Source organism: Ranitomeya variabilis, chromosome 2 (assembly GCF_051348905.1).
Source record: "Ranitomeya variabilis isolate aRanVar5 chromosome 2, aRanVar5.hap1, whole genome shotgun sequence".
Classification (NCBI taxonomy): domain Eukaryota; kingdom Metazoa; phylum Chordata; class Amphibia; order Anura; family Dendrobatidae; genus Ranitomeya; species Ranitomeya variabilis.
In genome coordinates this window covers 547,103,612-547,175,700 of record NC_135233.1, presented here as the reverse complement: position 1 = coordinate 547,175,700, position 72,089 = coordinate 547,103,612, and the positions used below count along the sequence as shown (strand labels likewise).

General features: G+C 46.5%; 1 protein-coding gene across 1 annotated transcript; it reads right to left on the bottom strand.

Annotated features, from left to right (window-relative positions):
- Positions 1 to 11,790: 11,790 nt before the first annotated feature.
- On the bottom strand, positions 11,791 to 62,646 carry OSGIN1 (oxidative stress induced growth inhibitor 1). Its single transcript, XM_077288174.1, has 6 exons — positions 62,534 to 62,646; positions 27,053 to 27,148; positions 24,298 to 24,434; positions 20,894 to 21,085; positions 20,062 to 20,153; positions 11,791 to 14,014 (listed from the first exon to the last, which is right to left on the bottom strand). The coding sequence occupies exons 2-6, from the start codon at positions 27,114 to 27,116 to the stop codon at positions 13,027 to 13,029; spliced, it is 1,473 nt and encodes a 490-aa protein (XP_077144289.1). The 5' UTR covers positions 27,117 to 27,148; positions 62,534 to 62,646; the 3' UTR covers positions 11,791 to 13,026.
- Positions 62,647 to 72,089: the final 9,443 nt, after the last annotated feature.

Genomic DNA, 72,089 nt, shown 5'->3' with positions numbered 1-72,089 from the left:
AAGCATTGTCAGAACCTCCTGATACACATGAGAAGAAAAGGCCGGGCCTTGGTCACTTTCGACGACTTCTGGAACACCATATCTGCATATAACTTCCATCACCAGTTTCTTTGCTGTAGTCTTTGCAGTCATGTTGGTAACGGGGAATGCTTCAGGCCAACTGGAGAACATGTCAACAACCACCAGACAATATTCATACTTCCAGACTTAGGCAACATGATGTGGTCCACCTGGAGCCTTTGGAAAGGATATTCGGGCTTAGCAAGGTGCTTCGGGGGTGCACGTTGAAGTTGACCGGGATTGCAGGTCTGACAGATGTTACATGCACGGTTGAGTGCTGTCAGGACTGTAGAAATACCTGGAGCCCAGTAGAATTTTTGTACCAGGGCAAGGGCCTGTTTTTTTTTTTTTTTTCGATGTGTGGGCCCATGTGCCCACGTGGCAATAGCAGGGTACATCCGCTTAGGGAGACACACAAGTTGGTCCTTTTTCCAGAGACCATTGTCCATACATGCTCCATCAGCCTTCCACTGCTTCACTTCTTCCTTTGGGGACATTCTCTGCATCGTCATTAAGTGGTCTCGCAGGGTCCGACAGAAAACTTCAGTCTGGCGTAGATCATCAGGTTCCTGTAGAGTCAGTGTTTCTTGTAACTGTTTACGCTGAGAGCGTGTGGTCACCATAGCTGGTATGGTTAGTTCAACAGGCAGAAGAGCAGTGGCTTTTGCTTGCATATCCACAAAGGCGTTACCAACAGCCTGTGGACTGTTCCTAGGATCGTGTGCCTTGACCTTGATAATGGCCACCTGCGTAGGTAATTTGATTGAGTCCATGAGGGTTTTAACAGCTTCAGCATTCTTCACTGGAGTCCCGGCGGTAGTAATAAACCCTCAATTGGCCCATAGGGCTCCGAAATCATGAGCAATACCAAATGCATACCGTGAGTCCGTGTATATATATTAGCCCGCCTGTCTTTGGCAGAACACATGCAGTAGACAGAGCCTGAAGTTCTACTTCTTGTGCTGACTGTGAGGGAGGGAGTGCAGCTGTGTGCACTACAGTGTCTTCCATAGTAACAGCGTATCCGGTGTGGACTCTGCCAAAATCATCAGCATATCTTGAACCATCTTTCAGGGCATTGTAGCGAGGTTGCATTATGCGGGATGTGTCCGGTATCCACTGACGACAATAAGTACATAGTCCAAGAAAACGCTGGAGTTCAGTCTCATCTTTTGGTAAAGGAAGGGAGCTGACGGCTATTTTTCTTTCTTTTGTGAGGTGTCTGACACCCTGAAGGAGACAGTGACCCAAAAATATCACCAAGGCAGAACCGAAGTTTCGAGGCCGAAACCCGACACTTCAGATCTGCCAGATACTTGAGGAGGCTAACAGTGGCAACAATGGCTTCCTGCTCTGTTCGTGCACACAACAAAAGACCATCCACATACTGAAGCAGTGTGACATAGGGGTGTTCTAACTGCCAGGGTAAAAGACACTCGCCCATATTTTTTGCAAACTGATCGGGACTTTTTTTTGGGCCCCCTGTGGCATAACTGTCCACGTCAATTGTCATCCCTGATAAGTGAATGCAAACAGAACTGGCAATCTGGGTGTAATGGAATGCTGAAGAAGGCATTGGCAAGGTTGATAACTGTGAACCAAGCAGCATCCTGAGGTATCTGGGACAAAAGAGTATGTGGCTTAGGCACCTCCAGAGTTTCCAGAACAGTAACTGCATTAACTGCCCGTAGATCTTGTACCAGCCGGTACACAGGGGGTTTGCTGGGTGCGGTATTTTTCTTAACAGGCAACAAGGGCGTGTTACATGGGGAAACACAGGGTACCAGGGCACCATTATCAAGTAACATTTGTATTTGCCCCTTGAGGCACCGCTCCTGATCATGTTTCAAAGGGTATTGATGGACTTTGGGAAAAGGGGCACCAGGTTTGAAAAACACTTTTACTGGTTCTACAGGCATTATTGGGGGTGGATCTGGGCCTATCAGGGCCATCATAGCTGTGGGAAAGGCTTGTAAGATACAGATCTCATTGTGTTCATCTGCATAGGGGTTATATAACGTAAGTATCATCTGACCATCATCTTGGAATTGTATTCTGGAGCGGAACTGTGATAATAAATCTGCCCCCAGTAAATTTACCGGACATGCGGGAGAGATTAGAAACTGAGCAGTAACCTCAGGGAAAGGGTCCCACAGGGATAGGTTTTATAAGAGTATATTTATTAGGTCTGCCATCTACACCGATTAAAACAAGCTCCTGGTCTGAGAATTGGCATGACGGGGCTTGGGAGGGAGATTCCCAGACATAGGGTTAAAAGGGATATTGGATTTGTGTAAGGTGGGGAGGGCAGGAGCTGAAGTCTGTTATGTGGGCCACTGATAAGGAATGGAGCTGAGTCCTTGCAGCTGTGGGGGGGGGGGCTGAGATTGAAGCAGAAATCACTGCGGCCACTGATTTAACCTTTAATTTCCCTGCTGATGCAGAGCGGAGTAAGTTCTTAAAACCTTTTTTACTACTTTTAATGCATCATCTGGAATGGAAGTCTCGATATCAGGTCTAACTGACATTATTGCCTCTTTCAATTCAGTTTTAAGGCCGGACATTAAAGCTGTCACAAAAAGGTGTGAATGGGCTTTATTTTACAATGAGAATCCCAGATCTTTAAATACTACCATAAGACGCCCATAGAACTTCTCGGCAGTCCAGGATATATTGGTGCCTTGGGGTTAAGGGGCATAGAGCTTACAGTCGGGAGAAGAGGCTTAATTTTCTGGGGAGGGACCATATTATCTAGCAGGGAGACCCCCGTCCCAAATTTTTGATTGTTTGCTTTCCCGACACATTAATCTCAGTCACTTTCTCAGTTCCTTCTTGCACCACAAAACATCCAGTTTTTGGTGATAGTAATAGACAACTTTCTTTTTTCAACGTAATTCACTTCCTCTGTTGATCCTCAATTTGCTATATATCAACCACTCAACTTGAAGCTGGTTAATCTTTTACCAATCTTTCAATTACACTGATAATCAAACAATCTCTTACAAGATTCCTTCTAAAACTAGATACCATATTTCACTTTCAACTTCCAATATTTCTTTCTACTTCAATACAATATTGTACTATTGTTTAAACACAAATCTCCCAGCCCGACAGAAAATATAGACTGGGGTCTAAGGGGTATCGTTTCTCCTTATGGAGAGTGACATACCATCTCTGGCTTGTCAAGGTAAGGAGGCTTATTTGCCGTACAATGCTCCTCTGGGAAATTAAATATGCAAATTGCCTCTTCTGAGAAATAGAGGACTTAACTCTATAGCGCCACCTGTTGGAAGTAGCGATCCTACAAGTCACAATCAACCCTCTAACGAGTCGTGCAATATGACTTAGGATAAAAGCCAAATAAGTAACTCATACCCCAGTCGAGAGCCTCTCACCTAGCCAAATCAGTTCTCATGCTTCGCACTGACGAGGGCCAACAGCCCGAAACACCGTGTCTGCGAATTGAGATACTGATTTGGCTTTTATCCTAAGTCATATTGCACGACTCGTTAGAGGGTTGATTGTGACTTGTAGGATCGCTACTTCCAACAGGTGGCGCTATAGAGTTAAGTCCTCTTTTTCTCAGAAGAGGCAATTTGCATAGAAAATATAGAGAAACTTAGAACGCAGCTACGTGCCCCCTCCATACCAGAGACACAGCACAGATAAGAAAATCACAGCATTCCTCAGCACAGAAAGAAGAAAGCAATAGCGCAGCTGTTTGACCCCTCCCATCAGGTATTTTATAGATAACGCACAGAAATGGAATACAGCAGTTCTCAGACTTAATTAACTTCTACAAAACCTTCATCACACAATTCACATGCCAGAACACCTTAGAAAAACCAATGATTGAAAATATTTTCCCCGTCTTTGGGCTAACAATATCAGATTCATCACACAAATTCAAAGTCTTCTTTTCCTTCCACGGAAACTGATTCTCCTTTAGAGCTAAATATCCTTACTTTAGTCATGCACAACACCGCGGCCTTACGGTTTTGTTCCACTGGGTCTCTCTGTCCCCCGCTGGGACAACCCAAAAACGCAGTACTCAGTGAAAGGAGAAGGGCATCTTAGACTTTCCCTCCGGACACCTCTGGACATATATAAATATATATAATTCCTGAGTTACGCATCCTACCCAATCTTCGATCACCTCGCCGCGCCTGATTCTAACAGTGATCAGGAGTTCAGGATATTTTGACTATAAAGAGAATTACATCACTGGTCAATCCGGGGTGTCCGTCCCTTATGAGGTACGGTTCGAGCACTGGGCTCCCAACAGAACTACGCCTCTATATGATTCCACCCAAAAATCACCCCACCATCGGGGACAAACCTCAGATCCTCTTTGCAGCAACAAACACAGGAAAACCACACCAAACGGTCAGTCTGGACAGTATAACTGCCAACTTACCGTGGTTGTTGTGGGGGATGATCAGTCCCAATTTTCCAGTGCCTGTGTCCGGTCCGAGGGTCCTTTGTCTTGTTGTCCTCCGGGGGGCAGAGGTGTTCCTGTTTGGGGCTCCACGTTTTCGGCGCCAACTGTTGAGGGAGGATCTAAATTGATCCTTCACGGTTGACTCAGTGATTTCCAAATTAATCTACAGGGTGTTGCCAGCAACTGAAAATGACCAGACAGAGACATGTGCCTCTGTATGGGGGATCGAGCAGATCTCTGGCCCCCGTTTTATTGTGTATCGTTTTTCATAATCATAGAAATTATACTTCAACCAATCAGCATAGGAACACGCTCACAGTTCGTAACCTATAAGAATGCAGGAAAAACTTAACCCATGAAAATACAGAAAAACCGGAACTACATATATGGTCATATCTTTTTGGCATAGAAAAAGCATACCAACAGATGGATAGCGATACACCCCCGAGTCCCTTCCCTGGCTCGAGTCAGAGCATTCAAGGTCTTTATGCCAATTATGAACCATAGCCTAGTTGAATAACAGGCTTGTGAACAACAAGATAAAATTACTTCATGGCCAGTGTTGAGCGATACCTTCCGATACTCAAAGGTATCGGTATCGGATGGTATCGGCCGATATCCGAAAAATATCGGATATCGCCGATACCGATACCCGATACCAACGCAAATCAATGGGACACAAGTATCGGAAGGTATCCTGGATGGTTCCCAGGGTCTGAAGGAGAGGAAACTCTCCTTCAGGCCCTGGGATCCATATTCATGTAAAAAATAAAGAATTAAAATAAAAAATATGGATATACTCACTCGTCCGGCGGCCCCTGGACCTTACCGATGTAACCGGCAGCCTCCGTTCCTAAGAATGAGGAGTTTAGGACCTTCGATGACGTCGCGGCTTGTGATTGGTCGCGTGACCGCTCATGTGACCGCTCACGCGACCAATCACAAGCCGCGACGTCATCGCAGGTCCTAAACTCCTCATTCTTAGGAACGGAGGCTGCCGTTTACATCGGTAAGGTCCAGGGTCCAATATATCCATATTTTTTATTTTAATTCTTTATTTTTTACATGAATATGGATCCCAGGGTGTTGTGAATTCCGCTCTTGGGCTCCCTCCGGTGGTTGTAAGTAGCACTTTTGTGAATTCTGCTCTTGGGCTCCCTCCTGTGGTTTTGAGTGGTATAGCTGCTTCTTGGATTTAGCATTAGCAGCTGCTTCCACTGATCGTCTTTCTGGCTCGGCTATTTTAGTCTGGCCTTATTCCTCAATCAATGCCAGTTGTCAATTGTTCCTGCTTGGAGCCACTGCTCTTTTGGATTTCCCTGACACTCTGTCCAGTTCAGCAAAGATAAGTCCTTGCTTGTCCTTTTGCAGTCCATTTGTTGTGGACTTTATTGTTCAGCACATTCTATGTTTTGCTCATTTGTCCAGCTTATCAGTATGGATCTATTCAGCTAAGCTGGAAGCTCTGGGCTGCAGATTTTGCCCTCCACACCTTTAGTCAGGTGTGGAGATTTTTGCATATCTCTGCGGTGGACTTTTTCTAGTTTTTATTACTGACCGCACAGTGTTCTTTCCTTACTATGTATATAGCTAGAAGTGGCCTCCTTTGCTAAATCTTGTTTCATACTACGTATGTAATTTCCTTCTCCTCTCACAGTTAATATTTGTGGGGGGCTGTCCTATCCTTTGGGGATTTTCTCTGAGGCAAGATAGCTTTCCTGTTTCTACCTTTAGGGGTAGCTAGTTCTCCGGCTGTGACGAGGTGTCCAGGCAGTGACAGAAACATCCCACGGCTACTGCTAGTGTTGTGTTAAGATCAGGAACTGTGGTCTGTATAGTTACCACCTGCTCAGAGCTGGTCGCATGTCGCTCCAAAGTTACCAGTCCATAACAGTACAACTGGCCAAAAATGAGTTGAATGCATCTCAAAAGAAGGAAAAGAAAAAGAGTTCTGAGCCATTTTTTTCCTTTAGTCTGTTTTGTCTTTTTCCTTCCTCTTAATCTCTGGGTGGATTTGGGCGCGGACATGGATGTTCAGGGTTTGTTTTCTCGTGTGGATCAGCTTGCTGCAAGAGTTCAGAGTATCCAAGATTATGTTGTTCAGACTCCAGCCTTAGAGCCTAGAATTCCTACTCCAGATTTGTTTTACGGGGATAGATCTAAGTTTTTGAACTTTAAAAATAACTGCAAATAGTTTTTTGCTCTGAAACCCCGTTCCTCTGGTGACCCCACTCAGCAAGTTAAAATAGTTATTTCTCTGCTGCGTGGTGACCCTCAGGACTGGGCATTCTCCCTTGAGTCAGGGGATCCGGCATTGCTTAATGTAGATGCATTTTTTCAATCGCTCGGATTATTGTATGACGAACCTAACTCTGTGGATCATGCGGAAAAAAACTTGTTGGCTCTGTGCCAGGGTCAGGAAGCGGCAGAATTATACTGCCAGAAATTTAGAAAATGGTCTGTGCTTACTAAATGGAATGAGGATGCTCTGGCAGCAATTTTCAGAAAGGGTCTTTCTGAAGCCCTTAAAGATGTTATGGTGGGGTTCCCCACGCCTGTTGGTGTGATCGAATCTATGTCTCTAGCCATTCAGATCGATCGGCGCCTGCGCGAGCGCAAAGTGGTGCACCATATGGCAGCATCCTCTGAGCGGAGTCCTGAGCCTATGCAATGTGATAGGATTCTGACTAGAGCGGAACAGAGGGGATACAGACGTCAGAATGGGCTGTGTTTTTACTGTGGTGATTCAGCTCATGCTATCTCTGATTGCCCTAAGCGTATGAAGAGGGTCGCTAGATCTGTTACCATTAGTACTGTACAGCCTAAGTTTCTCCTGTCTGTGACCCTGATTTGCTCATTGTCATCTTTCTCTGTCATGGCATTTGTGGATTCAGGCGCTGCCCTGAACTTAATGGACTTAGAATTTGCCAGGCGCTGTGGTTTTTCTTTACAGCCTTTGCAGAGCCCTATTCCTTTGAGGAGTATTGATGCTACACCGTTGGCCAAGAATAAACCTCAGTATTGGACTCAGCTGACTATGTGCATGGCTCCAGCACATCAGGAAGATTGTCGTTTTCTGGTGTTGCATAATTTACATGATGTTGTTGTACTGGGTTTTCCATGGTTACAAGTACACAATCCAGTGTTGGATTGGAAATCGATGTCTGTGACTAGTTGGGGTTGTCAAGGGGTACATAGTGCGTTACTTTAATGTCAATTTCCTCTTCCCCCTCTTCTGATGTTCCTGAATTTTTGTCAGATTTCCAGGATGTATTCGATGAGCCCAAGTCCAGTTCCCTTCCTCCACATAGGGACTGTGATTGTGCTATTGACTTGATTCCAGGCTCTAAGTTCCCTAATGGCCGACTTTTCAACCTGTCTGTGCCAGAAAATACCGCTATGCGGAGCTATGTTAAGGAGTCCTTGGAGAAGGGGCATATTCGGCCGTCTTTGTCACCATTGGGAGCGGGATTCTTTTTTGTTGCCAAGAAGGATGGCTCCTTGAGACCCTGTATTGATTATCGCCTTCTTAATAAGATCACGGTCAAATTCCAATACCCTTTACCTTTGCTCTCTGATTTGTTTGCTTGGATTAAGGGGGCTAGTTGGTTTACCAAGATTGACCTTCGAGGGGCATATAATCTTGTTCGTATTAAACAGGGTGACGAATGGAAAACTGCATTTAATACGCCCGAAGGCCATTTTGAATACCTGGTGATGCCTTTCGGGCTTTCTAATGCTCCTTCTGTATTTCAGTCCTTCATGCATGACATTTTCCACAATTATCTTGATAAATTCTTGATTGTGTATTTGGATGATATTTTGATTTTTTCCAATGATTGGGAGTCTCATGTGAAGCAGGTCAGGATGGTATTCCAGATCCTTCGTGATAATGCTCTATTTGTGAAGGGGTCTAAGTGCCTATTTGGAGTTCAGAAGGTCTCTTTTTTGGGGTTTATTTTTTCTCCTTCGTCTATAGAAATGGATCCTGTTAAGGTCCAAGCCATTCATGACTGGATTCAACCCACATCTGTGAAGAGCCTTCAGAAATGTTTGGGCTTTGCTAATTTTTATCACCGTTTCATTGCCAACTTCTCTAGTGTGGTTAAGCCCCTGACCGATTTGACGAAGAAAGGCGCTGATGTGACAAATTGGTCCTCTGAGGCTGTTGAGGCCTTTCAGGAGCTTAAGCGCCGATTTACTTCTGCCCCTGTCTTGCGTCAGCCGGATGTGTCTCTTCCTTTTCAGGTTGAGGTTGACGCTTCTGAGATTGGGGCAGGGGCCGTTTTGTCACAGAGGAATTCTGATGGTTCCTTGATGAAACCATGTGCCTTCTTTTCCCGAAAGTTTTCGCCTGCGGAACGCAATTATGATGTCGGCAATCGGGAGTTGTTTGCTATAAAGTGGGCATTTGAGGAGTGGCGACATTGGCTTGAGGGAGCCAAGCACCGCGTTGTGGTCTTGACCGATCATAAGAATTTGATTTACCTCGAGTCGGCCAAGCGGCTGAACCCTAGACAGGCTCGATGGTCCCTGTTTTTCTCCCGTTTCGATTTTGTGGTTTCATATCTTCCAGGATCTAAGAATGTTAAAGCGGATGCCCTCTCTAGGAGTTGTTTGCCTGATTCTCCTAGAGTTCTTGAGCCGGTTGGCATTCTTAGGGAAGGGGTGATTCTTTCTGCCATCTCCCCTGATTTACGGTGGGTGCTTCAGGAATTTCAAGCTGATAAACCTGACCGCTGTCCTGTGGGGAAGCTGTTTGTTCCTGATAGATGGAAAGTAAGGTAATTTCTGAGGTCCATTGTTCGGTGTTGGCTGGTCATCCTGGGATTTTTGGTACCAGAGATTTGGTGGCTAGGTCCTTTTGGTGGCCTTCCTTGTCGCGGGATGTGCGTTCTTTTGTGCAGTCCTGTGGGACTTGTGCCCGGGCTAAGCCTTGCTGTTCCCGCGCTAGTGGGTTGCTTTTGCCTTTGCCTGTCCCTGAGAGGCCCTGGACGCATATTTCCATGGATTTTATTTCGGATCTTCCTGTGTCCCAGAGGATGTCTGTTATCTGGGTGGTTTGTGACCGGTTCTCTAAAATGGTCCATTTGGTACCTTTGCCTAAATTGCCTTCCTCCTCTGATTTGGTTCCATTGTTTTTTCAGCATGTGGTTCGTTTGCATGGCATTCCAGAAAATATTGTGTCTGACAGAGGTTCCCAGTTTGTTTCCAGGTTTTGGCGGGCCTTTTGTGCTAGGATGGGCATTAATTTGTCTTTTTCTTCGTCGTTCCATCCTCAGACAAATGGCCAAACTGAGAGAACTAATCAAACCTTGGAAACCTATTTGAGATGCTTTGTGTCTGCTGATCAGGATGATTGGGTGGCTTTCTTGCCGTTGGCCGAGTTTGCCCTTAATAATCGGGCCAGTTCGGCTACTTTGGTTTCGCCTTTTTTTTGTAATTTTGGTTTCCATCCTCGTTTTTCTTCAGGGCAGGTTGAGCCTTCTGATTGTCCTGGTGTAGATTCTATGATGGACAGGTTACAGCAGATTTGGACTCATGTGGTAGACAATTTGACGTTGTCTCAGGAAAAGGCTCAGCGTTTTGCTAACCGCTGTCGGTGTGTTGGTCCTCGGCTTTGTGTGGGGGATTTAGTCTGGTTATCTTCTCGTCATGTTCCTATGAAGGTTTCTTCCCCTAAGTTCAAGCCTCGGTTTATTGGTCCTTATAAGATCTCTGAGATTATCAATCCAGTGTCTTTTCGTTTGGCCCTTCCAGCCTCTTTTGCCATCCACAATGTTTTCCATAGATCTTTGTTGCGGAGATATGTGGTACCCATTGTTCCCTCTGTTGATCCTCCTGCCCCGGTGTTGGTTGAGGGGGAGTTGGAATATGTGGTTGAGAAAATTTTGTATTCTCGTTTTTCGAGGCGGAGGCTTCAGCATCTTGTTAAGTGGAAGGGTTATGGCCAGGAGGATAATTCTTGGGTGGTTGCCTCCGATGTCCATGCTGCCGATTTGGTTCGTGCTTTTCACTTGGCTCGTCCTGATCGGCCTGGGGGCTCTGGTGAGGGTTTGGTGACCCCTCCTCAAGGGGGGTACTGTTGTGAATTCTGCTCTTGGGCTCCCTCCGGTGGTTGTAAGTAGCACTTTTGTGAATTCTGCTCTTGGGCTCCCTCCTGTGGTTTTGAGTGGTATAGCTGCTTCTTGGATTTAGCATTAGCAGCTGCTTCCACTGATCGTCTTTCTGGCTCGGCTATTTTAGTCTGGCCTTATTCCTCAATCAATGCCAGTTGTCAATTGTTCCTGCTTGGAGCCACTGCTCTTTTGGATTTCCCTGACACTCTATCCAGTTCAGCAAAGATAAGTCCTTGCTTGTCCTTTTGCAGTCCATTTGTTGTGGACTTTATTGTTCAGCACATTCTATGTTTTGCTCATTTGTCCAGCTTATCAGTATGGATCTATTCAGCTAAGCTGGAAGCTCTGGGCTGCAGATTTTGCCCTCCACATCTTTAGTCAGGTGTGGAGATTTTTGCATATCTCTGCGGTGGACTTTTTCTAGTTTTTATTACTGACCGCACAGTGTTCTTTCCTTACTATGTATATAGCTAGAAGTGGCCTCCTTTGCTTAATCTTGTTTCATACTACGTATGTCATTTCCTTCTCCTCTCACAGTCAATATTTGTGGGGGGCTGTCCTATCCTTTGGGGATTTTCTCTGAGGCAAGATAGCTTTCCTGTTTCTACCTTTAGGGGTAGCTAGTTCTCCGGCTGTGACGAGGTGTCCAGGGAGTGACAGGAACATCCCACGGCTAGTGCTAGTGTTGTGTTAAGATCAGGAACTGCGGTCTGTATAGTTACCACCTGCTCAGAGCTGGTCGCATGTCGCTCCTAAGTTACCAGTCCATAACACCAGGGCCTGAAGGAGAGTCTCCTCTCCTCCAGACCTTGAGAACCATACACTGGGAACTTCCGATTCCGATTTCCGATATCACAAAAATATCGGAACTCGGTATCGGAATTCCGATACAGCAAATATCGGCCGATACCAGATACTTGCGGTATCGGAATGCTCAACACTATTCATGTCAGCTATAACTTTTTACCTAATTAAATAACAGAATTTATCTTTAAGCAACAAGAAAATGGAGTCAAAAGCACAAAATGGAGAACCTTTCATAATTTGTTCCTTCACAATATCAGTCTCTATTGTGATTCCAACAAAGGATAATTGATAAAAATGTTACTTTCATTATTTATTTCTATATGCACAAAGGTTCATTTAGATACAGAGCATGAAGACATTTCTGCCAGTTTAATATAAATGTCTTTTATTGTACAAATAATAAAATAGATTAAAATATAAAAACTTTTAACAGTACTTACAAAAATACAAACATTAAGAAAGAATAGTATACAATTACAAATGACAATATATTATAGAATGTAGAATATACAGTGAGTATACAATTAGTTTAGAGTTTTAATCAGTGCAGTTTATTTCACATCAAATTTGGACACTTTTTTTTTTTTTAGTATAAAGCATCTTTTGACAACGGGAGATCGCATTTTCCCCTAAACTAGGACTTTTTTCCACAACAGTTGTTATCTCTGGGTTTAACTGTCAGCTAGGGATTAATGTTCCTAAAGTGCCACCATTGGGAAGACAAAGTATTACAGGGTTGCAATGATATGTAAGGTCCATGTAATGAAGCAATTCTATCTGGTTAATAGATGGGGGTCTTGAATAAGAATTATAATTCAATTAAAATTAAACCAGCCATCCCCGCAGAGGAAAATTGGAACCGTTTGCAATAGGAAATTACATTTTTTTTTAACGATCAACGGTGTTACTTAATTTCTTTGGCTCATTCGTATGTGATTGAGGTCATTCTGAAAAATGCTAGAAAAGTCAAAGGTAATGTTTCATACTCTTGGCCCTAGTGCAATGATATTGATAACTAAATAATAGCAAGTGCATCTTGTGAGATCTGTTTCACCATGACCAGTCACCATCATTTACCAAGTGTAAACAAAAGCTGAGATTTAGTAGTCTGTTATTCAATCTCCCACCTAAAAACCTCAATGATATCCTTCTTACTAGAGAATATGTAGTCCAACAAGGAAACTTTGGAATGGTTGTCCACTGAATTGGCCCCAAGGTGATTACCCACCATTTTTTTAGGTTTTTTTTACTGTGTAAGTTTCTTCTTTTATGATAAGTGCTTATGGTTTAAGTGCTTTAGATGTGCTAAATGACATACAATAATATATTTTGACAGAGAACTTTGGCAATAAGTTATTAATGCTTACTTGACTGAACTATATAATCCCTTCAATATCAAAGAAGCTCTCAATAGCAAAATCTAGCCTCGTGTAACAGTAACAAGAGTGAATCCCTCGGAAAACAGTATTTTCTTCTGAGCCAGAATGTTCTAAATACTAAAACATTCTGCTTTTTTCATGTAAAATCTCTGCTGACCCTGAAATTGTTGACCTGAGCAGCATTTCCTTAAAGTATCCTGTAATGTATTATTGTACTTTATTAGGGGGGCCTCTTCTGAGATTTTTGGAGAGCACTGGCAACAGCTAATGCACCACCTTGAACAAAGCGTACAAAATAATCACCAGCCAGGGGTCCCACTGCATATAGTCCCTTCTCCTGAATACATTCATATGTGAATAGGTCAATGTCAAGAGGATTCCTTTTAGAGTTGACTGGTTGCTCAGGATCCAAAGCTAAATCTGTACCATTTTTGGGTAGAAAAGACAAGTTTGGATTAGAACCAATGAGAATCAGAACCATTGAAACGTTAAATGCCTTATGCTGACCATGCTTATCTCTGAAGGTACATTTCTTCTCATCATTGAAACACACAGCATGGTGCTCTGGAAGACTCATGTAGCCCTTGTAGGGTCCTCCTTGAAAGACTGATTGTTCTTTCATCATTTGGTGTACCTTATGGTACTCTGGGTACATGACATGTGGTAACTGGTTGAAGATAAGTGCTGGATCATTAACTCGTCTTCTGAAAGCATGTATTACTGGGATGTTGTAGTGATGAGCAAGCAAAATGGCATCTGCAGCCGTCAGTCCCGCGCCTATGATAAGCACCGGGTCAGAACCCTGGTGGACTTTCTTTGATTTTACTGCCTCCTCAAGAGCAGATATCTGATGTGAGACAAATGGCAGGTCTTCTCCTTTGATATCTAACCATGAGGGGCTGTCAAATGTCCCTGTTGCCAGAATTACATTATCAGAGTATAAACAGAAGTTCTGCTTGGGACCAATGTCATTTCTGATAAATCCACTAACTTGGAAAACACTCTTTCCTTGGCTTGGCTCTTGGTCAAACTCTGCACTATTCCAAATGACTTCATTCCCAGCAGTGTTTTCCATGTCTTTGCTTATTTTTATGACAGAGGTGACAACTGCACCAGATAAGAAATTTTTCTCCAGTCTTTTATTCTTTACGTAGTATTGGTAGTAATTCAGGATGTCCCCTGCCGTTGACCTATCATTTCTGAGGTTCCTAAAAATAAGAATAGTAAAACACATATTAATAATCCATTATAGGCCAACATTAACATAACTGATATACGTATTGAGTGATTTATATAGTTGGAAAGAATAAAATCCCAATATAAGTCATAGGATATTAACATACAGACTCATCATAATGTAGGCTACACAAGATCAATCTTTACAGAATACTTATGTTACCTTAGTAATTGAAGATCAATGACATTCAGGTCTTCCCACTACAGGGAATAGGGAAAAATCACCTTCCTAAGGGGGATCATTTTAAGAAATCTGCTTTCTTTCATCAATACTACATTTTATATAAATGGCAATTTATCCTGGAGACAGTGTTCCTTTATACAGGAATAGATATGAGTGAACCTAAACTTAAAGGGAACCTGTCACCCCCCCAGGCGTTTGAAACTAAAAGAGCCACCTTGTGCAGCAGTAATGCTGCATTCTGACAAGGTGGCTTTTTTAGTTATTGGTGCTGTAACTGCAGAAATAATCCATTTTGTAATTTGTCCCAAATACCTTTCTTTAGTCAAGGAGGCAGGCCTTTCCCCCCCCCCTGCTGCAGACACCACACAGCCGTCACTCAAATCCTCTTGGCGCCGGGCGCCGCCTCCTCATCGCTGTTTTGAAATGAGCTGGCGCCTGCGCTCTTTTCTCCTGCCTTGGGCAGGCGCAGTGAGCGCTGCCCGTCCTCTGTTCTCATATGCAGTCTAGCTGACTGCGCCTGTGCGGCCGCCCTGCCTGTGAATCCCTGCCCCGCAGTGTCTTCTGATTTATTCTCACTGCGGAGCTGGGATTCACAGGCAGGGCGGCCGCACAGGCGCAGTCAGCTAGACTGCATATGAGAACAGAGGATGGGCAGCGCTCACTGCGCCTGCCCAAGGCATGACAAAAGAACGCAGGCGCTGGATCATTTCAAAACAGCGATGAGGAGGCGGCGCCCTGCGCCAAGAGGATTTGAGTGACGGCTGTGTGAAGTCTGCAGCAGGGGGGGAAAGGCCTGCCTCCAGGACTGAAGAAAGGTATTTATGACAAATTACAAAACGGATTATTTCTGCAGTTACAGCACCAATAACTAAAAGAGCCACCTTGTCAGAATGCAGCATTACTGCTGCACAAGGTGGCTCTTTTAGTTTCAAACGCCTGGGGGGGGTGACAGGTTCCCTTTTAAAGCTTGGGGTTCATACTGGATACTGGATAGTTAGTTTCTGGTGCTAAACGCAAAACACGGACTTCTCCAGCAAGTCCGTTGCATTACTTATTTTCCAGCTCAAACGTTTGGGTCCACATTGTTTTCAAAAGAGTCCGAGTTCTCGTTCAAGTTCCAAGAACCAAACATTGGAATAAAGATGCGGTAGAGAACCAGAACCGGACCATCCATGGGTCCGCTCATCCCTATACTGGAAGTTTTCTGCCCATAATGAGTGCTAGTAGACAAAAGCATAAGTTGCTCAACACTCATTTATAGACCCTTTTACATAAACTAATGTACGGTAAGCTGTTAGGAGACGATCAATCATTATTGTTTGGTCCCCATATAGTTTGCATGCTATGGGCAGCACATGCCATGGGAAAATGTGCGACAATGGCTAATATTTTTAGGCCTTATAAACAATGCAATAGGTTGACAAATGATTGTTAGCTTATATAATAGCCGATCGCTGCAATGTTTACATGGGCCAATGATTGGGAACGTGCATTCTTACAAAAACCCATTCGGCCGATTATCGACACATATAAAAGAGCCCTCGATATTACTACACACTGAAAATCATAGTGAAACTTGTACCAACATAGACATAATCAAATACACTAAAAGTACCCTAAAAAGTCACAAAAGTGCTTTATTCCAGCTTTCATTTGGCAATTGGCAACCATATTTACCATATATTGTTTAAGCAGTTTAGGATCAGGCCATTTACCCCCGTTCCAAACCTGGCACATATTCTTTTTTTTTTTTTTTTTTTTTTAACAAGAGCTGTACAATTTCTTTTTCGGAAATTCAAACTTTTGCAAGTTGTTTTTGCGATACGTTGAGCCTAATTTTCAGATTATTTTCATACTCTTTTTTGCTGATATCGGTGTGAAAATAAAGAAAATGTGTCCATCGTAGACATTTTTTTTTACCACAAAGGCTTACAGTTCATTTTAAAATTCATCTTCTTATCGGATATGTTTTTTTGATGTGGAGGTGGGGTAACAGCGATTTGGGTTGACAGTGGCTTTTTTATTATTTACTTTTTACATATTCGTTTTTCCCTTATTTTACTTATCGTGTCTTCCATAAGTTCATAAAAGACCTTCGAGGGGCATATAAATACATTTGCTATATTTTTATTTCCCCTGTAACTGGGGATGGACTATTAGCCCCAGTTACAGTGGAAATTTAGACTCCTGGCTGCAGAGCAGAACTGACCGGGTCTCTTAAAATGCAGCAGCTCCTGCTCCCTCTCTGCACACAATGATCACATGATCGCTGGGTTTGGAGGAGGAAGCGCCTCCTATTACTTTATACATGATGTTTCATGCTGTATTTACACCAACAAAAAAAGCAGAGAGGGTTATAAGCCCTCTCTTTCTTATATATGTGGAGTCTGGCTGTGTCTGACAGTAGGCTCCTTGTTGGCACAGTTCTATACAGCATGAGCTGCTCTGCCTTGCTGTGACATTTTAGAATATCACTGTACAGTAGGACACAGAAAGCCTGGACTATGAGTGTTCTGGAAGTAGGTAGAATAATCCCAGCCAAAAATATCCAAAATGAATGAAGAAATGTCACTTAAACTTTACTGACTTTTAGGAATTTTTAGCACATTTACTTGTGTAGTATTCCTAACTCAGACATGTACATTCATGCCCTACATGCACATATGTTGTAGATGTTGATTGTATATTTTATTATATGCATTTTGACATTTTTGCATTGATCATATTTGGGGATAATTCTGTATTTTAAGTCATTAATGAGGATTGGAATATATTCCATTTTTATTGTATCTGACATAGGAGTCAGACCATTGTGCAATTAAATAAAACACTCTTTTTTTATAACTCTACGGCACTATGTCAGCTTTTTCTTTCTAGATGTTTGAGTACTATAAATATTGGATATGTACCAGTCCTAAAAATGGGACCCATACCTATGTCAAGAACAAGTACATGTGCCCTGGTAATTTATCTTTATTTAATACACATATAGCCCATAGGAAAAATGTCAGTTTCTTGAAATAAACTGTCACTGTAAAATGATTCTATGTATTGGTTGAAACTCTGGTAGATCCAGTTTGTTAAACCTGTTTTGTAGGCTTTTTGTTAATTTTAAGCAGAAATGTTAAGAATGTGTCTTGGACGTCAAGAGTTTAATTGTGCCTAAACAAAACCCATTATTTTCAAATGTCCATTATAATTAATCACTAGTCAGAAGGAGGAGAGGGATATGGGCAAGCAATCTTTTGTGCTTAGGAAAATTGTCGATTTACTACCATTAAAACGTATCCTAATTAGAGTGCATAAACCATTAACGACCTAAAACCAAATCAAGTTAGCAGCATGCATAATATTAGGCAGTATTACCACTGGTGTAATTGTAGAGGTGGCTGTGCTTGACGTTGTGCTATTCACAGGTACGATATGAATAACTGAGATAAACAGGGCTGATTCCAATGTCTGCAGGCGGTGTGCTACAGCCATTACTGATTTCAGATTGTATCTGCTGAATTGTAGAACAGGATGCTATGTACATGACTTATGTTCACCGCTCCGTGATCGAAGCAATGTAATGTGCAAGTCCGACTATGTGAGCAGATCGGTGATACAACGTGTATCTTTCAGCTGGCTATACACATCTGAGTAATGTCTGGTGTGAGGCAGTGACTGGTGTTACATGTGAGGGTCACTGTATGCTCCCCCAGGATGCGCACGGAAGTGTATTGAGGTCATGAGAGTGCATTGCAGTCACAGGCATAGCTGTGGTTGCAATGCAGACTAAGGTGAGTATAGGTGTTTGGCATGCTTGTTGTCCAAGGCAGATTTAGGGAAAACCTTTTGTGTTTTGAAACAGACTGCAGGATGGTAGTCGTGTAGTCAGTTTCACTCCGGGAGAGGCTTTCCATGTGGCTGGAGGCCACAGATTCAAGTTAAAAACCCTGCAGTATAGAGCTTGGGTGGGTCAGGTTCAGACTCAGTGTCAGTCTGGTGTTTAGAGCAGTACAGAGCAGAAGGCTCTGCAGAGCTCCACCTGTGTGAGGCAACACAAGCCAGCAGAGCCAAACAGCCAAGGCAGCTCAAATGCCTGGCACCCTACAGCGTACACAGCGGTACAGTCGCCCACGGTAAATGGTATCAAATGGTGGACTGGCGTGTTTAGTGACTGTAAACTGGAGGATATGGTTCCAGGCTGCGATCTGGAGGCTATCGTGTACTGTGTAAAGCTGTGAGTAAAGAGACATTAACACGGCTGTGCAGTCGCCCACGGTAACAGTCAGAGATGGGCTGGTGTGTTTAGGGACTGTAATCCAGAGGATATGTGCCTGGCTGCGAACCGGAGGTGGACTGTCTTGTTCCTGGCTGCGAACCTTAGGTGGACTGTCCTATTTCCTGACTGAGATCCGGAGGATATCGTGTGCTATGTTTTTTTAAGCTGAACATTAAAGAGACATTTTGCTTTGAACTTAACTCGGTCATTGCCTCATCACTGCACAGAGTACTACCGCTGCACTACACTGGACATGACGATTTTCAGCCCATTGCATAATAGGAATGGAGGACGCCATGTTCCCTCACAGTAGATGTTGGGAACTAGAAGGATGGGACAGTTGTAGTTCAACATGAAGCTACATGCTGAAGATTCTGAGATGTCTAATGTTAGAGCCGCAGCCATTCTTTGTCACTGGCTCTCCTCTGGCTAATAGAAGAGAATCCTGAGTCAAGAATCTTCATCTATGACATCGATGTGCCCTATCATGTGATAAGCCTGAGGATGAAATCGGTCCATTTCTGAAACCCACTTATTTACACGTATTAAAGAGTGGGAAACTTTAGCAGAGGAAAAAAAAGGCCGCTTACAATTTTCTCCATTAGGCTTTATTCACACATCAGTATTTTTCATCAGTATTTTGATGCCAAAACCAAGACACAGAACAGGTGTCAATCTTTCAGTTTTAGTTTTTCGCGGTAAGTTCCTGGTTTTGACAACCACTGATATAAAGTACTGACCAAAAACAGAAGTGTGAATAAGCCCTTAACTCTTTTAGGCCCTATGGGAGTTGTTACTATAAGACCACCCCTTTGAGGTATGGATGTGGCCAGATATAGCAAATCTATAAAGAGCAACCACTGATCAATGCTGGTACCATTATCTTATGTCTTTGACAGGCTTTATTAACTCTTCAGCACATGGGGCTGCTTTGCTTTGGACAATTATATTTAAAATACATATTTAAATGTTCTTTACGAGTTTGCGAAATGTTAAAAAACTAAATAGCGTCAGTGACTATCATGGGATGTGTGGTAGTATTACAGCTTAGCCCCACTTATGTTATTAGAAAAGTTCTTCTACAAGAAAACCCCTTTTTTCTGAATTTTGACAGAGCATTTACTCCAGTAAATCACAAAGTCTACAGATCCCAAGAACCTGACTCTGGAGAGCTCACATTATTCGGCTATTTCCAGCAGTCCCTTTGTCATTGAGAGCAGGGGTGCTGGTCCCCGCGGGTGACAAGTTATCATGCTACTTGCACGCATGCTACCTTTCTTCTGCTTGTTTGTGCCATATTTATCTAGCATGTAATGGGAGATCCCTAGCAATAGTGCCCTCCAGCTTTGGTTGTTCTGACAAGTTATCACTGGCACTGCGGACGGGTGAAAAGTCGATGGTGAACCACCATCTTTAAAGAAATAACTTAGTGAAAGTACTCATAATTGGACCAAAGAGCACACATGAAAAATTCATACACCTGTTGGTGAGTTTATGTAGTGCACGTTCTCGTTGCCTCATACTTATACTATTAGGAGAAGTTTGACAACAAATAGCTGATATCTTACCTTTTTTTCATCCTCATCCAGTCTTTGAAAGATAAATCAGGCAGCCCCATCCAGTCTCCACGGCTAAGAGTTATCATTGAGCCCTCAATGGCCTGAAACAGTGAAAGTAATGTCAGTTATATCTCTATCTGAAATACATTGCTCCAAATGTGGTCACCTAGTGACCATGTAGTGTAGAACATTGCTATTATTCAATGCATGTAAGATTACTCCAGATAGACGAAGTATAACATCTGACGAAGAAGGAGTACCTCCTTCGAAACGCGTTGGATTGGTTCCCCTGACACGCGCCCGCCCATTCTGTGACGTCACTGTTTCAGCCACGCCCCTCGCACACACCGCTACTGCTCCGGCGTTGCTTCCGGCCGGGGCACGCTAGGAGTTGGCGGCATTTGCTCATCCGGACACCCAGCGGTGAGCCATCCATTTGGGGAAGCAGACGTGGACTATTCCCTTTTCCAGCCATACGGTGCAGCACAGTGCGGTTAGCAAGAAGGTTTCTTTGGACATTCTCCGCTCTTCACAGTCATCTATATCACCAACACGAGTAAGTGTATATGCACCTATAGGCACTGTCCTATAGTTAGTTCATACCTAAGCAGCTATATAACGTACACTATTTGCCTATTACATATACAGTACCGTGTACACAGGTGTGATATTGCCAGGTCCTTTTTGCATAGCTCTTTTACTTGCACCTCTGTCATCAATTAGAGCGCAGGTGTGGTATTTTTAACTTTTATTCAGAAGTATAACATCTATAAGTCCAGATTAGTTCTTATGTCTAATCTCTCATTCTAGACATCGTTAGCTTTCCACCAGGAATACCTACATTCCATGCTCCTCCGGGTGGACCTCGCCCAAGCACCAGGTGAGGAATCGCGTTTTCAGGTTCTAGAGTCCACTGCAACACAGAATCCACATTTCCCAGAAAGTCGGTGTCTGGTCTGAGCAGGGTATCAAACAAGAGAGCAGCCGGACTGTTGGAGCGACCTTCCAGACCCTCAGACAAATACTCCAAATCCTTAAAAAGTAAAATTAAAAAAACAAACAATTAAGCATAGTGGTGTCCAGAACACAAGATGTACAAAGCATTATTATATTATTATAATATAGTTTCGACTTTTTAAAGCTAAATATTGACCAGTGGGGAAGATCTCTGTTGATCAGAGGAACCAAGGATTGTGGACACACAATTATCAAGACAATGGCCACATTGCCTACACTATCAGGGTAGCTCACTAAGTGTATAAGTCCACAAGATGTGTTTTACAGGCTGGTCCACTCTGCAACTCACTTATAAAGCACATTTCTATATAAATATGACTTGCTTCAGTTTTTTTTATCTTTCAACTGCTTCAAAGATTCCAAGCGGTTAAAAGAAATGATCGGACTATTCTTCAGGTGTTTTCCTTTCAGCAGAAGCTCTATATTTTACCCAACAAGTCAACGGGAAGGCTCAAAATATACCCTCAAGATGTCCCGCGCATCTTTTGGAGCTGTTTGCCAGCACTTTTGCTTTTAAAAAAATTGCTAGTGGCTTCTTGAAGAGTTGAAAAAAGTCTGGGAAATGTCAGTAAACAAGACACTGCAAAACACAGGGAGAAAACCCACTGGACGACATCAAAAACATTGACAAGGGCTCAGGAAAAGACTAAAAACAACAATAAAAAATAATTAAATAATAAAAAAGCATTTTCCTCTAAAAAAGTCGTCATGTGCACATACCCTAATGCTGTTTATATATACACTAAAACACTACATTAAAGCGCCCGATCCATGCCAGTACCATAGTGCCATAGTGTGTTAATAGTACAGTGCCCACGTGGCTGTCCATGGTGACATCTGTAACAATGCCCTTTTCTTTTGGTTGTGTCATTGTTAACCATTATTATTACACATGTTCCTTCCGGTAATTTTCACTGTCATTTTGGACAGTAGTTTACAGTAGTATCTGTAACCCACAGACGTTTATTTTACGTTTTTGGTTTTGACTTGCAAATACTGATGCAAAATACAGACCTAAATTCCACCTTGTAAAAGCGGCCTTAGGGGAGAAGCTGCATGCAAGGAATTTCAAATTACAAGTGGCCCTGCACCTGGAGCCAAGCATGTGTCAGGTTTTACAGATTTCAGCTCTGGAGTGTAGTACAGATTGTTCAGAACCAATAGATAGGTAAAGGAGTGTTACTCAAAGGGAATCTGTCACCTAATCTTTGAGCAGCATTATGTAGAGACTGAGACTCTGATTCCAGCGATGCATCACTTACTGGGTAGCTTGTCGCACATTGTATACCATAATTGTTTTATCTGTAAGCGGTTGTTGGTGTTGCCCACGTTCCCTCTTGAAGACAGGTGTATTGTTATAATGTACTTTTGATGTTTCAATGTGGTGTTATTAGTGATAGATTGGGTTCTTCCCAGTACTAGGTAGCTAACAGGGTTAAGAGCTGGGACTAGCCCAGGGGGAGGAGCTTAGTATAGGCACAATGAGGAGATAAGGCCTAGCTTGCAGCTAGAGCAGAGTACTCAGCAGACCACCATGGATTGGGTGTCACGAGAGAGAGTGGAGACCGAGATAATGGATAGCGTGATCCAGAGAAAAACAAGGAAAAGCATTAGAATGAGTGAGTGATTCTCTGGAGTTGAGGTCTGGGGCAGAAAGCCTAGCTAGACAGAGTTACCTAGCAGTCAACTGATAGAGCAGCGATAAGAAGGAAAGCGGGATGAAAAGTGACTGCCCTGTGTGGTAGCTCCAAGGCGTTAGCAAGCAGAGAAGTTAAGTAACGGCCACAGTGGCACAAGTAACTCCCCTAAAGGGAAAAAGGAGAGGAACTGCAGGGTTGAAAAATAGGACTCTCACTTACTGGTTAGTGATGCTGTTGTTGGACACTAGGGAAGCTCCTGAAGTGTTGTGCTGGGTGGTGGTGAAGTTAGAGAGATTAATAGACAAGGAGTGGAGCAAGTTCAGGAAAGAACGGACTGTGTATAAAAATGTCACATGTTCTGAAAGAAATTTCCACAAGTTTTGCACCCACTATTCCTGTACATACTTCTCCCTACTAGTGATAAGCGAGTGAGCTCGTTACTCGAGTTTTCCGAGCATGCTCGGGTGTTCTCTCAGTATCTTGGGCGTGCGCGGAGATTATTTTTGTGTTGCCGCAGCTGCATGATTTGCAGCTGTAAGACAACCTGAACACATGCAGGGACTGCCTGTGTGTTAGGGAATCCCCACATGTATTCAGGTTGTCTAGCAGCCGCAAATCATGCAGCTGTGGGGACTCAAACATAAAACACGAGCACGCCCAAGACACTCAGAGAACACCCGAATATGCTGGGAAAACTGGAGTAACGAGCACACTCATTCATCACTACTCCCTACATTATTGTTCAGCAAAAGACAATTCATTTTTGAGTGGTGATCTCCCTCATTGAACTTTACAGCATCTGATCCTGGCCAGTCACCGGCATCATGAGGTCTGCAAGGGTGTAGCGCCCCTATAACTAAAGTCCGCACATCCAGCCGGGACCCACGGCTTTCATGTAGCGTGCCAGGGCATGAAGCAAGAGTACTTTGCCCACGGTTAATGCCCCGTGCCACATTACATATTAGCAGGAGATTATCACTATCACTAGAGGACTAGTAAACCGTCTACCAGGTAGTCCTCCATATTCATGTGCTTTCTATAACCCCACCTCCATTACTGATTGGTAGCTTTCTCCCTACATGCAGTGTACACAGAAAGCTGCCAATCAGAAGTGTGGGCGGGGTTATACAGAGCTCAGCATTGAGAGAGCTGCTAGATCTGCAGCAGATGTTTTAAAACTGTTTTATCAAAACTGCAGCAAGCAGTTCAGTATGTGACACATCACTGGAATCAGGGTCTCTGCCCCTACATCATGCTGCTCTCAGTTAGGATAGCAAAAACCTGGTGACAAATTCACTTAGACTTTTTAGTGTAGAACATTAGTGTTAACAAAGAATTTAACAAAACATTCCATTTTCACATTCGAAGACCACATGCACACGTTAAGTATTCAGTGCGATTTTTACCTCAGTATTTGTAAGCCAAAACCAGGAATGGGTGATAAATGCAGAAGTAGTGATGTATTTCTATTATGCTTTTCCTATTTTGGTTTTGGCTAACAAATACTGAGGTAAAAAACTGACCAAATACCGAATGTGTGAACGTGGCCTCACAGTTGAAACAGAAGATTTTTTTAGTCTATACTGACCTGTTGAGTGATAGGAACATTCGGAAGGTCTTCCAGCTTCCTTTGCAATAAGGGGTTTGGATGTATAGCACCTTCTTTCATATATGGGGTATATCCAGACAGCAGGTAGGAGAGGCAGATGCCTGATGGGCCGTTACCTGGAATAAGATATACAGAGTTGTAATGTTATAAAATATCACACATATGCACCACTTGATAACAGGAGCGGACATGCTTTTACAGAATGTAACCCCTCGTGGGCAGGGTCCTCTCTGATATCACACCTGTCTGTCACTTATCCATGTTTAGTTGACTTTTTTTTAACTTATTATGTATTTTTCTCAGTTAATTGTACACCTATTTTTTGCAAGTGCAGTGCCCTGGAATTAAAATAAATACATTCAATTAAAATAAATAAAATAATATAATATGGATATGTTGTAGTAGCGATAAAGACGCGTTTGATATGCTTATAGTCAAAGAAGAGTTGGAGCTAACCAAGGAAGCAAATGTAAATTCTAGCAATGAGATGAGGAGAGGATACCAGCTGAGTAAAGTAGTGGGACAAAAACCAAGACAGAAGGTAATCCCAAGGCTTGCTTGAAGAGATTGTTCAGTACGTTACAGTATATTGATAGCCTATCCTTAGGATAGATCATCAATATCAGATCGATGGGGGTGCGACAGCCATCACTGTTCCCAGTGCCAGAGGTGGCTAGATGTGATCTGTTGCAAAGCATTTAAATAGGGGCAGATGTGCAGCACCCGGCCACGGCCACTATTCACATGACAGAGCTGAACTAGACAGATCTGCAACTGAACACATTCAGCCACAGCTGGTAGCCTGAATAGTTGGTCAACATTGGTGCTGGGTGTCACACCCCAACGATCTGGCATTGATAACCTATCTCAATATAATAAAAATACTGGACAACCCTTTGAATACTCAAACAAGAGTGAGTTTGAGTTGGCCTTATAAGGTCTTGGGTGATGGTGTCACTGGAGTTTGCTGGGTAACTTGTGAAACCCCAACAAAGAGCGCAGCAAAGACTAGCCATGGAACCAAGGTAGGTGGGTAACGATTTTTGGGGTAAAATGTTCGGTGTGCCGGGAAACCATAATATCAAAAGCAGATGACAAAGATATGTTGCATTACTGCACCAAGAAGCTTGGGTCTGAGAAGGCATCCAACTGAAGTTGTTCCTAATATAGTTTAAAGATAATGCTTTAAGACTCCTATGTTTTATTGATTTTTTATTTTGATGCTTGACATTTGTGGAGCTGAATAAGTGTCACGGGGGTACTGGGTAGACTACAGCTGATTACCCGGGCCCCTGCGATATCCCTTAGACTAGGGAAAACCCTGTCTGTCCCTCTCCCAGAATTTACACTGATGGTGTGCTTGTCTGGGCCGCCAGGCCTGACCCTGACTCCTGTTTCAGTCCTATGCTGAAACCTCCACCCGCCTCCCAGTGATAAGACCACACACCAACCCCTACAGAAAGCACAGACAGGGAAAAACTAAAAACGCACCACGCCGCAGACACACAGGAAAACACTATAATGTGCACAGGGCAAAACAAATACAAATATAGGAAGGAGAAATATGACAAAGGATAATACACCACCAGATACGATATTTCTTCTCCTAGACCACCACTCCAGACCGAGATCACCAGGCACAAGACACAAGCTATAATCGGCGACGCCCAAAGTCCAGAATGACTATTTAAAGGCCACGGGCATGACCCAGCCTCCAACCCGATTACCAGCTAGATTAACCCCGGAATATCTGGATAAAGTCTAGCCGGCGCCACTGAGCGTATAGTGGACAAATGTGGAATTACCGCTGTCTGTCGGACGCCCTAGTGTGAATAGCGTCCGACATGACAATAAGAAGCTGATGGTGTGATGGTCTGACTACATAACTGGCTTCATCATTATATCTGAGATTGCCAATCCTTTGAGGAAAAACAAGTCCAGAGTATGACCCTTCCCATCACTGGCTGAATGGACTTCTTGAAAGTTCACCCTGGTACTAACTAGCTCTTTTCTAAACTGTGAGAGACAGTCATTGATCCAAGCATTGGATCATCTGTGTTATATGGTCAAGACTGACAATTGAGAACTGCCAATCCACCACCTTTTGATGTTTTGATGACCAATTTTGGTGTTTTTGTCTGCTGAAATTAGAGCACCAATACACTCAAGACTAGACTGAGACCTACATTGGGGATTGTAAGTAGGAACAAATCTATTTAGCTAAAATATATTAATTTCATTGTTTTATTTCTGATCTGGTTTATTCTCCCCAGACTATATTACAATTCATGGGCATTTATCCCGCTCTGCAGAATATTTAGCAGAATGATGAGTCTCTGTTGTGCGTTATTGTCTTCAGTTATGGAAACATTGTCCTTCTCTGTGGGAACATGTCACACATTTGTTGGATGATTTTCCTACTTTGATGGTCAAGGAGATACGTTTAAACCCATAACAATAGAGTTTCGCTCCCCTGTGGAGAACCTGCTGGGCAGCTTTCTCAGGTGGTTTATAGTGACATCAGCTGGCATGGGCACAGCCTGGTTATGTAATGAAATACAAGCTGTAACTTGTCCTCGGTACCTATGAACCAATGATTATATTAACAAAGCTAAAACGGAGATCACTGGTATATTGGATCAGTCTGTGGCATACACACTGCCACATATCCAACGACATTATGGAGGTCGGCGAGATGTGAGATGCCCGCTTGTATGATGATTTAGAAACGTACCTATTACAAGCACTGGTAGTGGGGATACCGCACTTGTGTGGAGCTCTGCTAATTTTGCAGACATGTTGGTCACTTGTTGGAATCCAATCAAAGGTTCTGTAATGAGAGGAAATTCCTGTTACTCGCAGAGAAGTTAATTTTGCATTATTTTATAACATATATATATAAAAGGAGACATTTAATACAATTATAATTATACCTATTTTTCAGGTATGCTGGGTAAAAATGAGCATAAAACTGCTCATAAACCATCTCCTATTGTCGCTTTTATAGGCGAAGATTTTTCTGAAGCAAATTTGAAAGCTGTAGTGGAAAAATATTCTGCCAAGTGACGTGGCAGATACTAGTCAGCACCATTGTGTTTTTCCTTTCATTACCTCAAATGTATATTTCCATTGATTGGCTGAAATATTCCATTTTTGTTTAAAAACGTACTTTAAAAGTCGCCGGGGACCGAGCAGTGCTGGGGTCTAGTTGGACAAGCAGGTCTCCAGCGGCTTCTCCCCACCCGCTACAGTGAATTGACAGGTATCTGCTTATACGCGCACCTAAGCAAAGACCTGTGAATCCAGGGCAGCGGGAGGGGAGAAGCCGCTGGGGACCCTCCTGAGATAATACAACCAGTGCCAGATGCATGCTGACCATGGATAGGGCAGCATGTGCCAGACGTCAGGTTCTCCTTAAGAACAGACAAAGAAGCACTGCCAATGCCTACAGATATTTCACGATAGTGCATTTATATTTAATTATCTAAGAATGCTGCCACCTTCTGAGTGTAGGATTGGCAAAGTGAAGAGAGTTGATACCAGCAGCATAGGAACGAGATTTCATCTGTCAATGCCGCTCAAACAGCCCTGCCCATCAGTATGTCATAGTGCCACTTCCCTACACCACAGATTAGTTATGATAAGATTGCCATAGATAAGCTCACGTTTATGCTAACAAACCAATATGGCTTTCCTTAACCTATTAAATGCCAGCGATCTGCTCCTGTAGAGGATAATATGGATTTTAAAGCCCCAGTGGAGTTGTGAATGTGACAAGCAAAGAAATGCATCCGCAACGCTGGAAAAGTAACCCTTGATTCTTAGGCTACATTACCATCCGCGAAAAACAGACCAATACTTTTCTCAGTTGTCATCCTAATTGCGTCCATTTTTTCTCATCCGTTTTTTTGTTTCACCGAGGCAGATGAACTGTCAAAACGTTTTGCAGCTATTGACTCTTAGCAATGTATCAGTTATAAATGAATGAAACTGTGTTTGGTGCGTCATCCATTTTATATGTATCTCAACAGATTTTAATGTATGAAAACTGAAGAGCATAGGACCTGCTCTGAGTCTCACGGGCTGAAGGCACGATCAGTTTTTAAAACGGAGGTGTAAACAGATCAATAAAACTCTATGGGTCGGTTGTGTTGTCTGAGAGAAAAAATGGACAGCACTAGGATGTGTCATACAGATGTGCCTTAAAGAACCTGAGCTTTATGTTTGACTTACGATATGGCCAGGGAAAGACTCAGCACCAGTAAATTTCGGCGAGGGCCCAATAGACTTTTTGCTGCCACTTGAGTAAAAATGACCCTCAATTGTGAAGTTGAATGTGGGGTACACAAGAGTCTTTCCTGAAGATTGGCACAATACGCTCTTGGCCAATAGATTTGCCCGCTTATACTTGTATATACATCAGCTGACTACTGAGACCAACCGTCATGGGGTGTTATCACTTACAGGATCTGTAGGGACCCCAGGAGTGGTCTCACTAAAGCAGCAGGTGACTCAAGGGCTGAGCAGATGAGTAGATCAATCCTTACTCCTGGGAAAATGTAACATCTTAGAATGCTCCTATGTGTAGCCTGAAGGACAGCAGCCACTGGTGTAAAGTGACAGCTGGACATGATGGATGCACTTTATGTTATCTGCTCTGAAAATCTGACAAGTACAATATCTCAAGGTTATCCTTGCAAAATGCTGAAAATGTAGTTGTAAGAAGGTAATAAGTCTGTCACATTCTAATCAGCTTTAGCAGCATAAAAAATATAATAGTGAACATGAGACTATGACATGGCAGCTTTCCTACAGTCTGCCGTGCTATAATACCAGCCACATTTCTCTAGTCAAATATATTATTCCTTTTGTGAAGCTCTTATGTCATAATTCCCCGACCCCTTGAGAAAGCCAAGGGTGAAACGCGTGTTGGAGTCTTGGGGTCCTAATTTCTGTGTTTTTCTCTTTTCAATGGTATATCTGCTGTTTAATATGTGCAGTGTATTTAGACTCATTTATCTATTTAATAACCTATTTATTTGATCTATCTATTGATATTCCTTTTAATACTATACACTTTTCTGCCATATCTTCTTGACACAAACTCATATTTTCAGAGAACACCACACAATTATGTATGCTAAACCCTGTTCTGATGCTTTCTTTTGTGCATTGTGACAATTTATTTATGGTTATTCGCCTTCTGTTCTTGTGCGTAGAGTACCATAATTCCTTGAATACAATTTTAGTAATGTAAAAGTAGATAACGAGAGGCGAAGTTTAACCATGTGAGCGTTTAAAGTGACTGATCTGAGAACATGCAAATTGCCTCTTCTGAGAAAAAGAGGACTTAAACTCTATAGCACCACCTGTTGGAAGTAGCGATCCTACAAGTCACAATCAACCCTTTAACGAGTCGTACAATATGAGTTTGTCATGTCGGACGCTGTTCAGACCAGGTCGTTCGACAGACAGCGGTAATTCCGCTTTTGACCACTATGTGCTCATTGGCGTCGGCTAGTTCAGGTTAATTTACCTGATGCTCGGATTGGAAGCTGGGCCATGCCCATTGCCTTTAAATAGTTCTCCTGAACATTGGGCGTCGCCGATTATAGCTTCTGTCTTGTGCGTTGTTATCTCGGTCTGGAGTGGTGAGCTAGTAGTTGGAGTATCGTTGCTGGTGGTGTATTTCCCTTTGTCTTATTTACTCCTTCCTATATTTGTATTTATTTTGCCCTGCGCATTTATAGTGTATTCCTGAGTGACTGCGGCGTGGTGTATATTTTCTGTTATCCTCATCTGTGCTAACTGTGGGTATTGGTGTATTATCTTTTCACTGGGTGGTGGGCGGTGGTTTCAGCCTAGGGTTGAAACAGGAGACAGGGCGAGGGTCGAGGCCTAGACATGCACACCATCAGTGTAAACTCTAGGTAGTGGGTCAGTCAGGATTTCCCTAGTCTGAGGGAAATTGCAGGGGCCCGGGTTATTAGCTCTTGCCCACCTAGTCTCCCCTGTTATGACCCCAATGGCAGAGGGTCTCAGAAATAAATACCAAGTCTGCAAACACAAAAAAACAGCTCATAGGGCAGTGGTAACTGGGCTGACAGTATATCTAATCCTAGCACCACAAATAGCAGCAGCCGGGGAACGTGCCTACGTTGGTTCTAGACGTCTCGCGCCAGCCGGAGAACTAACTAACCCTAGAAGGGAAAAGATAGACCTTTCTTGCCTCCAGAGAAAAGACCCCAAAAGTTGGATACAAGCCCCCAACAAATAATAACGGTGAGGTAAGAAGAAAAGACAAACGTAAGAATGAACTAAGTATTTAGCAAAGAGAGGCCCACTGACTAATAGCAGAATATAGTAAGATGACTTATACGGTCAGCAAAAACCCTATCAAAATGTCCACGCTGGATATTCAAGAACCCCCGAACCGTCTAACGGCCCGGGGGGAGAATACCAGCCCCCTAGAGCTTCCAGCCAAAACAGGAATCACATTTAGTACAAGCTGGACAGAAAATAAGAGCTATACAAATAACCAAAAAACAAGGAAGCAGGACTTAGCTTAATTTTGCAAGAACCAGGACCAGCAGACAGGAGCAAACAGAAAGGACTGATTACAACGATGCCAGGCACCAGACTGAGAATTCAGGAAGTTTATATAGCAACACCCCTGGACTAACGACCCAGGTGGGTGCCAAACTGAGGAAAGACAATCCCAGTGTCATATCACTAGTGACCACAAGAGGGAGCCAAAAAAAGTCTAATTCACAACACTCCCCGTGACATTATAATCGGCCTTTAAAAAAAAAAAAAAGGGGTTTCCTTTTTTTTTGTTTTGTCATGGATCCCATGACTTCCATAACCCGCCAGTTGGAGGCGCTGTCCCTACAGGTCACTGAGTTGAGGGGGGCAGTGCAGCAACAGGGACTAGCAGTATCTAATGTGCAAGCTGGAGCGACAGGTAGAGTTGCTGAGCCTAAGTTTCCTTTGCCTGAAAAATTTGCTGGGGAACGCAGTAAATTTGTTTCTTTTCGTGAAGCTTGCAAACTATATTTCCGTATGCGCCCGATCTCCTCAGGTAATGAGGCTCAGCGTGTGGGCCTGGTGTTGTCATTGTTAAGCGGGGATCCCCAAGCATGGGCGTTTTCTTTGCCATCTGATTCTGATGCATTTGACTCTGTGGAGAGTTTTTTTTCCCTTCTTGGAAACATTTACGATGAGCCAGACAGAATGGCTCTAGCAGAATCTAAGGTACGCACTATTCGCCAGGGGGAGCGAGTTGCAGAGGATTACTGTTCTGAATTTCATCGCTGGGCGATCGATACACAGTGGAATGATCCAGCGCTGCAGAGTCAGTTTATTCATGGGGTTTCTGGAAGGGTTAAAAAAGCCCTTCTGATGTACGAGACTCCTACTTCTCTAGATTCCGCTATGAGTCTGGTTGTCCGCATTGATCGCCGTTTGCATCAGGGGGAGCATGAGACACCACCTATGGGAGAGGGTTTAGGTTCACGTGTGGTTGCTGCAGGTGAACCCATGGAGCCTATGCAAATCGCAGGGGTGTCACATGTGAAGCGTCGAGCCCCTGAGCTCAGGAAGTAGGGAGCCTGTTTTTACTGCGGTAAGACTGGTCATTTTATTAACATCTGTCCTCTACTGTCTAAGAAAAACGCAATGGCGGAGAACTTCTAAGCTCAGAGGGTGTGGAGGAGACCAATCTGAGCTTATGTATATCCTCCATGGTGGTTTCTCAATGCATGCTCCCTGCTAAGGTTATAATCGCTGGCAGTGAGCTGCCAATTACTGTTTTTGTGGATAGTGGTTCAGCCACAAATCTCATTGATGAGGAGTTTGCGCGCACAGCAGGTTTTAGGATTGAAAAACTGCCTCATCCTATCCGCGTGGTCACCATCAATGCTGCTCTTCTCTCTCAGGGGGAGATTACTGAATTTGTGGCTGAGGTGAAACTCCACATTGGGTTTCTACATTCCGAGCAGGTTACATGTAAGGTGCTCAGGAATCTTCCTGCTCAGGTGGTTTTGGGTTTTCCATGGTTGTCTATGCACAACCCGGTAATTGACTGGAAAACTCAGGACATAATTCAGTGGAGCGAATTCTGCCAGGAGAATTGCCTGGCCACATGTGTGTCTGCTGTGACTTCAAGCGTTCCGGAGTCACTTCTGGATTTTGTGGATGTGTTCTCTGAGAAGGGTTGTTCAGAGTTGCCGCCACATCGCCCCTATGACTGTACTATCAGGTTTAAACCAGGGGCCAAATTGCCTAAAGCAAGGATGTTTAACATCTCCGGTCCGGAGAGACAAGCATTAAAGGATTACATTGCTGAAAGTTTGAGCAAAGGGCACATCAGGCCTTCATCCTCGCCTGTGGCAGCAGGATTCTTCTTCGTGAAGAAGAAAGATGGCGGATTACGCCCGTGTTTGGATTTCAGGGAATTGAACCAGATTACGGTTCGTGATCCATACCCTATGCCACTAATACCAGATTTGTTCAACCAGGTGGCAGGTGCTAAGTGGTTTACCAAGCTTGACCTCAGGGGGGCGTACAACCTCATAAGAGTCCGTCAAGGCGATGAGTGGAAGACGGCTTTTAATATGCCTGAGGGTCATTTTGAAAATTTGGTGATGCCATTTGGGTTGACTAACGCACCTGCAGTGTTCCAACATTTCATTAATTATGTGTTTTCGCATGTTTTGGGGAAATTCGTTATCGTGTACCTAGATGACATTCTCATATATTCTTGCGACCGTGATACTCATTTAGATCATGTCAGGCAGGTGTTACAGCTTCACAGAGAGAATAAGCTGTATGCTAACTTGAGAAATGTGTATTTTCTGTTCAAGAGTTGCCTTTCTTGGGTTATATTGTGTCTGCTTCTGGTTTTAAAATGGACGCCGCTAAGGTGCAAGCGGTGCTGCATTGGGAACGGCCTGATAACCTGAAAGCACTTCAGCGGTTCCTTGGGTTTTCTAACTACTATAGGAAATTTATCAAGGATTTTTCCATCATTGCTAAACCGCTAACTGACATGACTAAAAGGGGTACCAATTTCTCCGTTTGGCCTGAGGCTGCTGTGCGCGCATTTGAATTTCTTAAGAACAGTTTTGTTTCAGCCCCCATTCTTGTGCAGCCAGACGTATCAAAATCTTTTGTTGTGGAAGTCGATGCGTCTGAGGTTGGTGTGGGGGCGGTACTATCACAAGGCTCATCTTTGAGTGAATTGCGTCCATGCGCCTATTTCTCCAAGAAACTGTCGTCCGCCGAACGTAACTACGATATCGGCAACAGGGAGTTGTTGGCAATCAAGTTGGCCTTTGAGGAATGGCGACACTTCTTGGAGGGGTCGGTACATCAGGTTACTGTCTTAATACCGATCATAAGAATCTGCTGTATTTGGAGTCAGCCAAGCGTCTGTCCCCCAGGCAGGCTCGCTGGGCATTGTTTTTCACGCGGTTCAATTTTGTTGTCACTTACAGACCGGGGTCTAAAAACACTAAGGCGGATGCTCTGTCCAGGTGTTTTCCGGGGGGAGAACCACGGGAGGATCCAGTACCCATCCTCCAAAAGGGTGTTGTGGTTTCGGCTCTCACTACCGAGGTTGAGGCTGAGATTGCCGAGGCTCAGGAGGAGGTACCATCTGAGCTTCCCATCAACAAATCTTTTATACCGCTTCATCTCCGCTTAAAGGTTTTGGCGGAGCATCATGATGCTGTCCTGGCTGGCCACTCAGGGGTTAGAGGTACCTTGGAGTTGGTGTCACATCGGTTTTGGTGGCCCAAGATCCGACAGTACGTGGTCTCATACGTGTCAGCTTGTACCACGTGCGCTAGGGCTAAGATGCCCCACTCCCGTACTGTTGGCACACTACTTCCTCTTGAGGTACCTAGTAAGCCATGGACGGAAATCTCCATGGATTTCATCACTGATTTGCCCTCCTCAGCTGGGAACATGGTCATCTTGGTGATTGTTGATCGGTTTTCAAACATGTCGCACTTTTTGTCTTTGCCTTCGTTGCCTAATGCTAAGACTCTGGCTCAGGTATTTGTGCAGGATGTGGTCAGACTTCATGGGGTTCCGTCTGACATCGTGTCTGATAGGGGTACTCAGTTTGTGGCAAAATTTTGGAAAGCATTTTGCTCACGGCTGGGGATTAAGTTCTCATTCTTCGGCGTTTCATCCTCAGTCAAATGGTCAGACTGAGCATATGAACCAAAATTTGGAACAGTACTTACGCTGCTTTGTCTCTGATAACCAGGAGGAGTGGTCTACCTTTCTTCCTTTGGCTGAGTTTGCCATCAATAATCACCGCCAGGAGTCGTCTGGGGAGTCTCCGTTTTTTTGTGTTTACGGGCTACATCCTCAATTTTGTACTTTGAGTCAGAGGGGCTCTTCCGGCGTTCCGGAGGAAGACCAGTTAGGAGCACAATTGTCATCAGTCTGGAGGAGAGTTAAACAGCACCTGTTGAGTGTGGGTGCTAGGTACAAATGTGTGGCTGACAGTAGGCGTGTGCCAGGTCCGGACCTGAGTGTGGATGACTGGGTGTGGTTATCCACAAAAAACATAAGACTCAAAATACCATCCCTTAAATTGGGTCCACGGTTTATTGGTCCATTTAGGGTCACCGCCGTCATTAACCCAGTTGGGTACCGATTGGAGCTTCCTATGGTGTATAAGATACACAACGTGTTCCACAGGTCTCTTTTAAAGAAGGTGGTGGGTTCTGTGGACGCGGCGCCTATGCCACCTCCAGTCTTGGTGGATGGTAATTTGGAATTTGAAGTCTCAAAGGTGGTTGACTCTCGTGTAGTGTGCCGCACTTTACAGTACTTGGTACACTGGTGTGGTTATGGGCCTGAGGAGAGGTCCTGGGTACCAGCCTCGGACATTCATGCGGATCGGCTGGTCAGGTTTTTTCACCGCCACCATCCGGACAAGCCGGGTCCTATAAGCCGTGAGGGCCCTGGGGTCCCTCGTAGAAGGCGGGGTACTGTCATGTCGGACGCTGTTCAGACCAGGTCGTTCGACAGACAGCGGTAATTCCGCTTTTGACCACTATGTGCTCATTGGCGTCGGCTAGATTTTATCTAGCTGGTCCGGGGTTAATTTACCTGATGCTCGGATTGGAAGCTGGGCTATGCCCATTGCCTTTAAATAGTTCTCCTGAACATTGGAGTGGTGAGCTAGTAGTTGGAGTATCGTTGCTGGTGGTGTATTTCCCTTTGTCTTATTTACTCCTTCCTATATTTGTATTTATTTTGCCCTGCGCATTTATAGTGGTTTCAGCCTAGAGTTGAAACAGGAGACAGGGCGAGGGTCGAGGCCTAGACATGCACACCATCAGTGTAAACTCTAGGTAGAGGGTCAGTCAGGATTTCCCTAGTCTGAGGGAAATTGCAGGGGCCCGGGTTATTAGCTCTTGCCCACCTAGTCTCCCCATGACAGAGTTAGGATAAAAGCCAAATCAGTATCTCAATTCACAGACAAGGTGTTTCGGGCTGTTGGCCTTCGTCAGTGCGAAGCATGAGAACTGATTTGGCTAGGTGAGAGGCTCTGGACTGGGGTCTAAGGGGTAACGTTTCTCCTTATGGAGAGTGACATACCATCTCTGGCTTGTCAAGGTAAGGAGGCTTATTGATGAGGGCCAACAGCCCGAAACACCGTGTCTGCGAATTGAGATACTGATTTGGCTTTTATCCTAAGTCATATTGTACGACTCGTTAAAGGGTTGATTGTGACTTGTAGGATCGCTACTTCCAACAGGTGGCGCTATAGAGTTTAAGTCCTCTTTTTCTCAGAAGAGGCAATTTGCATATTATATTTCCCAGAGGAGCATTGCATGGCGAATAAGCCTCCTTACCTTGACAAGCCAAAGATGGTATGCCACTCTCCAAAAGGAGAAATGTTACCCCTTAGATCTGAGAACAGCAATTCTGTGGTCTGTCTCTTGGGTGATAAGAGGGCTGTCTACATGGGCGAAACTCTGGCAAATTCTAAGAATTAGCTTTCTGGGCAGAAAACTATGTACAATATCCTTGTGTTTTACGTAACGTTTTTCATCTACTATCAATGGTGTATTATAAAGAGCGTTCAGTTAGACATTTACTCAACAGTTAGATATAGTATTTATGGCATTATGCAAGAAAGATAAAATTATCTTTGTGTCGTTAACACATCTCCTCCGTCTCTTTAACTTGCTATATATTAATATTTAACAAAAAATAGGAGTGCACTGTAATGTTCAATATCTGGAGTGAACTTTGCCTGTCTTACGGAATGATTACACAATTTTATATTGAATGCGGTCATTTACTACCAGGATATTCCAGACCAATCTGCTCAGTGGATGTCTCCATATTGGCATTCTGCAATGGCCTTGAGTAGCCCGACATCATCATGTCTGTGAGGAACAGGCATTGCGCACATTAAGTGCTCATTCAGATCAGAGTATAATATGAGTGTCATCCGATTTTCTTGTACATGAAGAAATAAAAAAATAATTCTCCACTGTCTGATTTTTTTCACGGACCCATTGACTTGCATTGCAAATGCTCAGATCAATTGCAAAAATTAAGTTTTAGCACCAAATGTATTTAACAAAGAAAAATTTCCTGCAGATGTCTGTGACTCACCATAGGGTGGTCGGCCTGCATTTCCTGCACATGTCTATGACTCACCATAGGGTGGTCGGCCTGCATTTCCTGCACATGTCCGTTACTCACCAGAGGGTGGTCGCCGTGCATTTCCTGCACATGTCCGTTACTCACCATAGGGTGGTCGGCATGCATTTCCTGCACATGTCCGTTACTCACCATAGGTCGGTCGGCCTGCATTTCCAGCACATGTCCGTTACTCACCATAGGGTGGTCAGCTTGCATTTCCTGCACATGTCCATTACTCACCATAGGGTGGTCGGCCTGCATTTCCTGCACATGTCCGTTACTCACCATAGGGTGGTCGGCCTGCATTTCCTGCACGTGTCTGTGACTCACCATACGGTGGTTGCCCTGAATTTCCTGCACATGTCCGTTATTCACCATAGAATGGTCAGCCTGCATTTCCTGCACATGTCTGTGACTCACCATAGGGTGGTCAGCCTGAATTTCCTGCACATGTCCGTCACTCACCATAGGTTGGTCGGCCTGCATTTCCTGCACATGTCCGTTACGCAAAGTAGGGTGGTCGGCCCGCATTTAATTTACATGTCTCTGACTCACCATAGGATGGTCAGACTGCATTTCCTGCACATGTCTGTGACTCACCATAGGGTGGTCAGCCTGCATTTCCTGCACATGTCCGTTACTCACATAGGGTGGTCGGCCTGCATATCCTGCACATGTCCGTTACTCAACATAGGTTGGTCGGCCTGGATTTCCTGCACATGTCCGTTACTCACCATAGGGTGGTCAGCCTGCATTTCCTGCACATGTCCGTTACTCACCATAGGGTGGTCGGCATGCATTTCCTGCACGTGTCTGTTACTCACCATAGGGTGGTCACCCTGCATTTCCTGCACATGTCCGTTACTCACCATAGGATGGTCAGCCTGCATTTCCTGCACATGTCCGTTACTCACCATAGGGTGGTCGGCCTGCATCTCCTGCACATGTCTGTGACTCACCATAGGGTGGTCGGCCTGCATTTCCTGCATATGTCCGTTACTCACCCTAGGGTGGTCGGCCTGCATTTTCTGCACATGTCCGATACTCACCATAGGGTGGTCAAAAGGCATTTCCTGCACATGTCCGTCACTCACCATAGGGTGGTCGGCGTGCATTTCCTGCACATGTCAGTTACGCACCATAGGGTGGTCGGCCTGCCTTTCCTGCACGTCTGTGACTCACCATAGGGTGGTCAGCCTGAATTTCCTGCACATGTCCGTCACTCACCATAGGGTGGTCGGCCTGCATTTCCTGCACATATCTGTGACTCACCATAGATAGGGTGGTCGGCCTGCATTTCTTGCACATGTCCTTTACTCACCATAGGGTGGTCGGCCTGCATTTCCTGTACATGTCCATGACTCACCATAGGGTGGTCGACCTGCATTTCCTGCATATGTCCGTTACACACAAGAGGGTGATCGGCCTGCATTTCCTGTACATGTCCGAGACTCACCATAGGGTGGTCGGCCTGCATTTCCTGCACATGTCCGTTACTCACCATAGGGTGGTCGGCCTGCATTTCTTGCACATGTCAGTTATGCACCATAGGGTGGTCGGCCTGCATTTCCTGCACATGTCTGTGACTCCCCATAGGGTGGTCGGCCTGCATTTCCTGCACATGTCCGTTAATCACCATAGGGTGGTCAGCCTGCATTTCCTGCACATGTCTGTGACTCACCATAGGGTGGTCGGCCTGCATTTCCTGCACATGTCTGTGACTCACCATAAGGGGTCGGCTTGCATTTCCTGCACATGTCCGTTACTCACCATAGGGTGGTCGGCCTGCATTTCCTGCATATGTCCGTTACTCACCATAGATGGGTCAGCCTGCATTTCCTGCACGTGTCCGTTACTCACCATAGGGAGGTCGGCCTGCATTTCCTGTACATGTCCATGACTCAACATAGGGTGGTCGGCCTGCATTTCCTGCACATGTCCATGACTCACCATAGGGTGGTCGGCCTGCATTTCCTGCATATGTCCGTTACTCACCATAGGGTGGTCGGCCTGCATTTCCTGCACATGTCAGTTACGCACCATAGGGTGGTCGGCCTGCATTTCCTGCACATGTCTGTGACTCACCATAGGGTGGTCGGCCTGCATTTCCTGCATATGTCCGTTACTCGCCATAGGGCGGTCGACTGGCATTTCCTGCACATGTCCGTTACTCGCCATAGGGTGGTCGGCCTGCATTTCCTGCATATGTCCGTTACTCACCATAGATGGGTCAGCCTGCATTTCCTGCACGTGTCCGTTACTCACCATAGGGAGGTCAGCCTGCATTTCCTGTACATGTCCATGACTCAACATAGGGTGGTCGGCCTGCATTTCCTGCATATGTCCGTTACTCACAAGAGGGTGATCGGCCTGCATTTCCTGTACATGTCCGTGACTCACCATAGGGTGGTCGGCCTGCATTTCCTGCACATGTCCGTTACTCACCATAGGGTGGTCGGCCTGCATTTCCTGCACATGTCAGTTACGCACCATAGCTTGGTCGGCCTGCATTTCCTGCACATGTCTGTGACTCACCATAGGGTGGTCGGCCTGAATTTCCTGCACATGTCCGTTACTCACCATAGGGTGGTCGGCCTGCATTTCCTGCACATGTGTGTTACTCACCATAGGGTGGTAGCCCTGCATTTCCTGCACATGTCCATGACTCACCATAGGTTGGTCGGCCTGCATTTCCTGCACATGTCCGTTACTCACCATAGGGTGGTTGGCCTGCATTTCCTGCACATGTCCGTTATTCACCATAGGGTGGTCGACCTGCATTTCCTGCACATGTCCGTTACTCACCATAGGTTGGTCAGCCTGCATTTTCTGCACATGTCCGATACTCACCATAGGGTGGTCAACCGGCATTTCCTGCACATGTCCGTCACTCACCATAGGGTGGTCGGCGTGCATTTCCTTCACATGTCAGTTACGCACCATAGGGTGGTCGGCCTGCCTTTCCTGCACATGTCTGTGACTCACCATAGGGTGGTCGGACTGAATTTCCTGCACATGTCCGTTACTCACCATAGGGTGGTCGGCCTGCATTTCCTGCACATGTCTGTTACTCACCGTAGGGTGGTTGCCCTGCATTTCCTGCACATGTCCATGACTCACCATAGGTTGGTCGGCCTGCATTTCCTGCACATGTCCGTTACTTACCATAGGGTGGTCGGCCTGCATTTCCTGCACATGTCTGTTACTCACCATAGGGTGGTTGCCCTGCATTTCCTGCACATGTCTGTGACTCACCATAGGATGGTCGGCCTGCATTTCCTGCACATGTCCGTGACTCACCATAGGGTGGTCGGCCTGCATTTCATGCACATGTCTGTTACTCACCATAGGGTGGTCAGCCTGCATTTCTTGCACATGTCTGTGACTCACCATAGGGGGATCTGCCTGCATTTCCTGCACATGTCCGTTACTCACCATAGGGTGGTTGGCCTGCATTTCCTGCACATGTCCGTTATTCACCATAGGGTGGTCGACCTGCATTTCCTGCACATGTCCGTTACTCACCATAGGGTGGTCGGCCTGCATTTCATGTACATGTCCGTTACTCACCATAGGTCGGTCGGCCTGCATTTCCTGCACATGTCCGTTACTCACCATAGGGTGGTTGGCCTGCATTTCATGCACATGTCCGTTACTCACCATAGGGTGGTCGGCCTGCATTTCATGTACATGTCCGTTACTCACCATAGGTTGGTCAGCCTGCATTTTCTGCACATGTCCGATACTCACCATAGGGTGGTCAACCGGCATTTCCTGCACATGTCCGTCACTCACCATAGGGTGGTCGGCGTGCATTTCCTTCACATGTCAGTTACGCACCATAGGGTGGTCGGCCTGCCTTTCCTGCACATGTCTGTGACTCACCATAGGGTGGTCGGACTGAATTTCCTGCACATGTCCGTTACTCACCATAGGGTGGTCGGCCTGCATTTCCTGCACATGTCTGTTACTCACCGTAGGGTGGTTGCCCTGCATTTCCTGCACATGTCCATGACTCACCATAGGTTGGTCGGCCTGCATTTCCTGCACATGTCCGTTACTTACCATAGGGTGGTCGGCCTGCATTTCCTGCACATGTCTGTTACTCACCATAGGGTGGTTGCCCTGCATTTCCTGCACATGTCTGTGACTCACCATAGGATGGTCGGCCTGCATTTCCTGCACATGTCCGTGACTCACCATAGGGTGGTCGGCCTGCATTTCATGCACATGTCTGTTACTCACCATAGGGTGGTCAGCCTGCATTTCTTGCACATGTCTGTGACTCACCATAGGGGGATCTGCCTGCATTTCCTGCACATGTCCGTTACTCACCATAGGGTGGTCGGCCTGCATTTTCTGCACATGTCCGTTACTCACCATATGGTGGTCGGCCTGCATTTCCTGCATATGTCCGCTGCTCACCATAGGGTGGTTGGCCTGCATTTCCTGCATATGTCCGTTACCATAGGGTGGTCGGCTTGCATTTCCTGCATATGTCTGTTAGGCTGGTTTCACACTTGCGTTTTGATCTGCAGCGTTTTTTAAAAAACCGCATGTGGTGAAAAAACGAATGTAAACGCGGAAAAACGCCGCGTTTTTTAGACGCATGCGTTTTTGCATGCAGAAAAAAAACTGCGGCGTTTTGCCGCGTTTACATGCGTTTTTTCCTGCGTTTGCGTTTTTTAAACGCATGCTGAGAAGAGTGTGACAGCTGCCAATCATCAAAATCAACTAGAAAACCCACTATAAACAGAAATAGCTAGGGTTAGGGTTAGGGTTAGGGTTAGGATCCCTAGTAACCCTAGGAATCCTAACCCTAACCCTAACCCTAGGGATCCTAACCCTAACCCTAGGGATCCTAACCCTAACCCTAAGGGTTAGGATCCCTAGTAACCCTAGGGTTAGGGTTAGGGTTTTCTTGTTTTTTCTTGTGTTTAGGGTTAGGGTTAGGGTTTTCTTGTTTTTTCTTGTGGTTAGGGTTAGGGTTTTCTTGTTTTTTCTTGTGTTTTCTTGTGTTTTTCTATAAAAATGCATGCGTTTTTAACGCAAGCAAACGCATGTGCTTAAAAACGCATGCGTTTACATAGACAGCAATGCTTTTTTTTGCCGCGAATAAACGCATGCGTTTTTTTGCGGCAAAAAAACGCAGCTAGAAATTACTACAGGTTGCATTTCTGCAACTAAACGCACGCGTCAAAAAACGCATGCGTTGCCGAAAACGCGTCAAAAAGCATGCTAAAAAAATGCATGCGTTTTTAATGTTAAGTATAGAAAAAAAACGCATGAGTTTTTTAGTGCTAAAACGCTGCAGATCAAAACGCAAGTGTGAAACCAGCCTTACACTGAGTGACTGCAGACTTGTAGCTTAAAAGTAGATAACTCCTTTAAGGCCAATAAAATTTTCCTTCCGTGTGAGTTGCAGATCATTGTACAATGCGGGTGTTTAGCTTATTTCACAATAAATATAACACTTTAAATGTCATAAGACTGTATGTGACAAATAGACTTGAGATTCTAGTGCTCTAGGGACTGCAGCTTCTCTTTTTGTTCTGGCAGCAGGTCAACCTTTGATGTTACTTAGCACATGAAAGAATATCTCTAAGGTGATCTCAGGTATTAGAAAGATGTTGCTACTTGAGCGAAAGGCTGGTTATATAATATGAAGAACATTCCTTTTGTATCTGACAAACGTGTACAATTTACCTTTCCATAAAGTCCCTGGAATGAATGGCTGCTGCAGCGCAGAATGCCGGAGGCGATTATTTGATGTAACCAAACTCACACCCTCTACTATAGTGCTAAGCCTTTACCGAGGCATCCTGGAATGTCTGAACGAGCTTTCAGAGTTTTGTGTAGATGAAACCTTAGGCTAGGTTCACATTGCGTTAATGGGTTAACGCTAACGGACTGCGTTGCATGGCGAAATTGTCGCAATTAACGCCATGCAATGGGTCCGTTAGCGCACCCATTGACGGCAATGTGAATCTGATCTGTAGCTCATCACTAGTGCATGCCATTTTCGGCACGCGCCAGCGATGTGCCGTTATTTTCTGACGGACCTCGGACTAATGGTTTTAAGATATTTCAAGTAAAAAATGCCAGCTTTTCCTGAAACATCTTCCTTTTGAAAAACTTGCCAGATTCACTCGCCTGGAAAAGATGTTGTGTGCGCCCACCATAAGGGGTTTTTTAACTAGATAGTTTATTGGATATTGAGAGGAACCCTGATGGTAAGTTTCATCACATAATGAATTTTACTCCATTATTTCTTAATTATATCTTAAACTTGGTGACCATTATGGTCGTAGATGCACATTTTAGGAGGGTTGTCCTTTTCCGAGAGGCCTAAATAGAAAACTGCCTAGTTATTCACCAGCAAGGGATGTAATGCTAGCTGTACACATTTGTTATGTAGCTTTCCTAGAGTTCTGAATGACAATTTTTCATAGTCATGATGTGAAAAATCTCCCACCTGTACCTCAGTGTAAGGACGTAGTCAGATGACCATATTACTTGTGCGAGGATCACATTGAAAACCTTGGACTTGGCTGTCGGCTCTTCTGACCAGATCGTGACAGCTGCATAGAAATACATGTTCAGGTTAGGAGAGCCGATGGCCAGTCCGAGAATTGTGATGCCATCCTTGCGCGTGTAGTACGGCCAACTGACTGCAACCTTACTAGGACTCTGACCAAAGAGTGATAAGGACTCTGACTGAAGGGTGAGCTCATCATTACAGTATCAATATTATGAGACTGCTGGTGCACTTTTAGTTGGTGGCAATAAAGTTCTAAACGCTACATGACTTTTTATATAGTTATTATCAGCCCGATATCACTTACACTCCCCTCCTCCTGGATCCTTGCAGCTCAACTGTTCTGCCCTCATTAATCATTACTCTGCATACAGAAATGTGGAACCACACCTAACCATGTGACCTTTCTGGCACGTGCTTCTTCATACAACCATGAGTTTGTAAATAAAGGCTACGTGGAGAAAAGGAGCGCAGGTCCCGCTCAGGCACCGCCGTACGTGGAGGTCCTACATGTGACATGTGAGATGCAAATATTCATACATGAGAGTAAGGCTCTGTCAACAAATGTTTAAGGAAATGAGAATTTATACTTCTGCATTCTTGGTTGGCCAAAGTGCAGGGTTGTGCATTAATACACATTACATTGGCTACACCACCTCTCGGGCAGGGAGACATGTCACCCACCATTGGAAGCTATTGAAGCTTGAAGCTGCTCTTCAGGTCTATGTGTGACCCACCTAGCAAGTTTTGCACTTGGAAAGAATTTACAATCTTATATTTTCGACATGACATGCAGAGTGTCTCAGATGGTAATACACCATCACGTTTTATTGCAGCCTTTGTGATAAGTTTAATATGACAGTGTGACTCTTGGATCAGAAAAGGTGGAATAACCTTGGTACATAACCAGAAAAATAGAGCATACGATCCACTATATATTATATATACAGTACAGACCAAAAGTTTGGACACACCTTCTCATTTAAAGATTTTTCTGTATTTTCCTGACTATGAAAATTGTACATTCACACTGATGGCATCAAAACTATGAATTAACACATGTGGAATTATATACTTAACATAAAAGTGTGAAACAACTTAAAATATGTCTTATATTCTAGGTTATTCAAAGTAGCCACCTTTTGCTTTGATGACTGCTTTGCACACTCTTGGCATTCTCTTGATGAGCTTCAAGAGGTAGTCACCGGAAATGGTCTTCCAACAATCTTGAAGGGGTTCCCAGAGATGCTTAGCACATGTTGGCCCTTTTGCCTTCACTCTGAGGTCCAGCTCACCCCAAACCATCTTGATTGGGTTCAGGTCTGGTGACTGTGGAAGCCAGGTCATCTGGCGTAGCACCCCATCACTTTCCTTCTTGGTCAAATAGCCCTTACACAGCCTGGAGGTGTGTTTGGGGTCATTGTCCTGTTGAAAACTAAATGATGGTCCAACTAAACGCAAACCGGATGGAATAGCATGCAGCTGCAAGATTCTGTGGTAGCCATGCTGGTTCAGTGTGCCTTCAATTTTGAATAAATCCCCAACAGTGTCACCAGCAAAGCACCCCCACACCATCACACCTCCTCCTCCATGCTTCACGGTGGGAACCAGGGATGTAGACTCCATCCGTTCACCTTTTCTGCGTCGCACAAAGACACGGTGGTTGGAACCAAAGATCTCAAATTTGGACTCATCAGACCAAAGCACAGATTTCCACTGGTCTAATGTCCATTCCTTTTGTTCTTTAGGCCAAACAAGTCTCTTCTGCTTGTTGCCTGTCCTTTGCAGTGGTTTCCTAGCAGCTATTTTACCATGAAGGCCTGAGGCACAAAGTCTCCTCTTAACAGTTGTTGTAGAGATGTGTCTGCTGCTAGAACTCTGTGTGGCATTGACCTGGTCTCTAATCTGAGCTGCTGTTAACCTGCCATTTCTGAGGCTGGTGACTCGGATAAACTTATCCTCAGAAGCAGAGGTGACTCTTGGTCTTCCTTTCCTGGGGTGGTCCGCATGTGAGCCAGTTTCTTTGTAGCTCTTGATGGTTTTTGCCACTGAACTTGGGGACACTTTCAAAGTTTGCCCAATTTTTTGGACTGACTGACCTTCATTTCTTAAAGTAATGATGGCCACTCTTTTTTCTTTACTTAGCTTTTTTCTTGCCATAATTCAAATTCTAACAGTCTATTCAGTTAGACTATCAGCTGTGTATCCACCAGACTTCTGCACTCACACAACTGATGGTCCCAACACTATTTATAAGCCAAGAAATCCCACTTATTAAACCTGACAGGACACACCTGTGAAGTGAAAACCATTTCAGGTGACTACCTCTTGAAGCTCATCAAGAGAATGCCAAGAGTGTGCAAAGCAGTCATCAAAGCAAAAGGTGGCTACTTTGAAGAACCTAGAATATAAGACATATTTTCAGTTGTTTCACACTTTTTTGTTAAGTATATAATTCCACATGTGTTAACTCATAGTTTTGATGCCTTCAGTATGAATGTACAATTTTCATAGTCATGAAAATACAGAAAAATCTTGAAATGAGAAGGTGTGTCCAAACTTTTGGTCTGTACTGTATATATATATATATATATATATATATATATATATATATATATATATATATATATATTTATATATAGCTCTGGCAAAAATTAAGAGACCACCACATCAAAACCCTGTCATGGGCAGCCCAATCTCCACACCTGGACCCTATTGAAAACCTCTGGAATGTAATGAAGGGGATAATGGATAATGCCAAGCCATCAAACAAAGAAGAACATTTTTTGACAGTCAGCCCCGCGATCCCGGGAGGGACATTAGTTGTCCCGCACTACGTGCCTAGGGCGGGGACAATGCAGGGGGCGGCACCTGAGCAAGGTTTGTGGCTGTTTTTTTTTTTTTTTTTACAAAAGTTGGGTCATGCATAGGGGGGGAAAATATGAGCCATGCATACGAGGGGGGAATATGAGCCATACATACGGGGGGGGGGGAATATGAGCCATACATACAGGAGGGGGGTCAGTATGCAGTATTAAGCATCATGTGGGATCATTATACAGCATGGAGAACTGTGTGGCCATTATACAGTATGGAGCATCATGTGCAGTCATTATACAGTATGGAGCATCATGTGCAGTCATTATACAGTATGGAGCATAATGTGCAGTCATTATACAGTATAGAGCATCATGTGCAGCCACTATACAGTATGGAGCATCATGTGCGGTCATTATACAGTATGGAGCATCATGTGCGTTCATTATACAGTATGGAGCATCATGTGCAGTCATTATACAGTATGGAGCGTCATGTGCGGTCATTATACAGTATGGAGCATCATGTGCGGTCATTATACAGTATGGAGCATCATGTGCGGTCATTATACAGTATGGGGCACTGTGAGGCCATATTTTTTTGTTTATAATTATTGTATATGAAACAGTGTGATCGGCAGTGCTAAATGGGTGTGGTTGGGTCGTGGATATGGGTGTGACTAATTATGAATGGGTGTGGTCAGAGGCGTGGCCTAAAATTTACCCTTTGTCCCTCTTTCCCATCTTCAAAAGTTGGGAGGTATGGTTTATAGAATAAAAGAACAATTTACAGTTTACTCAAAAATATACCTATAAAGAGAAAAATCAGACAAACTGAACATTTTGTAGTGCTCTCTCAATTTTTGCCAAAGCTGTTTAAGGATGTCAGGGACAAGATCATAGACCTGCAGAAAGCTGGAATGGGCTACAAAACCATAAGTAAGATGCTGGGTGCAATAGTAAGAAAATAGTAAGAAATACAAAATGACTATCAATCAACATCGATCTGGGGCACCATGCAAAATCTCACCTCGTGGGATATCCTTGATCATGAGGAAGGTGAGAGTTCAACCTAAAACTACATGGGGGAACTTGTTAAAGATCTAAAGGCAGCTGGGACCACAGTCACCAAGAAAACCTTTGGTAACACATTACACCACAAAGGTTTAAAAACCTGCAGTGCCCGCAAGGTCCCCTGCTCAAGAAGATGTGCAGGCCCATCTGAAGTTTGCCTATGAACACCTGTATAATTCTATGAGTGATTGGGAGAATGTGCTGTGGTCACATGAGACAAAATTGATCTCTTTGACATTAGCTCAACTCGCTGTGTTTGTAGGAAGAGAAATGCTGCCTATGACCCAAAGAACAACATCCACACTGTCAAGCATGGAGGTGGAAATATTATGTTTTATGGGTGTTTCTGTGCTAAGGGCACAGGACTACTTCACTGCATCAATGGAAGAATGGATGGAGCCATGTATCGTAAAATCCTGAGTGACAACCTCATTCCATCCGCTAGGACATTAAAAATGGGTCGTGGCTGGGTCTTCCAGCAAGACAATGACCCAAAACATACAGCCAAGGCAACAAAGGAGTGACTCAAAAAGAAGCACATTAAGGTCATGGAGTGGCCTAGCCAGTCTCCAGACCTTAATACTATAGACAACTTATGGAGGGAGTTGAAGCTCCGAGTTGCCAAGTGACAGCCTCAAAATCTTAGTGATTTAGAGATGATCTGCACAGAGGAGTGGACCAAAATTCTTCCTGACATGTGAGCAAACCTCATCATCAACTACAAATTATATCTGACTGCTGTGCTTGCCAACAAGGGTTTTGCCACCAAGTATTAAGTCTTGTTTGCCAGAGGGATCAAATACTTAATTCTCACTACAAAATACAAATAAATTTATATAATTTATACAATGTGATTTTCTGGATTTTATTTTTGATATTCTATCTCTCAATGTTAAAATTAATCTACCCTTAAAATGATAGACTGTTCATGTCTTTGTCAGTGGGCAAACTTACACAATCAGCAAGGGATCAAATACTTATTTCCCCCACTGTGTATATATATATGGGCAGCACGGTGGCTCAGTGGATAGCACTGCAGCCTTGCAGCGCTGGAGTCCTGGGTTCAAACCCCACCAAGGACTACATCTGCAAAGAGTTTGTATGTTCTCTCCATGTTTGCGTGGGTTTCCTCCAGGCACTCCGGTTTCCTCCCACATTCCAAAGACATACTGATAGAGAATTTAGATTGTGAGCCCCAATGGGGACAGCAATGATAATGTGTGCAAACTGTAAAGCGCTGCGGAATATGTTAGCGCTATATAAAAATAAAGATTATTATTATTATTATATATATATATATATATATGTATGTATGTATATATATCTAATATATAAAGCTGAATGTGTGTGTGCATGTGTGTGTGTACACTATGTTCCAAATTATTATGCAAATGACATTTTTCTCTGATTTTCCTAAATGGTCGGTGCAAATGACAGTCAGTCTAATAAAAGTCATCACCCGTTAGAGTATACATCGAATTTTATTGAAGAAACCTCCCAATGATAACAGTATAATCTCCAAAATGAATAAAAACTCAAAATGCACTGTTCCAAATTATTAAGCACAGTACAATTTCTAAACATTTGATATGTTTTAAAGAACTGAAAATGCTCATTTGTGGAATTTGCAGCATTAGGAGGTCACATTCACTGAACAAAAAAGCTATTTAACTCCAAAACATCCTAACAGGCCAAGTTACATGTTAACATAGGACCCTTCTTTGATATCACCTTCACAATTCTTGCATCCATTGAACTTGTGAGTTTTTGGAGAGTTTCTGCTTGTATTTCTTTGCATGAAGTCAGAATAGCCTCCCAGAGCTGCTGTTTGGATGTGAACTGCCTCCCACCCTCATAGATCTTTTGCTTGATGATACTCCAAAGGTTGGTGGCCACACCATGAGTTTATCTCCTTTTATGCCCATAGCAGCCAATTACTCAGAGGTATTCTTTGCAGCATGAGATGGTGCATTGTCAGCATGAAGATGATTTTGCTCCTGAAGGAACATTTCTGCTTTTTATACCATGGAGGAAAGTTGTCAGTCAGAAACTCTATATACTTTGCAGAGGTCATTTTCACACCTTCAGGAACCTTAAAGGGCCCTACCAGCTGTTTCTCCATGATTCCGGCCCAAAACATGACTCCTCCACCCCCTTGCTGTTGTTGCAGCCTTGTTGGGACATGGTGGCCATCCACCAACCATCCACTACTCCATCCATTTGGACCATCCAGGGTTGCTCAACACTTATCAGTAAACAAGAATGTTTGGAAATTAGTCTTCATGTATGTGTGGGCCCAATGCAACCATTTCTGCTTGTGAACACTGTTTAAGGGTGGCCGAATAGTAGGTTTATGCACCACAGCAAGCCTTTGAAGGATCCTACACCTTGTGGATCGAGGGACTCCAGAGGCTCCAGCAGCTTCAAATATATGTTTGCTGCTTTGTAATGGCTTTTTAGCAGCTGCTCTCTTAATCCGATGAACTTGCCTGGCAGAAACCTTCCTCATTATGCCTTTATCAGCACAAACACATCTGTGCTCAGATACAGCCACAAATCTCTTAACAGTACGATTGATCACTCTTAAGTTTTCAGGAAATTTCTAATGTTTTCATCCCTTCACCAAGGCATTGCACTATTTAACGCTTTTCAGCAGCAGAGAGATCCTTTTTATTTCCCATATTGCTTGAAACCTGTGACCTGCATAATAATGTGGAACATCATTTTTAAGTAGTTTTCTTTTAATTAGAATCACCTGGAAAACTAATTATCCCATGTGTTTAAGATTGATTTCAGTGATCCATTGAGCCCTGAGACACATTACCATCCACGAGTTTATTTGAAAAACAAAAAAATTAAATCTTTATGACACTTAAATCCTATTTGCATAATAATTTGGAACACAGTGTATTTCCGGGATTGGCATCTGCACCGTCACAGCTACAGCCACAAAATTTTGCACAGTCACACGTCTGGACCCCGAGAGCGTCATAGGCTATGTTGTGAGGTGAAATTTTAACCCCACGCTTTCCAATTCACCAATCGATTTTGCCCCTATCTACATAATGGGGAAAAAGTGAAAGGAAAAGTGTTGGAGGCAAATTGACAGCTGCCAGATGTGAACAATGGGGACTTAAAGAATGAGAGCGATGGCGCCAAAGAGTATATACCGTACAGTTGCTAAGGTGGGGCCCCGATATGGGATACTCACCACACACGGGGGTATTAACACACAAAATGCGCCACACACTACCACGTGTTTGAACACATACATCACCCTCAGCACACATTTCACCACACATACACCAACCTTGCCACGTAAAAGTCAAAACACAAAAGTCATCGCTCAAAACTCGCCACACGTTAAATTCGCCACATGCAAAACTCGACACATGCAAAACTAGGCTCACGCAAAACTTGCCACACATGCAAAACTCACCTCATGGAAAACTCGCCACACGCAAAACTTGCACACTCGGAAAAATTGCCACATGCACAAAAGTTGCTACACATGCAAAAGTTGCCTCACACAAAACTTGCACATACTTAAAACGCACCACACATAAAACTCGCCACACGCAAAACTTGCTGCACACAACTTGCTACACTAACCTGTCACATGCAACTCGACACACAAAAAGTTGCTACACGCATGTCGCCACACAAAACTCATCTCACAAAAGTCTCTACATGCATGTCGCCACACGCAACTCAACACACACAACGTGACACATGAAACTCGCTCTAAAACACACACAAGTCTGGTATTATCCTTCAAAAATAAAAATCTGATTAATAAGCAGACAAACTACAAGAGCACAAATGTACCATATAGGAAATACGGCAGCTGTCAATCACATGACCTGTCTATTATGTGTATGTGTGAGCTAATATATACTGCCAGGGGGGAGGGCTTCCTGTAGGCTGGGGATTTATCAGGCTGCCAATTTAGCTTACAAATACTGAGGTAAAAATGCTGATCAAATAATGTGTGAATGAGGTCTAATACAGGAGGAGATGACATACAGGTACATACTATACAGGGGAGATGACACACAGGTATATACTATATACAGGAGCAGATGACTCACAGGTATATACTATATACAGGAGGAGATGACTTACAGATATATACTATATACAGGAGGAGATGACATACAGGTATATACTATATGTAGGAGATGACATACATGTATATACTATATACAGGAGGAGATGACACACATATATACTATATACAGGAGGAGATGACATACAGCAGGTATATACTATATAAAAGAGAAGATGACTCTTAGGTATATAGAGGAGGAGATGACATACAGCAGGTATATACTATATACAGGGGAGATGACATACAGGTATATACTATATACCGGAGATGACATACAGGTATATACTATATATAGGTGGAAATGACATACAGGTATATACTATATACAGAAGAGATGACATACAGGTATATACTATATACAGGAGGAGATGACACATAGGTATATACAATATACAGGAGGAGATGACATACAGCAGGTATATACTATTTACAGGGGAGATGACATGCAGGTATATACTATATACAGGGGAGATGACATACAGGTATATACTATATACAGGAGATGACATACAGGTGTATACTATATATAAGAGAGATGACAAACATGTATATACTGAGGTGAAAATGAGAGGTGTAAGAAGAAAATGAGAGGTGTGAGATGAAAATGAAGAGGTGTGAGTGCAAAATGAGAGGAGTGAGGGAAAATACTGGAGTGATCGGAAAATGACAGATGTGAAGTCGGAATGACAAGTGTTACTGGGGAATGAGAGGAGTGAGGGGGAATGAGAGGAGTGAGGGGGAAAATAAGAGGAGTGAAGGGGAAAATGAGAGATGTGAGGGGAAAATGAAAGATGTGAGGGGGAAAATGAGAGGCATGATGGGAAAATAAGAGAAGTGAGGTGCTATAACTAACCACAGATACTTACTATGCCCAGGCAACGCCGGGCTCTTCAGCTAGTGTATATATATACAGTGGGGCAAAAAAGTATTTAGTCAGTCAGCAATAGTGCAAGTTCCACCACTTAAAAAGATGAGAGGCGTCTGTAATTTACATCATAGGTAGACCTCAACTATGGGAGACAAACTGAGAAAAAAAAATCCAGAAAATCACATTGTCTGTTTTTTTTATCATTTTATTTGTATATTATGGTGGAAAATAAGTATTTGGTCAGAAACAAAATTTCATCTCAATACTTTGTAATACATCCTTTGTTGGCAATGACAGAGGTCAAACGTTTTCTGTAAGTCTTCACAAGGTTGCCACACACTGTTGTTGGTATGTTGGCCCATTCCTCCATGCAGATCTCCTCTAGAGCAGTGATGTTTTTGGCTTTTCGCTTGGCAACACGGACTTTCAACTCCCTCCAAAGGTTTTCTATAGGGTTGAGATCTGGAGACTGGCTAGGCCACTCCAGGACCTTGAAATGCTTCTTACGAAGCCACTCCTTCGTTGCCCTGGCGGTGTGCTTTGGATCATTGTCATGTTGAAAGACCCAGCCACGTTTCATCTTCAATGCCCTTGCTGATGGAAGGAGGTTTGCACTCAAAATCTCACGATACATGGCCCCATTCATTCTTTCATGTACCCGGATCAGTCGTCCTGGCCCCTTTGCAGAGAAACAGCCCCAAAGCATGATGTTTCCACCACCATGCTTTACAGTAGGTATGGTGTTTGATGGATGCAACTCAGTATTCTTTTTCCTCCAAACACGACAAGTTGTGTTTCTACCAAACAGTTCCAGTTTGGTTTCATCAGACCATAGGACATTCTCCCAAAACTCCTCTGGATCATCCAAATGCTCTCTAGCAAACTTCAGACGGGCCCGGACATGTACTGGCTTAAGCAGTGGGACACGTCTGGCACTGCAGGATCTGAGTCCATGGTGGCGTAGTGTGTTACTTATGGTAGGCCTTGTTACATTGGTCCCAGCTCTCTGCAGTTCATTCACTAGGTCCCCCCGCGTTGTTCTGGGATTTTTGCTCACCGTTCTTGTGATCATTCTGACTCCACGGGGTGGGATTTTGCGTGGAGCCCCAGATCGAGGGAGATTATCAGTGGTCTTGAATGTCTTCCATTTTCTAATTATTGCTCCCACTGTTGATTTCTTCACTCCAAGCTGGTTGGCTATTGCAGATTCAGTCTTCCCAGCCTGGTGCAGGGCTACAATTTTGTTTCTGGTGTCCTTTGACAGCTCTTTGGTCTTCACCATAGTGGAGTTTGGAGTCAGACTGTTTGAGGGTGTCTTTTTATACTGATAACAAGTTTAAACAGGTGCCATTACTACAGGTAATGAGTGGAGGAAAGAGGAGACTCTTAAAGAAGAAGTTACAGGTCTGTGAGAGCCAGAAATCTTGATTGTTTGTTTCTGACCAAATACTTGTTTTCCACCATAATATGCAAATAAAATGATAAAAAAACAGACAATGTGATTTTCTGGATTTTTTTTTCTCAGTTTGTCTCCCATAGTTGAGGTCTACCTATGATGTAAATTACAGACGCCTCTCATCTTTTTAAGTGGTGGAACTTGCACTATTGCTGACTGACTAAATACTTCTTTGCCCCACTATATATATATATATATATATATATATATATATATATATATATATATATATATATAAATTTAATGGCTTTAACAACCTTAGTAACAGTGACTCTGCAGAATCCTTATTGAATTGTATCAGAAAGACACTGCCTAATCTCCGGTGGTCACACCTACCAAGACTATTAAGCAGCCATGTCAGGTAAATAAATGCCTATAAGGCTGGAGTCACACTTGGCGTAAGACAATACGCCACGTATTATACGTCCGTACTACGGCCGTAATACGGAGAAATGTTCCCAAAATATTGATCCGTAGTCAGGGTGTGTCAGCGTATTTTGCGCAGGCTTGCAAAACCGACATCTAATGGATTTATGTGCTCAAATGTTAGGGAAAACATATATACAGTATATATATATACACTCACCGGCCACTTTATTAGGTACACCATGCTAGTAACGGGTTGGACCCCCTTTTGCCTTCAGAACTGCCTCAATTCTTAGTGGCATAGATTCAACAAGGTGCTGGAAGCATTCCTCAGAGATTTTGGTCCATATTGACATGATGGCATCACACAGTTGCCGCAGATTTGTCGGCTGCACATCCCAAAGATGCTCCATACAAGGCAGGATGGATCCATGCTTTCATGTTGTTTACGCCAAATTCTGACCCTACCATCCGAATGTCGCAGCAGAAATCGAGACTCATCAGACCAAGCAACGTTTTTCCAATCTGCTACTGTCCAATTTCGATGAGCTTGTACAAATTGTAGCCTCAGTTTCCTGTTCTTAGCTGAAAGGAGTGATACCCGGTGTGGTCTTCTGCTGCTGTAGCCCATCTGCCTCAAAGTTCGACGCACTGTGCGTTCAGAGATGCTCTTAGGCCTACCTTGGTTGTAACGGGTGGCGATTTGAGTCACTGTTGCCTTTCTATCAGCTCGAACCAGTCTGCCCATTCTCCTCTGACCTCTGGCATCAACAAGGCATTTCCGCCCACAGAACTGCCGCTCACTGAATTTTTTTTCGTTTTCAGACCATTCTCTGTAAACCCTAGAGATGGTTGTGCGTGAAAATCCCAGTAGATCAGCAGTTTCTGAAATACTCAGACCAGCCCTTCTGGCACCAACAACCATGCCACGTTCAAAGGCACTCAAATCACCTTTCTTCCCCATACTGATGCTCGGTTTGAACTGCAGGAGATTGTCTTGACCATGTCTACATGCCTAAATGCACTGAGTTGCCGCCATGTGATTGGCTGATTAGAAATTAAGTGTTAACAAGAAGTTGGACAGGTGTACCTAATAAAGTGGCCAGTGAGTGTATATATATATATATATATATATATATATATATATATATAAAGTCATTGAGACACATATATATATATTCTGTATTTAGATTTCATTCAGCGCGATATCTGTGAACAGCCGGTAATTCAATTGCCGGCTTTTCATTTCTCCTGCACAAACCCGACAGGATATGAGACATGGTTTACACACAGTAAACCATCTCATATCCCCCTTTTTTTTGCATATTCCACACTACTAATGTTAGTAGTGTGTATGTGCAAAATTTCAGCGCTGTAGCTGCTGAAATAAAGGGTTAAATGGCGGAAAAAATTGGCGTGGGCTCCCGCACAATTTTCTCCGCCAGAATGGTAAAGCCAGTGACTGAGGGCAGATATTAATAGCCAGGAGAGGGTCCATGGTTATTGGCCCCCCCGTGGCTAAAAACATCTGCCCCCAGCCACCCCAGAAAAGGCACTTCTGGAAGATGCGCCTATTCTGGCACTTGGCCACTCTCTTCCCACTCCCTGTAGCGGTGGGATATGGGGTAATGAAGGGTTAATGCCACCTTGCTATTGTAAGGTGACATTAAGCCAGATTAATAATGGAGAGGCGTCAATTATGACACCTATCCATTATTAATCCAATTGTTGGAAAGGGTTAAAAAACACACACACACATTATTAAAAAGGATTTTAATGAAATAAACACAGCGGTTGTTGTAATAATTTATTGTTCTCGCAATCCATTTCCAGGCCCTCGCTTGGCAAAATAATAAACGCACAAGATACATACCTTCTGATGTCAGATCACGTCCCACGAAGTATTCCATCTGAAGGGGTTAACTAATATTACAGGCACGAGCTGCGATAAACCACTCGCTCGTGCCTGTAATCCCCGGGTGCTGAAAGGAAAGCTGGATCTGTACTTACATTGAGTCGCGGTGAGGCGCCCTCTGGTGGATGTTCTCATGAACTGCAGCCTGGGAACTTTTTCCCACGCTCCAGGTCATATGAGGACATCCACCAGGGGGCGCATCACCGCGACTGAAGGAAATGTAGGTCAATGACCTACATTTCATTAATTCGCCGGGGGATTACAGACACGAGCACCGCTGCATTTAGCAGGGCTCCTGCCTGTAATATTAGTTAACCCCTTCAGATGGATTACATCGTGGGACGTGATCTGACATCAGAAGGTATGTATATTGTGCGTTTATTATTTTGCCAAGCGAGGGTTTGCAAATGGATTGCGAGAACAATAAATTATTACAACAACCGCTGTGTTTACTTCATTAAAATCCTTTTTAATCATGTGTGTGTGTTTTTTAACCCTTTCCTACAATTGGATTAATAATGGATAGGTGTCATAATTGACGCCTCTCCATTATTAATCTGGCTTAATGTCACCTTACAATAGCAAGGTGGCATTAACCCTTCATTACCCCATATCCCACTGCTACAGGGAGTGGGAAGAGAGTGGCCAAGTGCCAGAATAGGCGCATCTTCCAGATGTGCCTTTTCTGGGGTGGCTGGGGGCAGATGTTTTTAGCCACGGGGGGGGCAATAACCATGGACCCTCTCCTGGCTATTAATATCTGCCCTCAGTCACTGGCTTTACCACTCTGGCGGAGAAAATTGCGCGGGAGCCCACGCCAATTGTTTCCACCATTTAACCCTTTATTTTAGCAGCTACAGTGCACAAATTTTGCACATACACACTACTAACATTAGTAGTGTGGAATATGCAAAAAAAAGGGGGATATGAGATGGTTTACTGTATGTAAACCATGTCTCATATCATGTCGGGTTTGTGAAGGAGAAGGAAAAAGCCGGCAATTGAATTACCGACTTTTCACTAACACCGCTGCGTATTTCTCGCAAGTCACACTGCAGGTCCGTGTGGAATCCGTATTTTTCTCGCCCCCATAGACTTTCATTGGCGTATTATTTGCGCAATACGCTGACAAACGCAGCATGCTGCGATTTTGTACAGCCGTAGAAAGCCGTATAATACTGAACCGTAATATACGGCTAATAGGAGCAGCCCCATTGAGAATAATTGTGCCGTATGTAATGCGAGTTTTACGGACGTAGTTTCTGCGCTCTTACGTCCGTAAAACTCGCATGTGTGACCCCGGCCTTATAGTCTATGAGTATTACTTTATATTATTCTCAGTTACAAAACAGACACAGATGATGTACAAAAAAATGTAATAATGAGAGATGAACTTATGGCATTCACCCCACTGCATAATTAAATTTCCTTTATTTACAAAATAAGTGCATATCACGGGCGACAGTTATATGGTGTCGGATGGGGTAACAGCCGTTTCGCCGTCACTTGGGCTTCATCTGACCAATAGACCAGTGATATGCATTTATACTTGAAATAAATTAAATTTAATACAATCACATTGTAGAAATAGCATACAGTAGAATAAATGCATTAAAGGGGTTGTCCTCTTTCAGAAACCTTTTTTTTTATAAATTGTACAGTTTGTTGTAAAAAAAGAAAATGTGCAGCTGCACCGTTCTCTGTGACTTGGCCGAAGTGGTGATGTCACGTCAGCATTGCTGCAGCGAATCATTGAGTTCCGCTGCTCTGAGCAGACCATGCCTATTAAACGGGCAGCCAGCGCTGCTGAGCTCAGCGATTGGCTGCAGTGAGGTTCATGTAACTGAGACCAGGGCAGTGGCAGAAACCCAGTGATAGACCGGTGTAGGGTGAATACAGCGCATTTTTTTGGAAATTCTTGTAGAACTGTGTTCTGTCAGCTACTGACATTTGCTTCAGTGATGATGAATAAAGAACACCGCAAAATGCACAACAATGTAGAAAAAAGTGTGGGACACGGACTCTGATGATAATGACCATCCGAAGATTAGAGCATGTAGTTGTTCTTCAATTGTCAAAGACATCACAATGAAGCCTATCCCGGCAGAATGCTGTCATTTCACTCCTAACAATAGAAATGCATTGGCTTTGTTGTGTCACATTAAAGGGGCTCTCCATTTAAAATAAGCTGTTATCAATCAGCAGCATAGGAACTAACTTATTGATCAGTGGTGGATGGGGGGCACAACTGCTGTGACCCGCACCGATTGGCAGAATGGGGAACTTTTCTTCTTATCAGATTGAAGCGGCAGTGTGGATGTCTGACGTATGCTCAATTCATTCCCTAAAGGGCTATATAGAACATGAATGCAGTGGAGTACTGCCACGGGCAATGCCACTCAGTTCTAGCAAGGGCAAAAGTTCCCCATTCTGCAGATTGGTGCAGGTCCCAACCGTCGGACCTCCACCGATACGTTATCACCTGCCCACATGATCGGATGGGTGGATAGGTGAAAACTTGTTTTCACCAGAAAACCCCTGTAACTTTTTTCTTGTTTCTGAGTATAAGAAAGGCTACATCTATAATGAATACATCTAGCTACTTAAAGAGGACCCGTCACTATGTCATGTGGCCAGTTTTTGGTCTTATTTAGTTCTTGCTGCTCTCCTGAGTATTCTGTTGTGATTTTTTTTTTTGCCATTTGGATTCAGACATATGGGCCATTTTATTCAGTGCTTATTTTATGGTCTTTACAAGGCGGCATTACTCACCGGATCTTTGGGGGCGTGTCTTTAGGCTGCTCTCATAATTACCTTGTGAAAAACACACAGAGTACTAGAATACTCAGGAGAGCAGAAATAATAAAATTAGAGCAAAAACTGGGCTGTTATGACATGGTGAGAGGTCCTCTGAAAGTAGCTAGTGTCAGTCTGTCTTGGATACAGTTACTGACAGCTCAGCCATCCAATTTAGTATAGGAGCATGCCGAAGGTGTCAGTAGTTTGATTGACAGCTCAGTCATCCAGTTTGGTGCAGGGGCATGCTGAGCTGTCAGTGTGTTGATTGACAGCTGTGCCATCCAATCTGAGACTGAGAGGTGCTGGCTGTCTCCAGGTGTTCATTGTCTGAGGTGATTTTCAGGCTACTTAACTGGGCTGTTACTCCCAGACCTCCGCCAGATGTACATTCACTTACTGCATGGTTTGTCTCCCTGTGCCTTGCGTTCTGTTTGTAGAGTTTTCTTTGCCTGACCTGGACCTCATTCTGACTGTCCGTCTGTTTAACCCCTTCTGCTCTGATCCACTATTCTCCTGGTATTCTGACCTCGGAACATTACCCGCCTAAGCCTTTTCTTCTTCTTTCAATTTATGATGTACCCTCCTGGCTTTTGACCTCTGACTCCTTGACTATCAAGTGTCATGGCTTGGCCTTGAGAAGTGACTCAGCGTCACAGCTAGATATAATAATTACAGATCTAACCATTCTTCAACTAACACATGTGAAAGAGAGTACTGTTAAGTTATTTTCACCAGAAAAGCCCTTTATCACCTGTCCACCTGTTGCATCCTGCGGAGAGAGAATATCTTATTGAATAGTTAGGGTCTGATAACAGAATGGAGAACTTTTTATCCACTTCATTCTCAATGGTGACTGAGATCTTCTGAGTATTCTGGTTTGTTGTTGTTTTTTCATACAGTTCCATATTTGTATTTAATAACATTTTTACAGCCTCAAGGGGGGTCGGTGGTCACTAAATAATAAGCCCTATCTTTGGATTCGCATGGCAGATTTAAAAAAAAAATAAAAAATAGTCATGGGAGCAGCAAGAGTAAAACAAGAGCAAAATGGGGAACGTCTGGCCTTATGACAGGATACTGGAGGGGTTCAGGACAATTTTATTTTATTTTTTTATTTGCATGCTTGCATTTTTTGGCTAAAAATCATTTTTGCAATTATGTTGCAATTAATTTTTGACGCCGTTTGCCTTCTATACTCTCTGTGTGGCACGGTAGATGCAGAATGAGCTAATTGACCATCCATCAGCAAGCTCGTTCTGACGGTTTGTCAGGAGCATTTGTAACTTATCTTTTGCTGAGCTCCTCTCAGCTGATTCATGACTACAGACCACATCAACTTTAAATGTGTAGCAAAACAAAGATCCTGTAAAAGCCAACGGCGCAACATTTTTAATGAATACCAATTGCAAAAATAATTTATAGCCCAAAACAAATGCGTTTAGGTAAAATAAAAAATGCTCCAAAAAGTGGAGAATCTGTCAGAAAGCTTTTTTTTCGATGTAATCTGAAGACAGCAAGAGAAAGAGGCTAAAACACAGATTTCAGGGATGTGTCGCTTGTCAAAGTGTGTGCTGTTGTTTACTAACTGTGAAGGTTTTATCACTAAGAGATTAACATTGGCGGACTAATCCGTCACCCCCATTCTGTGATCAGAAGTTCACTGGCTATGGACTTTGTACTCGGAGAGCCTGGTGTGGGCGGGGTTAACTTTCACAGCTCTGCTTGTATATCTAAAAGCTCTGATTGTATTAGAACGGCTGCACCCAGTAATCTAAGTGATACATCCTTGGATTCAGCTTCTCTTTGCCTACATTACACTGCTTTCAAATGTTCAAATGAGGTAGCAAAAAACTGTTCCCTTTAAGGAACTTAATATATATATATATATATATATATATATATATATATATACAGTATATATATATATATATATATATATATATATATATACTTCTTATAGTTTTCTATTCAGTGCACAACTTGTCAGAGGTGCTGGTGGTATATTAACTGTGTGATATCTCACCACAGGACTGTGCTTCTGTTCACTCTGATTGTGTTATTGCATCTACTTGGTACAATGGTTTGTTACTCAGTGACTATAGATATGATGTGCAGCTTTACAGTGCGTTTTATGGTCTTCTTATATTATCACTGTAATGTGCTCTCACCAGAGCATTCATGGCGCTGAGACAGAATGTGAACATTCCAGACTAGTGAGATGATATTATACACACACATTCCTAATACTGCATTCTACTGTGGCTATTCTTGCCAGCAAGTCTTACCCAAAAGTCTCTTTTTTGACTGCTGGCAAGCTAAATGTTTCTGGTAATGTTAACCGGTCAAAGACAATCTGGTTGTTGGATGTACACTGCTTCATTGCAAGAGCTTTTATAGTGGCTGCCAGGCCATAGCAACCTGTATTTCTCACATTACTCAGGATTTCAGAATTGCTAAAAAATCTAAGAGTGAAAATGGCAATCACCATTATATCATTCAAAGGTCACTGTCATGTCAGTAAAAATCTGCTCAGTTGATGTTCATTGCAATGACAAATACAAAATACTTCACTTATCCAACACAGGGATGGACATACAACAGTTACAACCTGTGCGGCCGCAGAGTTCAGAGGGCACTTTCCACTTCCAACGTAGGTGGAATTGTGCATTATGACGAGCTACTAGACTGCAAAGTGTCCATATATTGTGCTTGCACAAGGGCCCTTTACTGTCCTAGTCCACTAGTGATCCAACATGACTTTTTCACCCCCAAAATCACTCACGATGTCTCCCTTCTGTCTGCCTGTTGTGAAGTGTAATCCATCTCTAGCAGCAGAGAAGCAGAGTCTGGTTATGAACAGTAAACTTGTCTTTCTTTGATCCTGCTTTCATCTGTCAAACTGCAAAATTATATAGCAGAGAGGCAAACTTATTCAGGATAATAGCAAACATAAAATATGCTGTCAAGTAGGATAAAGTAAATTCCTGCACCTATAGTGCTGGCAGAATGTTGATGAAGAACAGAGCAGGAGAATCTGGACAGTTTCCTGACACAATATACAAGTGTGTGCACCAAAAGTACCTTTCAATTGTTGCAGAGGCCAATTTTAAAGTACAATGATCGATTTTTTTATAAAGTGCAATCTCCGCATGTACTCTATGATGCAGCATTTGCAGGTGGGACGTCGTGTTTTGCTATTCCACAATTACAGTCATCAAGCATTGTTATTGTCTACAATTATTGCATACAATGAATTGAATAGCTTATCCGTATCGCGAATATTGCAGAAATATACGCTTGTGTGGTCTGTATATATTACAGTCTTACCAGTTTTTTTCACATTTTGGACAACTATAACTCCTACCATGCATTGGCGGCCAGAACATGCTGGGAACAGTAGTCTTAGTGATAACTGGTCTGTATGGACATTAATGCAGGTGCAGAGCCAACCTCAGCACCTGAGAACCACACTTCACCATAGAATGTCCAGCACTCATTGATTTCTTCAGCATTTACATGCAGTTCCATTGCAGAACCCTGTAAGAACTCCATAAATAAGGAATATTGTGCTCAGTTCCATCAGTTGCTTACCTGTTGCAGAATCCTGCAGTCAGGTGGTCACAGTCCTATATAGGGCAGTGCTCAGGTCTATCCATGTGCAGCAGAGCGCTCTCCCTGCTCTATATAGAGGGAGCAGGTAGCTGTTGTAGGAGGTGGAGCAGGACTTGGAGGAGGTCTTGCACATTTCATGGGATAAGCATGAGTCAGCATGGCTCATGTTACTGAGCTTATGAATGGGCTCAGCCTCAGTGACATAACAGCATGACAGTGATGAGGCTGGCAGATAAAGCGAGCATGTGGGCTGACAAGCCCGACCCAATGAGGAAAGAACATTCTGGAAATGAGCAGGCTGTGGTGGGAAATCAGGACCTTCTCGCAGTAGGGTTCACGTCATTTTCCTTTTCGCATGTCGTGCAAAGCCGTTTTGTAGGAGGAAGTTCTGCACAAATAGCAGATGCAGCAGAGCCGGCTTGGTCATGCGACACAGTTGTTATGTAATCACCCTATTTTTACATAGGACTGCTGGTAAATGCCTTATATTTTCAGAAGCGTATCGCAAAGCACGAACAAAATGTGGGACCAAAGAATAAAAAGAAAAACGTAGCTCTGTAAAAGGACGCGAGATACAGATGCAAATGTGTCACTAAATGGAGCGTGGACTGTGAGATGCAGATCTTATACTGTAAATGTGGACTTCGTAGGGTTAAACCAAACTAGTCTTTGACCAATTGACAGAATCTCAGCTCAGTGTTAGTGTCCATTTTTTTTATACATTTACGTTATGTTATTTACAAGCATTAAAAAAATAAATAAATATATATATATATATATATATATATATATATATATATATATATATATATATATCTATAATATAACGCTGGGAGCGTCTCTCTGTCCGAAGCCTTTATAGACTGCGCAAGCGCAAGCGCCGGCGCAGTCTGGACCCCACAGAGTGACGCTCCCAGGAGATCGCGGTATGCGTAAGCGCTGAACGCACACCGCGATCTCCAACGGAGAAGCAGGGATGTGCCAGGAGGGTGAGTATATGCTATATTTACCTGTCCCCGTTCCAGTGATGCGCGCTGCTCCATCCTCCGCCTGCGACTGTTCAGTCAGAGGGCGGCGAGCATTAACGCGTCATCGCGCCCTCTGAACTGAACGGTTCAGAGGGCGCGATGACGCGCTTAATGCGCGCCGCCCTCTGACTGAACAGTCACAGGCAGAGGACCCGGAAGATGGAGCGGAGCGCAGCAGTGGAACGGGGGACAGGTAAATATAGCAAGTGCCGGGGGCCTGAGCTAGCGGCAACTCCGGCACCTGACCCCCCCCCCAGCGCGCCGGTGTCCCCGCCTGCTCAGGCCGCCAGCACTCGGCGCCCAGCACAGCCGGCCGCACTCACCACCGCCCAGCACAGCCGCCCGCACTCACCACCGCCACGCACAGCCGCCCGCACTCACCACCGCCACGCACAGCCGCCCGCACTCACCACCGCCACGCACAGCTGCCCACACTCACCACCGCCACGCACAGCCGCCCACACTCACCACCGCCACGCACAGCCACCCGCACTCACCACCGCAACGCACAGTCGCCCGCACTCACCACCGCCACGCACAGCCGCCCGCACTCACCACAGCCACGCACAGCCGCCCGCACTCAGCACCACCAAGCACAGTACCACCACGCACAGCCGCCCGCACTCAGCACCGCCAAGCACAGCACCGCCACGCACAGCCGCCCGCACTCAGCATGGCCACGCACAGCCGCCCGCACTCAGCACCGCCACGCACAGCCGCCCGCACTCAGCACGGCCACGCACAGCCGCCTGCACTCAGCACCGCCATGCACAGCCAACCGCACTCACCACTGCCACGCACAGCCGCCCGCACTCACCACCACCACGCACAGCCGCCCGCACTCGCCACCGCCACGCACAGCCGCCCGCACTCACCACCGCCACGCACATCCACCCGCACTCACCACCGCCACGCACAGCCGCCCGCACTCACCACCACCACGCTCAGCCGCCGCACTCACCACAGCCACACACAGCCGCCCGCACTCGGCACCGCCAAGCACAGCACCGCCACGCACAGCCGCCCGCACTCAGCACCGCCAAGCACAGCACCGCCACGCACAGCTGCCCGCACTCAGCACCGCCACGCACAGCCGCCTGCACTCACCACCGCCACGCACAGCCGCCCGCACTCACCACAGCCGCCCGCACTCGGCACTGCCAAGCACAGCACCGCCACGCACAGCCGCCTGCACTCAGCACCGCCAAGCACAGCACTGCCACGCACAGCCGCCCGCACGCAGCACAGCCGCCCGCACTCAGCACAGCCGCCCGCACTCAGCACAGCCGCCCGCACTCAGCGCGCAGGATGGGAGCACATGACAGGATGGGGATGCAGGATGAAGCAGCACATGACAGGATGGGGGCGCAGGATGGAGCAGCACATGACAGGATGGGGATGCAGGATGGAGCAGCACACGACAGGATGGGCACCATATACCAATATAAATGCTCGCCACCCGGGCGTAGAATGGGTTCAATAGCTAGTCTATAATATAACGCTGGGAGCGTCACTCTGTCCGAAGCCTTTATAGACTGCGCAAGCACCGGCGCAGTCTGGACCCCACAGAGTGACGCTCCCAGGAGATCGCGGTATGCGTAAGCAATGAACGCACACCGCGATCTCCAACGAAGAAGCAGGGACGTGCCAGGAGGGTGAGTATATGCTATATTTACCTGTCCCCGTTCCAGTGATGCGCGCTGCTCCATCCTCCGCCTGCGACTGTTCAGTCAGAGGGCGGCGAGCATTAACGCGTCATCGCGCCCTCTGAACTGAACGGTTCAGAGGGCGCGATGACGCGCTTAATGCGCGCCGCCCTCTGACTGAACAGTCACAGGCAGAGGACCAGGAAGATGGAGCGGAGCGCAGCAGTGGAACGGGGGACAGGTAAATATAGCAAGTGCCGGGGGCCTGAGCTAGCGGCGACTCCGGCACCTGACCCCCCCCCCAGCGCGCCGGTGTCCCCGCCTGCTCAGGCCGCCAGCACTCGGCGCCCAGCACAGCCGCCCGCACTCACCACCGCCCAGCACAGCCGCCCGCACTCACCACCGCCACGCACAGCCGCCCGCACTCACCACCGCCACGCACAGCCGCCCGCACTCACCACCGCCACGCACAGCCGCCCGCACTCATCACTGCCACGCACAGCCACCCGCACTCATCACCGCCACGCACAGCCGCCCGCACTCACCACCGCCACGCTCAGCCGCCTGCACTCACCACAGCCACGCACAGCCGCCCGCACTCGGCACCGCCAAGCACAGCACCGCCACGCACAGCCGCCCGCACTCAGCACCGCCAAGCACAGCACCGCCACGCACAGCCGCCCGCACTCAGCACCGCCACGCACAGCCGCCCGCACTCAGCACCGCCATGCACAGCCGCCCGCACTCAGCACAGCCGCCCGCACTCAGCACCGCCACGCACAGCCGCCCGCACTCAGCACCACCACGCACAGCCGCCCGCACTCAGCACCGCCACGCACAGCCGCCCGCACTCAGCACCGCCCAGCACAGCCGCCCGCACTCACCACCGCCACGCACAGCCGCCCGCACTCACCACCGCCACGCACAGCAGCCCGCACTCAGCACCGCCCAGCACAGCCGCCCGCACTCACCACCGCCACGCACAGCCGCCCGCACTCACCACCGCCACGCACAGCAGCCCGCACTCACCACCGCCACGCACAGCCGCCCGCACTCACCACTGCCACGCACAGCCACCCGCACTCATCACCGCCACGCACAGCCGCCCGCACTCACCACCGCCACGCACAGCTGCCCGCACTCACCACCGCCACGCTCAGCCGCCTGCACTCACCACAGCCACGCACAGCCGCCCGCACTCGGCACCGCCAAGCACAGCACCGCCACGCACAGCCGCCCGCACTCAGCACCGCCACGCACAGCCGCCCGCACTCAGCACCGCCATGCACAGCCGCCCGCACTCAGCACAGCCGCCCGCACTCAGCACCGCCACGCACAGCCGCCCGCACTCAGCACCGCCACGCACAGCCGCCCGCACTCAGCACCGCCACGCACAGCCGCCCGCACTCACCACCGCCACGCACAGCCGCCCGCACTCAGCACCGCCACGCACAGCCGCCCGCACTCAGCACTGCCACGCACAGCCGCCCGCACTCACCACCGCCACGCACAGCCGCCCGCACTCACCACCGCCACGCACAGCCGCCCGCACTCACCACCGCCACGCACAGCCGCCCGCACTCACCACCGCCACGCTCAGCCGCCTGCACTCACCACAGCCACGCACAGCCGCCCGCACTCGGCACCGCCAAGCACAGCACCGCCACGCACAGCCGCCCGCACTCAGCACCGCCAAGCACAGCACCGCCACGCACAGCCGCCCGCACTCAGCACCGCCACGCACAGCCGCCCGCACTCAGCACCGCCACGCACAGCCGCCCGCACTCAGCACCGCCATGCACAGCCGCCCGCACTCAGCACAGCCGCCCGCACTCAGCACCGCCACGCACAGCCGCCCGCACTCAGCACCGCCACGCACAGCCGTCCGCACTCAGCACCGCCACGCACAGCCGCCCGCACTCAGCACCGCCACGCACAGCCGCCCGCACTCACCACCGCCACGCACAGCCGCCCGCACTCAGCACCGCCACGCACAGCCGCCCGCACTCAGCACCGCCACGCACAGCCGCCCGCACTCACCACCGCCACGCACAGCCGCCCGCACTCAGCACAGCCGCCCGCACTCAGCACCGCCACGCACAGCCGCCCGCACTCAGCACCGCCACGCACAGCCGCCCGCACTCAGCACCGCCACGCACAGCCGCCCGCACTCAGCACCGCCATGCACAGCCGCCCGCACTCAGCACAGCCGCCCGCACTCAGCACCGCCACGCACAGCCGCCCGCACTCAGCACCGCCACGCACAGCCGCCCGCACTCAGCACCGCCACGCACAGCCGCCCGCACTCAGCACCGCCACGCACAGCCGCCCGCACTCACCACCGCCACGCACAGCCGCCCGCACTCAGCACCGCCACGCACAGCCGCCCGCACTCAGCACCGCCACGCACAGCCGCCCGCACTCACCACCGCCACGCACAGCCGCCCGCACTCACCACCGCCACGCACAGCTGCCCACACTCACCACCGCCACGCACAGCCGCCCGCACTCACCACCGCCACGCACAGCCACCCTCACTCACCACCGCAACGCACAGCCACCCGCACTCACCACAGCCACGCACAGCCGCCCGCACTCAGCACCACCAAGCACAGTACCGCCACGCACAGCTGCCCGCACTCAGCACCGCCAAGCACAGCCGCCCGCACTCAGCACCGCCACGCACAGCCGCCCGCACTCAGCACCGCCACGCACAGCCGCCCGCACTCAGCACCGCCACGCACAGCCGCCCGCACTCACCACTGCCACGCACAGCCGCCCGCACTCACCACCGCCACGCACAGCCGCCCACACTCGCCACCGCCACGCACAGCCGCCTGCACTCACCACCACCACTCACAGCCGCCCGCACTCACCACCGCCACGCACAGCCGCCCGCACTCACCACCGCCACCTACAGCCGCTCGCACGCACAGCCACGCGCACTCACCACCGCCACGCACAGCCGCCTGCACTCACCACCACCACGCTCAGCCGCCCGCACTCACCACAGCCACGCACAGCCGCCCGCACTCGGCACCGCCAAGCACAGCCGCCCGCACTCAGCACCGCCACGCACAGCCGCCCGCACTCAGCACCGCCACGCACAGCCGCCCGCACTCAGCACCGCCACGCACAACCGCCCGCACTCACCACTGCCACGCACAGCCGCCCGCACTCACCACCGCCACGCACAGCCGCCCGCACTCGCCACCGCCACGCACAGCCGCCCGCACTCGCCACCGCCACGCACAGCCGCCCGCACTCCCCACCGCCACGCACAGCCGCCCGCACTCACCACCGCCACGCACAGCCGCCCGCACTCACCACCGCCACCTACAGCCGCCCGCACGCACAGCCACCCGCACTCACCACCGCCACGCACAGCCGCCTGCACTCACCACCACCATGCTCAGCCGCCCGCACTCACCACAGCCACGCACAGCCGCCCGCACTCGGCACCGCCAAGCACAGCACCGCCACGCACAGCCGCCCGCACTCGCCACCGCCACGCACAGCCGCCCGCACTCACCACCACCACGCACAGCCGCCCGCACTCACCACCGCCACGCACAGCCGCCCGCACTCACCACCGCCACCTACAGCCGCTCGCACGCACAGCCACCCTCACTCACCACCGCAACGCACAGCCACCCGCACTCACCACAGCCACGCACAGCCGCCCGCACTCAGCACCACCAAGCACAGTACCGCCACGCACAGCTGCCCGCACTCAGCACCGCCAAGCACAGCCGCCCGCACTCAGCACCGCCACGCACAGCCGCCCGCACTCAGCACCGCCACGCACAGCCGCCCGCACTCAGCACCGCCACGCACAGCCGCCCGCACTCACCACTGCCACGCACAGCCGCCCGCACTCACCACCGCCACGCACAGCCGCCCACACTCGCCACCGCCACGCACAGCCGCCTGCACTCACCACCACCACTCACAGCCGCCCGCACTCACCACCGCCACGCACAGCCGCCCGCACTCACCACCGCCACCTACAGCCGCTCGCACGCACAGCCACGCGCACTCACCACCGCCACGCACAGCCGCCTGCACTCACCACCACCACGCTCAGCCGCCCGCACTCACCACAGCCACGCACAGCCGCCCGCACTCGGCACCGCCAAGCACAGCCGCCCGCACTCAGCACCGCCACGCACAGCCGCCCGCACTCAGCACCGCCACGCACAGCCGCCCGCACTCAGCACCGCCACGCACAACCGCCCGCACTCACCACTGCCACGCACAGCCGCCCGCACTCACCACCGCCACGCACAGCCGCCCGCACTCGCCACCGCCACGCACAGCCGCCCGCACTCGCCACCGCCACGCACAGCCGCCCGCACTCCCCACCGCCACGCACAGCCGCCCGCACTCACCACCGCCACGCACAGCCGCCCGCACTCACCACCGCCACCTACAGCCGCCCGCACGCACAGCCACCCGCACTCACCACCGCCACGCACAGCCGCCTGCACTCACCACCACCATGCTCAGCCGCCCGCACTCACCACAGCCACGCACAGCCGCCCGCACTCGGCACCGCCAAGCACAGCACCGCCACGCACAGCCGCCCGCACTCGCCACCGCCACGCACAGCCACCCGCACTCACCACCACCACGCACAGCCGCCCGCACTCACCACCGCCACGCACAGCCGCCCGCACTCACCACCGCCACCTACAGCCGCTCGCACGCACAGCCACCCGCACTCACCACCGCCACGCACAGCCGCCTGCACTCCCCACCACCATGCTCAGCCGCCCGCACTCACCACAGCCACGCACAGCCGCCCGCACTCGGCACCGCCAAGCACAGCCGCCCGCACTCGGCACCGCCACGCACAGCCGCCCGCACTCAGCACCGCCACGCACAGCCGCCCGCACTCAGCACCGCCACGCACAGCTGCCCGCACTCACCACTGCCACGCACAGCCGTCCGCACTCACCACCGCCACGCACAGCCGCCCGCACTCGCCACCGCCACGCACAGCCGCCCGCACTCGCCACCGCCACGCACAGCCGCCCGCACTCACCACCGCCACGCACAGCCGCCCGCACTCACCACCGCCACGCACAGCCGCCCGCACTCACCACCGCCACCTACAGCCGCCCGCACGCACAGCCACCCGCACTCACCACCACCACGCACAGCCGCCTGCACTCACCACCACCATGCTCAGCCGCCCGCACTCACCACAGCCACGCACAGCCGCCCGCACTCGGCACCGCCAAGCACAGCACCGCCACGCACAGCCGCCCGCACTCAGCACCGCCAAGCACAGCACCGCCACGCACAGCTGCCCGCACTCAGCACCGCCACGCACAGCCGCCTGCACTCACCACTGCCACGCACAGCCGCTCGCACTCACCACCGCCACGCACAGCCGCCCGCACTCACCACACCCGCCCGCACTCGGCACCGCCAAGCACAGCACCGCCACGCACAGCCGCCCGCACTCAGCACCGCCAAGCACAGCACTGCCACGCACAGCCGCCCGCACGCAGCACAGCCACCCGCACTCAGCACAGCCGCCCGCACTCAGCGCGCAGGATGGGAGCACATGACAGGATGGGGATGCAGGATGGAGCAGCACATGACAGGATGGGGGCACAGGATGGAGCAGCACATGACAGGATGGGGATGCAGGATGGAGCAGCACATGACAGGATGGGGGCGCGGGATGGAGCAGCACATACCAGGATGGACACCATATACCAATACAAATGCTCGCCACCCGGGCGTAGAACGGGTTCAATAGCTAGTATATATATATATATATATATATATATATATATATATATATATATATATATATATATAGCCCCTTGGGTATTCGGAGATATATACTATATATTTATTATACTGTTCAGCCATTTCTTAGTTAGGCTACGTTCACATTCGCGTCTTTGGACGCAGCGTCGTCGACGCAACGCACGACGCATGTAAAACGCATGTAAAACGCAGGTTTTTTTGACACATGCGTTCAACGCATGCGTCGTAAAACGCAGCTTTTTTTGCGTTTTTACCAAAAAACGCAGCGTTTTCAGACGCATGCGTTTTTCTACAGTGATGTCATTCTTTACCAATTGCAAAAAAAAACCCCAATTAGTGTCTAGACACTAGATAAAGACCACCAATGGCTAGAAGAGGGTGGGTGTAAATGTAATTTTGTATATATACACTGGCATAGATGAATTCCTCAGATTTTGCTTGTTTTTCCAGCATCATGATGGAGCGTCCCATGGAGAGTATCTACATGAATATGGAGCTGGATTTTGCCTTGGCTAATGCCTATGCTATTGGCTATTACGAGCAAAGGAAAAGGGATAAACGGAGAAGGAGTCATCGGCGCTTTTGGCTACACCCTATCGTGGAAGTCCGGGAGAGCCGTGGAGCCTACCATTGCTTGTTTGGCGAGCTAAATGACAACCTGGAAAAATATTGTGAGTATACCAGGATGTCTCAAGACAGCTTCCGCTATCTGCTGCGTCTGGTGGAAGGAGCCATTACCAGGCAGGACACGCAGCTCCGGAGATCAGTTTCTGCAGAGGAACGGCTGCAGGTGACTCTACGGTACGTAATGTAGCTCTGAACGACTGTGATATGTTCTTCCCTTTGTTTTTTTATTTTTTTTTTGGAATTTGTTTGGGGTTGTGTATGGTTAATTTATTTTTTGTATTACATTGTACTTTAATGTAATTTCTTTATTTTTCTTCTTGGCAGTTTCCTGGCTACCGGAGAGACCTTAAGATCCCTGCATTTCCAATTTAGGATTGGAGTCTCCACACTTTCGGGAATTATTGCCGACACATGCCGCCCTTTGTGGGACAATCTCCGTGATGAATT

Coding starts and splice junctions, on each gene's coding strand:
- OSGIN1 (XM_077288174.1), bottom strand. CDS start 27,116: ATGTCTGCAAAATTAGCAGAGCTCCACACAAGTGCGGTATCCCCACTA. Junction 24,435..27,052: donor ACTACCAGTGCTTGTAATAG/GTACGTTTCTAA, acceptor ATCTTATTCCAG/GTAACGGCCCATCAGGCATC. Junction 14,015..20,061: donor TGGATGAGGATGAAAAAAAG/GTAAGATATCAG, acceptor TCTTATTTTTAG/GAACCTCAGAAATGATAGGT.